General features: G+C 39.0%; 1 pseudogene; it reads left to right on the top strand.

Annotated features, from left to right (window-relative positions):
• The first annotated feature begins 61598 nt into the window (after positions 1–61598).
• Positions 61599–62134, top strand: LOC103125017 (ubiquitin-conjugating enzyme E2 C-like; annotated as a pseudogene).
• The last annotated feature ends 9955 nt before the right edge of the window (positions 62135–72089 follow it).

The following is a 72089-nucleotide window of genomic DNA, read 5'->3' as shown; positions in this document are numbered from 1 at the left end:
GGATAGGATGTGGAGTTCTGGTGGTGGGAATTTGTTTGGAGTTGTACCCCTCCTATCCTATGGTTTTTGTCAGTGTTCCCTTTTTATAAATAAAAATAAAATAAATAAGCTTCTCATCCGATTTTGCCAAGTATTCTTCTCCTCACTCCATGTGTCTCATATTCATTTGAATATCTCATTAAGCTGAAGTTGGATAAGAATCATTTAGTGTCCTGATCAAATTGTAAGTAGGACACCAAAGTAAAAACCCTGTGGTGAGGGGTAGACATGCAGCTTCCTGGTACAGTGGGGGGTGGGATTGGGTGGGAGGGATGGGTCACAGTCTTTTGGTGGTGGGAATGGTGTTTATGTACACTCCTAGCAAAATGTAGACATATAAATCAGTAGTTAATATGAGAGGGGGAAAATCAGTTGTATGTCTCAAAGTTTCTCAAAACACAAACTGAATCTTTTTAATATATAGGCTGTGTATTTAATATGCAGACTCTCTAAAAAGCCTAGACCAAGTAGATTAGAAGCATCCAATAGCACAGCTATATACAAGATACTGGATACTGTACAGCAAACCCTAACAAAAGGACTTTTCAAAGTTAACCCAATTACCAAATAATGTGATGATAACATTAACTATCGATTGTCTTTTTGAACCCTAAGACAGCAGGAACCTCACATCTCCACTATAGAACCCCTACTTCCCCCAGTCCTGGAACCCTTGGATAGGGCCCACTTTCCTGTATGTGTCTTCCAATCCATACCAAATAATACTGCATCCGCCGATCACAACCTAACCAACGCAACGATTGCCACCTCAACATGCTTCACCTCAGACTGTGTCCGGAGACTTCACGTGTGGAATGACAACCCTTCAGCTTCATTGCTCAGGTGAGACCTTTCCTTTTATAGTACACTCTAGTTTTATCTCAGGTGGTTCACTTTCTAACGGAGTCCCATAACCTAGATATACACCAGTTTCTGTGAGAGAGAGCTTATGTTCACACGTATCCATAAACTACTGCAAAATATATACCTGAAAGCAGAAGTACACTAGAGTTTGCAGTGAGTACCTCCCTAACACTTCCTCTCCACTATTCCAAGCTTTGGGTCAATTATTGCTCAACAATTTGTTTGGCTTCATATGTTAACTCTCTTTTCAATCACCAGGTTCCAGATGCCACCAGGATGCTGGCCAGGCTTCCCTGGATTGAAGACCCCACCAATGTGTCCTGGAGCTCAGCTTCCCCAGAGACACACCCTACTAGGGAAAGAGAGAGGCAGACTGGGAGTATGGACCGACCAGTCAACGCCCATGTTCAGCGGGGAAGCAATTGCAGAAGCCAGACCTTCTACCTTCTGCAACCCTCAATGACCCTGGGTCCATGCTCCCAGAGGGATAGACAATGGGAAAGCTATCAGGGGAGGGGGTGGGTTATGGAGATTGGGTGGTGGGAATTGTGTGGAGTTGTACCCCTCCTACCTTATGGTTTTGTTAATTAATCCTTTCTTAAATAAAAAATTTTAAAAAAAAGAAAGAATCATTTAGTGTCCAGAGATCTTTCCTACTAGCCTTGGTTCTTAGAAACAGAGAATTACACTTGCCAAATATAATTAATTCCAGACCTTTACTTTGCACAGGGGCTTTGGAAAACTTGGGAAAAAAGAGAACAACAAGACTGTCTTTATCCTTATTCTCCAACTATTCATATTCAGGAGTGATAGTCATTCTCCAGATGTGGTGCCCCCACATAGGAATCTCCACGCAATTGTTAAAGGTACCTCTTTCTCAAAAAATAGTGAAGTCATGAACTCCTTGGAATATATCTAAAATAGACCTACCACCTTTTTTGAAAATGGAGACCCCAAATATCAGCTTTTATATTCTTGTCTTTAGGTTCCTGATTATTTAAAAGTTTGTTCTGCTTTATATTTTAATGCTTTTCAGCCACCAAATTGTAGAGGCTCCCATGATGCCAACCTGACTTCCCTGAGCAGACCTTGTCAATGTGTTCTGGTATCACACCTCTCTAGAGCCCTGCCTCAATAGGGAGAGAGAGAGAGAGATGGGATAGGAGTATTTAAACAAAGAAAAAGAAAAGAAAAATGGGCAAATATATATAAATATAGATAGGTAGTTATAGAAATAATAGTTCACCCATATCTGTGACCTAGGGGGAAGTAGTTTCCAAGGGAGAGAATGGGGATACAGAACTCTTGTGGTGGGAACGGTGTGGAATTATTGCCCTGCTATTTTATTATTTTGTAAATCAATACTAAATCACTAATAAAAAATTTAAAAAGAAAAAAGTGTCTCTTTGTGATCTCAATATAGATTTACTAAGTTTGAATCCCTCCTTATTGAATAGTGTGACCTTTTAGGAGCTGGAAACATAGTAGCTGTTTTGCAAGTTTTAGATATCATTATTCAGATGTTCTCTAGACATCTTGCCTATTGACGCTTGGATAGGCACTCAACATGTCTAAAATTGGGCTCATAATCATTCTGTTCCTCCAAGTTGAATGAGAACAGGAAATTGCTATTGTTCAAGCTAGGCCCCTTCAGGAAACTCTCCTTCTGTTTCCAACTTTTCAGTATGTCCTATAGCCTTACCTCTTTAGCATCTCTCTAATTTTTAGTTCCTTCATTTATAACCCCTAGATTTATTTTTAATTTGTGGTAAATAGTAGTTTACAATATTGTAAAATTGTAGAGTATAGTTTGGCACTGCACCCATCACACCAAAGTTCTGTGTTCTGGGTTACCTTAATCACCACTCTCTTTCCCTTTATCCCTACAACTTCTACAATAACTCATTTACCCCTGAGGTTTGTGATCTTCCCTAAATATGATATCTGATGATGTCTCCACCTTTCTTAATTGTCTTTGCTGAAACAATTTCTTTATTAATTTCCAGACTGGTCTTTTATTATTATTTTTAAGTCCGTGAACCTTATGACCCATCTATTTTCTTCTTTTGCTTCTACAGTAAACTTCCTTAAATTATTCCTTCTCTCTATCATAAAGATAAAGCTTTCCAAGTATTTTATGCTGTTTCATATCTCCTGCTCTGAAATGCATTTATCTTCCTTTGTTTCCAGTTCTCTCCCACAGAGCATCTTCTTCTAATTTTGATCAGATTCCTGTGTATCCCCCCAAATTAGCATTAAACAATAGAAAAAGATACAAAGAAATAGAAAGATAACTTAAGTTCAAGGATTGAAGTAATTAACATAATCAAAATTAGTATTCTACCCAGAGCCATATATAAATTCAATGCAATGCTTCTCAAGGTCCCCCAAATTTCTTTAAGAGGATATAATAAAAGCTACAAAAGTTTATCTGGAATCAGAAAATACCTAGAATTGCCAAAGTAATCTTAAGAACAAAGAGAAGACTGGAGGCATCATACTCCCAAATCTCAAACTATATTATAAGGATGTTGTAATCAAAACTGCCTGGTACTGGAACAAAAATATACCTGTGAAATAGAAATGATAACCCAGAAACAAGCCTCCACACTTATGGACATCTACATTTTGGCAACATATTAAATGGAGAAAAGACAGTCTCTTCAGCAAAAGGTGTTCAGAAAATTAGGGGGAGTGGACATGCGGCTTCCTGGGCTAGTGGGGGGCATGAGGATGGGGGGTGGGGGGATGGGACACAATCTTTTGGTGATGGGAATGGTTTTTATGTACACACCTATTAAATTGTAGTCATAGAAATCACTATTTAATTAATATGAGAGGGGGAAAATTGTATGCCTAACGAAGGGACTTTTCAAAGTTAACCCAATTATCAAATAATGTGATGATGACAATAACAGTAACAACAAAGGCTGCAGAGGTTGCTGAAGAAACCCTCTTGTCCTGCTGGTGGAAATATAAATTGGCCAAACCTCTGTAGAGAGCTGTCTGCATTCTACTGAACATTCAGAAAGCAACAAGTAAACTTAGCTTATGTCTCAGCAGTTTGACTTCTGAGGAGCCAAAATGCTTTTTAAGGAAACAAATATACCCACTTAGAAGCAACCTAGGTATCCAATAACAGATGAGTGGCTCTTGGGGAACATTTATACCAGATATCCATAATTTCAGGCTTGTATCTAGCACAATACCTAAAGAATCTGTTTCCAGTAAGTTATCTGCATATTTCTCAAACATAGCTTAGTTATTGAGAAAAGCTCAAGGGCAGCAACAGCTCTTGAACATAAAGTCTTAGCCTTGTATATGGGAGAGGGATACCAGTAAGATACTAATAAACAGCAGCTATACATATGTTGAATTCATATCCACTAACTTTAGAAGTCAATTACCACATTTTAGCTTTTAATCCATTTAATCATTTCCTCTGTTGTTTGTTCTTCTTCCCACCTTAACCTGCCCCTTTGTATCTGGAATTCCTGATGTTTTGTAAACCTTGTGAATAAAGGACTCTGAAACTAAAGGAAGGGTTTTTGCTGGCCTGTGTTATCTCCTATAGTACTGTGTGTTCAGGTAATGTGAGTCACCTTCAGACTGTCAGAACTAGAACTTATATTTCTTTTTAAATTATTTTTATTTATAAAAAGAAAACATAGACAAAACTATAGGACAAAAGGGGCACAACTTCACACAATTCCCACCACCAGAACTCTGTATCCCCTCCCTTCCCCTGATAGCCTTCCTATTCTTTAACCCTCTGGGAGTATGGACCTAAGGTCATTGTGGTAGAAGGTTGAAGGTCTCTGGCTTCTGTAATTGCTTCCCCGCTGAACATGGGCTTTGACAGGTAGACCAATACTCCCAGCCTGTCTCTTTCTTTCCATAGTGGGGAAGGGCTCTGGGTATGGTATTCTCTAGTTCAGTTCTAGGAGGTTCACTTCCTAACAAAATCCCAAAACCTAGAGCTTATGTTTCTGACTAATCTTTCTGGTATCCTACATCTCCAGTCCTGACAATGTGACAGGTGACTAAGGAAGTTGTGGTATATATACAATGGAATACTACTCAGCTATTATGAATGATGAAGTCACCTTCACATCAACTTGGATGGAGCTTGAAGAAACCGTGTTAAGCAAGTTAAGTCAGAAAAAGAAAGATAAATATGAGATGCTCTCACTCATGAGAAGAATTTAGGAAATAAGAACAGAAAGGGGAAACAAAGTAAAACTTGAAACTATTTGGTCTGGGGAAGGAGGACAACGAAGTTGTGGGGGGAGCTTTTCAGTCCTGGTGAGCAATGTTGGACCTTATTTGGGGGTGGGAATGATTTTCAAACACTTATGTTTGTAAGATGAGAAATTATATTGATGTGTCAACAGCTGCTCTGTAAACCATTAACTTCACATTAAAAAATTAGATAAAAGAAAAAACATAGTCTTGACATCACCCATTCTGGAAAAACCTTCCTGAGTACCTATCTGATTAATTGCTACTATGATTTTTATGGTCCAGTAAGTATTGAGCCTAAGTATAATAATAAGATACACCACTATCTAGAACTTTCTAAATAAACTAAACTGCATAATCTCTGAAATTTCTGTAACATTTAGTCAGAAGTATCAGAGAGGAGACTTATAGGTCTGCGGGGGTGCTAATAATATTCTGTAACTTCACTTGGGTGAATGATCATGTAAAAGTATATTTTTCCAAATACTTGAATATGTGAAACTCATTATATTAAAATGAATAAAAATATCTGACTATATACTTTAAGATTATTTTGGACATTTGACCACTTTTCTCTATTGAGTAAAGTAATTGAAGCCTTGCATCTAGTGGATATTTTTTCCTTGGATTGTGGAATGGGTAAGGAAAGGGTTAATGGTGAGGGAATCTTCTGGTAGAGACAGGAAAACCTCCTAGACAAATTTGAAAAAAAAAACTTTTTGGATAGTTGTTTTTGTGCTTTTTAGGTAGATAGATCCCTAGATGAAGAATTACCAGGCCATTACAAAAGTTGGAGAAGGGCAAGAGACCAGTACATTTTGATAATGACCACTTTGACCACTATCAAGCCACCCCATCAGCCAGGGTTCCAGTCTGGGAATCCTGGGATTCACACATAGATATGATTGATAGACTTCTAACAGTTCTCTCTTTCCACAGTCACTGGTCATCTCCATCAGGAACATCATAAACCCTCTGTGTTTCACTGTAGAACATTGTCCTCAGTGTAGAACAACAGTGGTAGAAAATGCCTCACTCTCTAAGGGGAGGCTGAGTCAAAATACGCTGCTACTAGAGGAAGAAGGGTCCTAAAATGAGTGCAGCCTAGAATGTTGATAGCTGTGACCATGGAATTAGAGCTCAGGCTCATAGGGATGCAGAGGGTTACATAGGCTCCTGTGCCGAGTTTGTATACACACGGGCCCTAAATCAGATGGATGGGGTTTGCAGTTAATGGTATTTATATTTTCCCCATATTTTGGAGTCTCTCTTCACTCTTTATTATTATTATTTTTATTTAAGAAAGGAGACATTAACAAAATCATAGGATGGGGGGTACAACTCCACACAGTTCCCGCCGCCACCCAATCTCTATATCCTGTCCCCTCCCCACTAGCTTTCCCATTCTCTGTCCCTCAGGGAGCATGGACCCAGGGTCTTTGTGGGTTGCAGAAGGTGGAAGGTCTGGCTTCTGTAATTGCTTCCCCGATGAACATGGGCATTGGCTGATCGATCCATACTCCCAGTCTGCCTCTCTCTTTCCCTAGTAGGGTTGGTCTTTGGGGAAGCGGAGCTCCAGGACATATTGGTGGGGTCTTCAGCCCAGGGAAGCCTGGCAGGCATCCTGATGGCATCTGGAACCTGGTGGCTGAAAAGAGAGTTACCATACAAAGCCAAACAAATTGTTGAAGAATCATGGACCCAAAGGATGGAATAGTGGAGATGAAGTGTTGGGGGTTACCCACTACAAACTCTAGTGTACTACTGCTTTCAGGTATATATTTGCCCTGGTTTATGGATACCTGTGACCATATGCTCTATCTCCTGGAACCTGGTCTATATCTAGGTTTTGGGACTTTGTTAGGAAGTGAACCACCTGGGATGGAATTAGAGAATACTATGAAAGGAAAGGTCTCATCAGAGTGATGAAGCTGAAGGGTTGTCATTCGACACCTGAAGTCTCTGGACACAGTCTGAAGTGAAGCATGCTGGGTGGCACTCGTTGTGTTGATTAGGTTGTGATCAGCGGATGCAATATTATTTGATAAGAATTGGGAGAAGCATACAGGAAAGTGGGCGCTACCCTAGGGTCCCAGGACTGGGGGAAGTTTAGGCTCTATAGTGGAAATGTGAGGTTCCTGCTGTCTTAGGGTTCAAGAAGACAATGGATAGTTATTGTTAACATCACATTATTTGGTAATTGGGTTAACTTTGAAAAGTCCCTTTGTTAGACATACAATCAATTTTCCCCCTCTCGTATTTATTAAATAGTGATTTATATGACTATAATTTAATAGGTGTGTACATAAACACCATTCCCACCATTCAAACTAGATGGAGAGATCAAAACCTTCTCAGACAAACAACAGTTAAAGGAAGCTACCATTACCAAACCAGCTCTGAAAGGGGTTCTAAAAGACTTCTTATAAACAAGAACTTCACTATAATACTTGCCTCTCTTCACTCTTATCCAACTTTCTGGTCTTATCCTCAACTCTGACACCATCTTCCCAGACAATACTCCTAGCCCACCAGCATGATAGTTGTCAGGCTCAAAAATTAGTAAAGTCATGGGTTCCTTGGAATATACCTAAAAAAGACTTCCTAAGTTTCTACAATGTAAATTCACCAAATTTCATAAATTATATTCTTACATTTAGGATCCTGATAATTAAACAATTTGTTCTGCTTTATATCTTAATGTTTTTCAGCAGCCAAGTTCCAGTTGCTACCATGACACTAGCCTGACTCCCTGGGAAGATGACCTCACCAGTGTGTCCTGGAATCCCACCTCCCCAGAGCCCTACCTCACTAAAGAAAGATAGAAAGAGGCTGTGGGTATAGAACAATCTGTTAATGCCCATGTCCAGCAGAGAAGCAATTACAAAAGCCAGACCTCCCACCTTCTGCTCCCCATAAATATCTTTGGTCCATACTTGCAGAGGGATAAAGAATAGGGAAACTTCTAGTGGAGGGGGTGGGATATGGAACTCTGGTGGTGGGTATTGTATGGAATTGTACCCCTCTCATACCATAATCTTGTCAATCATTAAATCACTAATAAAAAAATTAAGGACACTAAATAAAAAAAAAAAAAAACACCTTACAAGGCCATAGGGTAAGCTTGTTTTTCTAGCAAGCTGGAACTGTTACCTAATAAAAATATGAAATAAAGTTATTACAACCCTGAATAAGTTAGCTAAATAAATCCTCATTGAATTTAAAGAGGAAGTCTTATTTTTAGAAAACAGCTTAAAGTATTTTATAAAAGAGTGTATATATCCTCTTCATTAAGACATATACTGGTTAAATTATGTGGATGTAAAACCTTTGTAGTCAAATGAGTTGAAATTACAGAACAGTTATTGCAAGAGTAAGAGAGTGATTAGAAATGACTATTTTTATTAAACACTGAGTTTTTCAAATGTCTTACTATGTTAGAAGATAGTTATTTTGGGGGGCAGGTTGGTAGCTCACTGGTTAGGCGCACATGCTACCACGCCCATGGACCCAGTTTCGAGCCCCCTCTTTTCACTTGCAGTGAGTACTCTTCACAAACCATGAAGCAGGTTTGTAGGAGTCTTTCTCTCTCCCTCTATACCTCCTCCTACTCTTTCAATTTCTTTCTGTTATATCTAATAAAAAAATTTTTAAAAGGAAACAAAAAGCTTCTGGGAATCAGGAATAAGAAAATATTTTGGTGCTTCTTGTCACAGCTACTTATCAGCCAGCAAATGAGGTAGCTTTCTAATGTTGTTATGATAACAACATTCAAACTTAGAAGACTTTGAAGGAAATATTTCTTTATTTGGTTGCAACTCCTGTGCATTTATTTGATGTTTCTATAAAATAAGACATCAAGAGTTTCACTAGACACACACCTAAAGATGCTGTATTTGATATTTACATCAGTTGTAGATAAAGCAGTCCAGTTCTGTACCTTGACTAGATTTATATCATTTTTAAAATTCATGAGTATGGCATATATGATGTCCTTGGAGATGCAAGCATAAATTTTGTTGTTATTGAGTCATTAAAGCAGCTTTTAAACTTGACTTGGGAATTAGAAGTGAAGATAACATTGGAATCCAGAGTTTTTTTTTTTTTTTTTTTTTGCAGTTGTTTGTTTCAAATTTCTTGCCACCTTGAGATTTTCTCTTTGTCCTCTAGTCAAGAAGGAAAATAAAATGAGAATGTTATCCTCCTGGTTTATAGGGTAGTTATTTTGATTGAAAATAAAAGGTAAGTTAAACTTGTAGTCATTACCAATTAATGATTCTAGAAATCTAAGAGAATTAATATTTTCATTCCAGTTATGTTTGTTAGGATTCAATAGTGGTAATGATGATAAGTAATAGCAGTTTTACAGAGCTATATTTCTCAAAGGCAATTGTTTTTGGAAAAAAAGACATCATCCGTGTTGTGGAAATTGAAATTTTCTTTTAAAATTTCCTTAAAAATGGTAACACATATGCTGGATATATATCAATGTGTTCTGGTTAAAATTAGTACTTTTTCCAAGTAGTACTTTTCAGTTCTTGTTTTCTGAGCAATTATTTATTGTGTACTTTGTTTTACAGACCTGCCCTGTGTTATGTGGGGAAGTACAGTCATATTTGGAAGTATTTTATTTAGGCTGCAACATTATAGAATAAAATAATATACATGATATTTCATTGACCAATTTTTCTTGATATTATACAATTATTTATAGTAGTTTAATTATATGAATTTTATATCTACTTTGAAAGATATCTGTTTTTTGAAAGAATCATACAAAGTCTAAGAATACATTAAAATTACTCTGGCTTGATTTCTTAGCTTATATATTAGTAAAATGAGACCCAATATAGTTTCTCTCTTTTTATTTACCCATAATTTTTCTTTTCCCCTGACATATTGATTTAATAGTGTGATTTATAAGATTGTAAAATAATAGAAGTATAGTTTCACACTGCTCCCACCACCAAAAATCTGTGTCCACACACCCAGCTCCCTACAATAACCATGAAGTTCTCCCACAATTTTATATGTTTTTTTCCTCAAGTTTATGTGTTCAATTCTCTATATTCCACATATGAATGAAATTGTTCTGTGGCTGTTCTTTATCTCCTTACTTGCTTCACTAAGCATAATGTCCTCCAATTCCACTCATTTTATTCCAAAGGACACAATATCATCTTTTCACTTCTGGGTAGTAAATTAAGTATGCAAAATATGGACTTGTTTCTTTTTAATATGTAAAGCATATTACTTTTTAAATATTGAACATTAATTTCCAGTTACTTTGGTGTTTTCTATCTCACAGGGTTGGGCACACATCAGGTAATGTTCATGAGTAGTCTTCCACATGGGGCCCGCAGTAAGCCACCAGGTTAAGCACAAATAGTGAAAAGTGCAAGTACCGCCGAAGGTGTCCTGGTTTGATCCCTGTCTTTACACCTGCAGAGTGGTAGCTTCACAAGAAGTGAAGCATGTCTTCAGGTGTCTTTCTCTATCCCTTTATTTTTTTCTCCTTTGTCAGTTTCTTTTTTCTTTTCTTTTAAATATGCTGGATTAAAAAAATTGTTATCAGATGGAGACAGAGAAATTGGGGAGATAGCAAAAGAGAAAGAGAGACTCCTTCATCACTTGTGAAGCTTTCCCCCTGCATGTGGGGACCAGGGACTTGGACCTGGGTCCTTGTGCACTGTAATGGCACCACCCAGGCTGTCAATTTCTCTTTCTTAACCTGTGGGGGAAAATGGCCTCCAGGAGCAGAAGATTCTTAGTGCTCAAGCCCCAGGGAAAAGATGGGAGGCAAAAAAAAAAAAAAAAATTCACATAAAGGCCAATTCAAGTTAGAGTAGATGTGGTAAAAATGTGTCATGTCCTATATACCTGACAACTTTCTTTTTTTGGTTTACTGAAACCTTTGTGCATTGCAGAGGAAATTAAACATGATATGTTGATAGCGGGGGTCTGCCCTTATTATTATGCTTTGACATAGCACATTATGATTGGGCCCTCCTCAATTGCTATCGAACAGGCCATGGCTGGTGTGCCACTATGTTCCATCGCTGGGGAGCCAGAGACGACCCGAACTGCCCCTGCGGCTACAGACAGACTATGACCCACATAGTCAATGACTGCCACCTCTCCAGATTCAAAGGAGGTCTTGAAACTTTACATCAGGCTCAACCTGACGCTGTTGACTGGCTACGGAAGAAGGGCAAACGCTAGAAGAAGAAATTATGCTTTCTTTCTCAAAGTACACTTTTTTTTTTTCAGGATCAGCCTTATCCCAGCATGAGCTTAGTCATAATTATACTGACTCCATTCACCTTGTGCAATTAACTGAGTAATTGCACGAATATGAACATTGCCTTAGATGGCTTTTGCCCCATATAATTCTTCAGGGGACATCCTTTACAGCTGCCGTATATTCTTCTGGGGTCTAATTATGATGTCTCTTGGAATCTGGCCTGAGTACAAGAATTTAAACTGGTTTCCAGGGCAGAAACCATGTGGGAATCCCAGCTGGAATCCAATTGTAAACATCATGCTATTTAACTGCATTGTAATAGAGGAATCCATATGATATTAATTTACACACTGAAACTGAAAGCTAAAATATACTTTGACTGCCCAGTTTCTCCTTAAAGATACCTAAATGTTGAAACACTGACTGAAACACTGATTGATATGTTAGAAGGCATGACAGTCTCACTTGTGCTGTAAATTAGACAAGATAATTATTTTCTCTTAGTATGGAGTTACAGAAAATTGGATAACATTCAAACCTAGATAAGATTGAACATTGTTAATTTCGACACAAATTGTTTCTGCTCAAGGTGAAGGAAACAGAGCGGTGGTCTGCATTTGAAAGACTGGCAAGAAAAGCTGAAGATGTGTAAACCACTAAGTCAATGAAAGAATATGTTATTTTTGATATTTTCTACAGTTATCCTATTAATAACTCAGAAAGACATCAATAAAGACAGTTAATTCATCTTTCTGGGAAATAATACTTTCAGAGATTAGAGTCCTTTAGCATCCATGGAGGACAGAGTACTTTTATTTCATCATTCATTATTCAAACTCATCTTTCTCTTGGTGAACTATTTAGCAGAGTAGGATAAGGAGGAAATATATGTGAAATGAGCAAGTAGTCTGTGTATATTCTACTACATGACTAGAAATAGGTATTAAGGAATAAATCTAGGGCCAGCAAGATGGTTTACCTGAATGCATATGCTTTGTCAAGTGCATGACCCAAGTTTGGACCTGGACTCTACCACACTTGAGGAATATTTGTTCTATGGTATTTTTTCCATTTCCCTTTGTATTTGTCTCTTTTATCTGATAAAAAAAAGTCCTACAAATGACAGATAAAGGAAAAAAATGTTCAACCCACTTTTTTTTTTTATTATTCTCTTGATCAAGATGGTGGCAGATTCTTTTGTTAACTGTTGGGTTACCTTAAAGTTTTGATTTCTCTGTATTTTTATTATCAATATAGCAAAAATTATATTATTTCACATTTCTTGCTTTCTTGACTGTGCCCTGATTAAAATGGGATTCATTTTATTGGTTGAGAGAAAGACTGAGATACAGCTGATGAGTTTTATTGAGATGTAATTTACAGAAAGACAAAGTGGGTGTTTTGATGAAACTGTGAGCTGTTACATTATTTCTCCTACTTTATCCTTTGATCCCTCATGTGTGGTCATTTGAAAGACCTGAAGTAGACATCTGGTTTGTTGAGTTCTCAGTAGTTTTCATTTTTTATTAGTGATTTAATGATGATTGACAAGATTGTGGTATAAGAAGGGTACAATTCCATACAGTTCCTACCACCAGAGTTCCATATGCCCTCCCTCTACTTAGAATTATTACTATTTTTTATCTCTCTTGGAGTATGGACCAAAAATCTTTATGGGGATCAGAAGGTGGATGGTCTGGCTTTTGTAACTGCTTCTCCACTGTACATGGGTGTTGACAGTTTAATCCATACTCTCAGCTCATTTATATCTTTCCCTACTGGCTTAGGGTACTGCAGAGGTGGGTTGAGATTCTTATTCCCTTGTGTTCAGTTCAGTATCCCTATAAGAGGATATGGTGTTCATTCACTGGAGGGCTTCTATATTTTTCTGTTAATGCAATACACAGGGAAGAAAGAATGAATTCTTGACAGCTCAATGTAGGAAATTAAGTATTCATCCCAAATAAATTTTCTCATTACCCCATATAACAACATTTATAGAACTTAGACTTCATTTAGCATGTGTTTTTGCTTCACCTTCCAAATCATAATATCAATAATTTTTTCTACATAAAAATTTAGCTGGAATTTTCTCCATAAATAAAACATCTACTAAAATGACTTCCTTAATATGATGTTAGACTTGATTAGTTCATTGTAAGCCACAGAAAAATATTATTTATATGATCAGCACTGTAAAATTAATACCCCAGTTACTACTCAGTAATGATTGCTTTGTAGAAAGAAATGTAAATACCCTTTTCATCATTAAAGATGAAAAGACTTTAAAGATACTTAAATAAATGAATATCTCAGTTTCTTTATTGCAAAGGTTGACCTTTTGCTAAATTTGTTAAATGTGAAATTACTGAATTGGAAAATACGGAGACTATAAAAAAAGCATGGTGTTAAATAATTTACCTGTTTTGTGCTAATAAAAATAACACATAATTAGATGGTTTTAAAATATCCAGATTTCCTGTGGCTTCACAGCATACAAGACATTAAAAGCATTTATTTCTTTGAATAATAATCCAACTTCAAACATTTTATAGAAGTTGGAGAACTAAAAAAAAAAAAGTTGGAGAACTGAAGAGCAAAGCAGAAACTAAAATGGGTAATGGTCTTCTTTCAGGGAACTCACCCACCTCTTTGAGACAGTCTTGAAATATTAGTTGCCTCCAGTATAAAGCATTCAAATTTTATATAAAAAATTCAGGTTAAACGGGACTCACGTAACCAAGAACTGACTTTCAGAACACTGTTGTATGGATTAGACATATGGTAGAATTAAGACATGCAGAGTCAAGCAGAGTTGACCAAATGAATACTAAAGCTTTCTTTGGCTTGTGGAAGGGCTGGGACAGCCAGATATATTAATACTCTATGGACATACTAACATAAAAACCTTGTGTAAGTTTCAGGTGCCAAGCCAGTGATGGTGTGTTAAAATCATCTGATAGGTGGTAACACAAATTTAACACTCCTTGTAAAATAAGCTTACATGCTTTTTTTGGTAGGAACTAACGTCAGTTGGAGAGTTAATAAGCTTCCAAAGCTGTTTATGGGTCATTCCCTGGGAACTCTATGAAGTAATTTAGTCACACTAAGATGCTGTTTGGTAGTTCTAGAAACCTACTCAGCCTCAATGGTCATTTTCTTCCACAGTAGAGTAGACCTTTCCATATGCCAGATGTTTATATTTTTCAAAGGGTTCTATCGCATAGAAGTTGGTAGAGTTTGTGCCTTCATTTCCTTATCAGGTTTTGTTGGCTATAGAATAGAGGGGATACACTGGGCCAGCTGGGTGGCAGTAGGTCAGAGACAGATGGGAAAAGATTGCCTTTACTAACAGGTCTCAGCCAGATTGCTAAAGGTTATTGAAAGGATGAAAGATAAGCAAACTTAGCAAGTGCAGGGAAAGGAAGCAGCACTTCCTTCAGGCAATTCTCAGAACTGTTTCTAAGCTGTTTACTTCCTATTTTGATACCTAGAGCAACAAGAAACAAGGTCTCTGGATCGGTCATTGACTGGCCTTGTCCTGAGCTTGTTTATCCACTCTTTCTGTCAGGAAGCAATTCTGATAAGGCCTCTGGCACTGCTCTGGAAGATTTTATTTGTTCCATTTTGTATGTAGGTTTTGACTGATCATGTGAACACAGTGCTCTATTCTTGGATTGATTTATTAACAAGGTTCAAAGAACTACTACCATTTAGAGATTTTTCCTTCCATTTGTTGAAATAGAGACAGTTGCATCTCTAAATAAGGTCACTACCCAGGTTCTCAGCTGAATAACTGATGAGGATGGGGCGACTGAGTCTGGAGATTAAGGTACTCACAAGTAAATGTATTAAACACAGGAATTTTGACATCTAATTTATTGCCCTGGAGTAGATTTGTTTCTCTGTTGGGTAAGTGGAAGGTGAAAGATTTCATAGCAAATAAATAATCAAAACAAAACAAAACAACCTGCAGGAGAGTCGCTTCACAGGCGGTGAAGCAGGTCTGCAGGTATCTGTCTTTCTCTCCCCCTCTCTGTCTTTTTCTCCTCTCCATTCCTCTCTGTCCTATCCAACAACAACAACAAAACAAAACAAAACAAAACAAAACAAAACAAAACAAACTGATTTGGATAATTTGGTTGAGTCAACAGGGCTTATTCAATTTTATTTTATTATCCTTTAGGAGGATTCCTTCTTTTCTTCACCCTTCAATCATATCCTTTCTGCCACACTACTTCTGCAATGGCCGTGAGCTACAGCATGTTTATTTAAAATTTTTGGTTTGGTTCTTTATATGGACTCTACCTGCTTTGGACCAGGAATTTGCTTTGCTTGGCCCCACTTCAAAAATTGTCAGCACCCTGAGCATTTATGGTTCTATAAAAATGTGAAATAATAACCATGACTTTATGAGCTGAAAACAGCTTTTCTCATCATATGTAGTTCTCAGTGGAAAAAAGCAATTTCCACATGTGAAGAGCCACCGGCATTAGGAAGCTTTCATTATCTCCATATTGCTCCCAATAAAAAAAAGCACAATGAAAAATTAGAAGCAGCTTATTTGTCTGTGTTTTGAGAAGACATATATCCAATGAGTACTTTTCAAAGTCAAAATTAGACTAATACACATTCTGTCTTGTAATCTCCTTTCAGCTATGTGAGTCAGCAGTCACCAACATGCCAACAGACAACAGCAGCTCTGAGCAGGCATATTTGACGCCTCCTGTGGAATCTATAAGAGCTCAGAGAGCATATTGACTTTTGCAAGTAATCAAGTACCTGAAAGAAGGAAAAAAATGTTTTCTAAGAAATCAGTCGAGTAGAACTTGAAGGAATCAGTTGAGTAGAACATTGAAGAGGTTTACAGAAGATGTTGAAGCATTTACTAAGATCCCAGAGATGAAACACATACCTGCTTTGGCCCAACTGTACATGTAGGATTTCTGGAAGTGGCAGTCTCAGTTCATGACTCTTTGCCTGTGATTTTATTATTATTAATTTTTAAAAATCTATTATTATTAATTCAAACACAGAATGAATATCTGGGTAGTTTCCAGTTTGGTCCTACTTCACAGTTATAAAACAATATAAACATGAGATATGATCTTATTTATCATTTCATGGGATATAGCACAGGGAGGCAGAGCCAGTAACATTGAACAACAAAAATAAGAACCTCGATTACTATTTCAGTTATGTTTATGATTAACTGGTATCACTTCTCTGGACCTCGGTTCATTCATTTGTCAGATGACAAATTAAAAAGTTAAACAGAGTCACTCATTCCTCTCTAGTCAGTGCTGGTTCATCACTGCTACTCAAGACTCAAGATGTTTGTACTAATGTAGATTCCTGGGCTCATCTGGTCTAACTCAATCAGAATTTTATGATATGGTCCTGCACTGTGTTTGAAATATTCTCTTTCTTTAGGTGATTCTCACACAAACAAAACTTTATAATATGCATTTTCAGACTGAACGTCTTTCAAAGGTTCTTTTGTACTTTTTTCAACTTTCTGTTTTCAGGTTAATTAATGATTTAAAAGTGGAAATTCTCCCTCTCCTGTAAGAATGGCTAAGGTTATTTTTCATCCACCATTAGAAAACCAGTTTGGAGCTCAGTTATCTCCAGTACCAAAGTCTAGGAAGCTTGTGTGAAAGGAGCTGAATTACTATAGTGACCTCGGAGGGAAAAAGTTAGCAAGGCTTTGAAAACACAAATGTCCTTGCACTACATTCCTTTATGGTGTCCATCAAAAGAATCCCTTGAAGGTCCTAACTTCCTCATTCCTCCAGATCAGCCTTGTCAAGATGGCATAGCCAGGTAATTCACCTCTTTTAAATTTTTATTCAACTCTAGTGATGCTTCAATTCTTCCTGGACTCCTTTAGACTAAATGTCTGAGTTACAAGCCACATAAAAGCATTTGGTAGGGAGTGTAGCTTAGGAAAACTGGTTCACAATCTGACACCTCATAAAGCCTCGTTATAAAGTTTTTAAGACTGGCATATATTATTTAATTTTTATATTTTGGGTTTTAAAAAAACACCTGGGTTTGGATTTTCCTCTCTCTGGCTGACCAAACAAAATGGAGTTCAGTTGATTTCTCCCCTTTAAACACTTTATGATCTCTGCCTCATTTTATTTGGACTCAGTTGGGCTAGTAGGGGTCACTACAAATCCAAAGGCACTGGAAGAGCCTACATAGAGCCTGGTGGACTTGAGCTTTTGGTTTCCTCTTTCCAGCATATACAGTTGGTCCTCAATCAGGGACAATATACCCTCCAGGGGACACTTGATGATGTGTGGGGGTATTTTTCTATGTCACAACAGGGGCAGTGCTGCTGTCATCTACTGGGTAGAAGCCAGCTAAGCAATTCTGGGGCCGCTTTAGCCCGGTGACACATGTGTTTTTTTAGAAATTTTGTTGGTGGACACCTAGGTTGCTTCCTAGTTTGAACTATTAAAAAGTGTGTTACTGTGGACCTTTGGTGGTGGGAAAGGTGTGAAATTGTAACCTTAATTATTTACAGTCTTATAAATCACTATTAATTTAACATGATGAGAATAGATTTAATACATTAAGTTGTCTAACTGCCTAGACCATAGTTCTGAGTATACATATTTTCTCTAGACCAAATATTTAAGCCATGGGCCAGCTAGATAAAAATCATTTGGCTCTGTTAGTTTCTAAGATACACACCAGATACCCCTAAAAGGCACAAAGCATATTGAGGTCAAGTATATTTACAGAACTCAGAAATCCTACCATCTGTACCCCAAAAGCAATTTTAATCCATACTACCAGTGGGGAAGAAGTGATAGAAGGCAGCAGATAGGAGGATTCTAAACTCCATCTCCATCAAAACCCTCAAAAAGAGGAAGGAAAAAGGAGGGACATTAGATTTGGATGTAGTAATAGGACCATGAGTAGCTTGGAGGGGAAGAGAGGACTGGGCCTAGAAGAAAAAGTGGGCAATTATGTACAAATCTAGACAGATAGTTGTAGAGGTGATAGTTAAACCATGTCTACAACTTTGGGAGAATTAAAGTGGCTTGCAGTGGAGGGAGGGATTAATGGATTCAGAACTCTAGTGTGGGAACAGTATGGATGTATACCCCTGTTGACTTGTAATTTTGTAAATCACTATTAAAAAGTGATTATTGGGAGTCGGGCGGTAGCGCAGTGTTAAGAGCAGGTGGCGCCAAATGCAAGGACCAGAGAAAGGATCCTGGTTTGAGCCCCCGGCTCCCCACCTGCAGGGGAGTTGGTGAAGCAGGTCTGCAGGTGTCTATCTTTTTCTCCTATTCTCTGTCTTCCCCTCCTCTCTCCATTTCTCTCTGTCCTATCCAACAACAATGACATTGATAATAACTACAACAATAAAACAAGGGCAACAAAAGGGAATAAATAAATAATAATTTTTTTAAAAAAGTGATTATTAAAATGTATTTTATAGTAGATTCTAACCATTGAGTTTTCATAGAAAAACAAACCCCTAACTATCTTGATTATAATTAACTATTTTTATTGCAAACTCTTTTTAAGACAACAAATCCTTCTCATTCTCTTTAAGACACTTATTTCTCCTAGTCCTGGAACCTCTAGGGCTATGCCCATATTAACTATTTTAAACTACTGGATTACAAGAGACTAGCTTGTTTAAATATGGTCTTCTTGGTCAGTAACAGACAACCCATTATCTAAGCATCTAGTTAGAGAATCCTTTGATTCCCACACAGATATGATGGGCCTGGACCTCTAATAGATTCCTCTATATATCATCCTGTTCATTGCCACCAGGAAGGTCATTATAAGCCCTCTTGTGGGCTTCTCCTGAAACTTGCCCTCTTGATAAAGCAACAATATAGGAACTGCCACTCTCTCCAAAAGAAGGATGGGTCATCCTCCTCTGCCACTCAAGAAAGACACATCCTAAAATGAGTGCAGCCTAGAATGTTTCCAGCTTTAACCAACTGTGAGCTTAGACCAACAGGGACTCAGAGGTTAGACAAGCTCCTCTACTAAATCTGAATATATATGGGCCCTGAGTCAGATTGATTGGGGTTAACAGTTAATTTTATTCATAGATTTTCATGAAGATTGGGAGCTGCTTTCTGCCTTAATCCAACTTTCTAGCCCTATTCTCTACTCTTACACCATCTTCCCAGAAAATATTTTTGTCTACCTCAATGTTTGCCAACAAACTCAAGAAAAAATTATGAAAGGTATGGGCTCCTAGACTTCATCACTTCTTTCCACCCTAAGATCCATATTCTCATCAGATCTATTCCCACATTTTGATTCTTGTTCATTAATTTTTTTTACAGCTTTTCAGCCACCAAGTTGCAAATACTAGCAAGATTCCATTCTGACTTCCTTGGAAACCACCTCTCCAGAGCCCTTCCGTACTAAGGAAAGACAGAAACAGGATGGGGGTATAGATTGACCTACCAATGCCCATGTCTAATGGAGAGGAAATTACAGAAGCCAGAGCTCCTACCCTTTCCACCCCTAAAATAATTTTGGTCCACACACCTAGAGTGGGGGAGATGATAGGGGAAAGTGACTAGAGAGCTTTGAACTCCAACTCCATCATGACCTGGAGAGAGAAAAGAGGAAGGATAGTTGGAAGTAGTAAGAGTTGTGGGAGTGACTAGGAATGGAAGAGAGAGTAGGACCGTATGGGGGGAAAGGGCAAATATATATTAACATAGAGAGAGACAGATAGTTATAGAATAATCAACCCATATTTGTTTTTTTATATTTTTTATATTTATTTTTATTTATTTATTCCCTTTTGTTGCCCTTGTTGTTTTATTGTTGTAGTTACTATTGTTGTCATTGTTGTTGGATAGGACAGAGAGAAATGGAGAGGGGAGGGGGAAGACAGAGAGAGGGAGAGAAAGATAGACACCTGCAGACCTGTTTCACCGCTTGTGAAGCGACACCCCTGCAGGTGGGGAGCCAGGGCTTGAACCAGGATCCTTATGCGGGTCCTTGTGCTTAGCACCACCTGCGCTTAACCCGCTGTGCTATAGCCCAACTCCCAATCAACCCATATTTGTAAGAGAACTACTGTCACTTCCAGTGGAGGGAATAGGGAAACAACTCTGGTGATGGGGACTGTACAGAATTATACCCCTGTTATCTTGTAATTTTGTAAATCAATATTAAGTCACTAATAAAATTAAAAAAATATATGCTGCTGTGAATATAGATTTCTTTGGATGAGTCTTCTTGTTTCCTTTGGATAAATATTTAAGAGAGGAATTACCTATGTGTCCAACAACAGATGAGTGGCTAAGAAAGTTGTGGTATATATACATAGGGTCCCATATTTTGAGTAATCATTGCTTGAGCTTGGTGGTACCCGGTATGCTTCACTTCAGACTGTGTCTAGAGATGTCAGGCATGGAATGTCAACCCTTAAGACTCATTACTTGGATACCAGGTTCCACATGCTACCATGCTGCTGACCAGACTTCCTTGGGCAGGCAACACCATGAATGTATCCTGGAGCCCCACTTCTCCAGAGTCCCGCCTCACGAGGGAAAAAGAGAGACAGACTGGGAGTATGGATTGACTTGTCAATGCCCATGTTCAGCAGGTAAGCAATTACAGAAGCAAGATCTTCCACCTTTTGCACTACATAATGACCATGGGTCCATACTCCCATAGAGTTAGAGAATAGGAAAGTTATCAGGGGATGGGATGGGATAGGATGTTCTGATGCTGGGAATTATGTGGAGTTGTACCCCTCTTATTCTATGGTTTTTGTCAGTGTTTCCTTTTTATAAATAAAAATAAAAATAAAGATCTATAATACACTTGTAAAAAAAAAAAAAGAAATGTCTGGGGAGATGGTGTTAGAGTTGAGAATAGAAGTAGAAAGCTGGAATAGGGGAAGTCGGGTGGTAGCACAGCAGGTTAAGCGCACTTGGAGCAAAATGCAAGGACCGTTAGGATCCAAGTTCGAGGCCCCGGATCCCCATCTGTAGGGGAGTCACTTTACAGGTGGTGAAGCAGGTCTGCAGGCGTCTCTTTGTCTCTCTTCTTCTCTATCTTCCCCTTCTCTCTCAATTTCTGTCTCTATCCAGTAACAACAACAACAAAAATTCTGGATTAGAATTGAGAGTAGCTCCCAAACTTGAAAAAAATCTATAAATACAATGAACTATTTACTACATTGATCTGACCTGGGGCCCAAATCTATTCATATTTGTCACAGGAGCCTGTTTAACCTCTGAATCCCTGTCAGTTTGATCTTGCCGACCATGGCCATAGCTGGGTACAATCTAGTCTGCACTCACTTCAGGACCAGTCTTCCTAATAGTGGCAGAGGATGGCCCAGTCTCCTTTCAGAGAGTAGAGCAGTCCTTACCACTAGTATTTCCACTGGCATTTTAAAAATATTTATTTATTTATTTCCTTTTTGTTGCCCTTGTTGTTTTTCTAATTGTTGTTGTAGTTATTATTGTCATTGTTACTGATGTTGTCATTGTTAGAACAGAGAGAAATGGAGAGAGGAGGGGAAAACAGAGAGGGGGAGAGAAAGATAGACATCTGCAGACCAGCTTCACCACCTGTGAAGCAACTCACTGCAGGTGGGGAGCCGGGGGGCTCGAACTGGGATCTTATGCAGGAACTTGTGGTTTGTGCCACCTCCGCGTAATATGCTGCTTAATTTGCTCACTATAAAATGCCAGTGGAAGGGAGTTGGGCAGTAGCACAGCATGTTAAGCACATGTGGTACAAAACACAAGGACTGGAATTACTGGATCATATGGAAGGTCCATGTCTAGCCTTCTGAGAGTTTTCCAGACTGTTCTCCACAGAGGCTGGACCAATTTACAATCCCACCAGCAATGTAAAAGGGTTCCTCTGTCCCCACAACCTCTCCAGCATTTGTTGCTGCTGTCCTTTTTGATGTATGCCATTCTTACAGGAGTGAGGTGGTATCTTAGTGTTGTCTTAATTTGCATTTCTCTGACAATCAGTGACCTAGAGCAGTTTTTCATATGTTTGTTAGCCTTTTGGATCTCCTCTGTAGTGAATGTTTTGTTCATATCCTCTGCCCATTTTTGGATGGGGTCATTTGCTTTTTTGGTGTTAAGTTTGCTGAGTTCTTTATATATTTTGGTGATTAGTTTCTTGTCTGATGTATGGCATGTGAAGATCTTCTCCCATTCTGTGAGGGGTCTCTTTGTTTGTTTAGTAGTTTCCATGGATGTGTAGAAGCTTTTGAATTTGATGTAGTCACATTGGTTTGTTTCTGCTTTAGTCTTCCTTGCAATTGGGTTTGATTCATCAAAGATGTCCTTGAGGTGTAGGTATACCCCAAGGACTCCATAACACCCAGCCAAAAAGAGGTGTGTACTCCTATGTTCATAGCAGCACAATTCATAACAGCTAAAACCTGGAAGCAACCCAGGTGCCCAAACAGATGAGTGGCTGAGAAAGCTGTGGTATATATACACAATGGAATACTATGCAGCTATCAAGAACAATGAACCCACCTTCTCTGACCCATCTTGGACGGAGCTAGAAGGTATTATGTTAAGTGAGCTAAGTCAGAAAGATAAATATGAGTATGGGATGATCCCACTCATCAACAGAAGTTGAGGAAGAAGATCTGAAAGGGAAACTAAAAGCAGGACCTGACCAAATTGTAAGTACAGCACCAAAGTAATAACCCTGAGGTGAGTGGTAGACATGCATCTTCCTGGGCCAGTGGGGGATGGGGGTGGGTGGGAGGAATGGGTCACAGTCTTTTGGTGGTGGGAATGGTGTTTATTAAAAAAATAATAATGGGAAGATGGCGGACTGAGAAGCTGCTAGTGGCTTGAGCTCTGATCACATCTTCTGGAAACGCTTCCAAAGTCACAGCCTCCAGCCCCAACACCACAGTGTGCCTTTTTGAATTCACTGATACACATTTGGGAACTTCCTTTCACTGCTCTTTAATTACAGCTCTTTTCCTTATTTTTTCCCTTTTCTCTCTCACGTCTCTCTCTCTCTCTCTTTTTTTTAATCTTCTCATACACTCCTTCCTTCTTCTTAGCCTTTCTGAATTTGTGAATTACTTTGGGGGAAGAAATCTGACGCAGAGTGGACTCTCTATGTGTGTATCTCTGCTTTAGTTCCCTTTCCCCTCTTGTTACCCCTAGAATATACAGTGGACAGTAGATTTGCATAACTGTCTATTCTTGCTATCCTTTCTTTCTTTTCTCTGTCTTCACTGGGATTTGGTTACTATTTTTTCACGGAATGGATAAATTGTTTGGCTAACTGGTAATGATTAAACTACTTCAATACTTACTTCAGTTGCTACTGTAATTCCAGAGGTTGGTGAGTGCAATTGTCATAAAGGTATTTAGTACAGTGTTACTTGTACTCAAGACACAACAACTGAGGAACAACAGAGCATAAAAAAAAAGAGAAACACATAAATAAATAAAAATGGGTAGATCAAAAACAAATAAAACTGCTACTCCAAAGAATGAAGACAAGAGCCCGGAAGAAACTACAAATCAGCCAGAAGTAACCATAGATAAGAAAAGTATGCAAGCAATAATAAACTTATTAATCATAGAAATGAAAACAACATTGGAAGAAAGGAATGGCAGTATTAGGGAAACAAAAGTTGAGACCCCCAAGGAAAATTCTGATTATCTTGAGGCAATTAGAGAACTGAAAGATGAAATAGCTGAATGAAGAAAAAAGCTGAGGCAAGGGAAAGCAGACTAACAGAAGCAGAAAACAGAATTAGTCAGACAGAGGATGAGTTAGAGAAAACTAAGAAAGAGGTGAAAGAGCTTAAAAAGAGATTGAGGGACACTGAAAACAACAACAGAGACATATGGGATGATCTCAAAAAAAAGTAACATTCGTATAATTGGCCTGCCAGAGGAAGAAAGAGAGGAAGAGGAAGCAAACATACAAGAGGAAATAATAGAAGAAAACTTCCCAGACCTGAATAACAGAAAGGACATCAAGATTCAAGAGGCCCAGAGAGTACCAAACAGAATCAACCCAGACCTGAAGACACCAAGACACATCATAGTCACAATGAGAAGAAGTAAGGATAAAGAAAGGATCCTAAAGGCTGCAAGAGAGAAAGAAAAAGTCACATACAAGGGAAAAGCCATAAGATTATCTGCAGACTTCTCCACTCAAACTCTAAAAGCCAGAAGGGAGTAGCAAGATATCTATCGAGCCCTGAATGAAAAAGGGTTTCAACCAAAGATAATATATCCTGCTAGACTTCATTCAAACTAGATGGAGGGATCAAAACCTTCTTAGATAAACAACAGTTAAAGGAGGCAACCATCACCAAGCCGGCCCTGAAAGAGGTTCTGAAAGACCTCTTATAAACAAGAACATCACTATAATACTTGCAATATATAAGAGCAAACCAGTTTTTTTTGAACAACGGCACTACAATACATTAAATCCATAATATCAATAAATGTCAATGGCTTAAACTCACCCATCAAAAGGCACAGGGTGGGGGGATGGATCAGAAAACATAACCCAACCATATGCTGCTTGCAAGAATCCCATCTGTCACAACAAGATAAACACAGACTTAAAGTCAAAGGATGGAAAACTATCATACAGGCTAACGGACCACAAAAAAGGCAGGAACAGCCATTCTCATCTCAGACATGATAGATTTTAAATTAAATAAAGTAATAAAAGATAGGCAAGGACAATACATAATGATTAGAGGATCAATCAGCCAAGAAGACATAACAATTATTAAAGTCTATGCACCCAATGAGGGACCATCTAAATACATTAAGCATCTACTGAAAGAATTTCAAAAATACATCAATAGTAATACAATAATAGTGGGAGACTTCAATACCCCATTCTCACACTTAGACAGATCAACAAAGCAGAGAACCAATAAAGATACAAGAGAATTGAATGAAGAGATCGACAGACTAGACCTCTTGGACATTTTCAGACTCTTCCACCCAAAAAAACTGGAATACACCTTCTTTTCAAATCCACATATCACATACTCAAGGATAGACCACATGTTAGGCCACAAAGACAGCATCAATAAATTCAAGAGCATGAAATCATCCCAAGTATCTTCTCAGACCACAGTGGAGTTAAACTAACATTTAACAACAAACAGAAAATTATTAAAAGACACAGAATTTGGAAACTAAACAACATGCTCCTTAAGAACCACTGGGTCAGAGACTCACTCAAGCAGGAAATTCAAATGTTCCTGGAAACTAATGAAAATGAAGACACAACCTATCAAAATATTTGGGACACAACTAAAGCAATTCTGAGAGGGAAACTTATAGCCATTCAATCACATATTAAACACCAAGAAGAAGCTCAAATGAACGACCTTCTGCTCACCTCAAGGACTTAGAGGAAGAGGAACAAAGGAACCCTAAAGCAACCAGAAGGATAGAAATCACTAAAGTTAGAGCAGAAATAAACATCGAAAATAAAAGAACCATACAAAAGATCAATGAAGCCAAATGTTGGTTCTTTGAAAAGTTAAACAAAATTGACAAACCCCTAGCCAGACTCACCAAACAAAAAAGAGAGAAGACTCAAATTAACAGAATTGTAAACGATGGAGGAGATATCACAACTGACACCACAGAAATGCAGAGAATCCTGTGAAACTTCTATAAAGAATGATATGCCACAAAGCTAGAGAATCTGGAAGAAATGGAACAATTCCTAGAAACATATGCCCTTCCAAAACTGAACCAAGAAGAACTACAAAATCTAAATGCACCAATCACAGACAAAGAAATTGAAACCGTTATTAAGAATCTTCCCAACAACAATAGTCCTGGACCATATGGCATCACAAATGAATTCTACAAAACTTTCAGGAAACAGTAAGTACCCATACTTCTTAAGCTTTTCCATAAGATTGAAGAAACAGGTATACTCCCTTCCACCTTCTATGAAGACAACATCACCCTGATACCAAAAGCTGATAGGGACAGAACAAAAAAGGAAAACTATAGACCAATATCTCTGATGAACATAGATGCCAAAATATTAAACAAGATCTTGGCCAACCAGATACAGCAACATATCAAAAAGATTGTTCATCATAACCAGGTGGGATTCATCCCAGGAATGCAAGGCTGGTTCAACATCCATAAGTCAATCAATGTCATTCACCACATCAATAAAAGCAAAGCCAAAAACCACATGATTATCTCAATAGATGCAGAGAAAGCCTTTGACAAAATCCAACACCCATTCATGCTCAAAACTCTACAAAAAATGGGAATAGATGGGAAATTCCTCAAGATAGTGGAGTCTATATGTAGCAAACCTACAGCCAACATCATACTCAATGGACAGAAGTTGAAAACATTCCCCCTCAGATCGGGGACTAGACAGGGATGTCCATTGTCACCGTTACTCTTCAACATAGTATTGCAAGTTCTTGCCATAGAAATCAGGCAAGAGAAAGAAATCAAAGGAATACAGACTGGAAGGGAAGAGGTCAAGATCTCACTATTTGCATATGATATGATAGTATACATAGAAAGACCTAAAGAATCCAGCAGAAAATTACTGGAAGTTATTAGGCAATATAGCAAGGTATCAGGCTACAAAATCAATGTACAAAAATCAGTGGCATTTCTTTAAGCAAACACTAAATCTGAAGAAGACATCCAGAAATCACTCCCATTTACTGTTTCAGCAAAATCAATCAAATACATAGGAATAAAGTTGACCAAAGAAGTGAAAGACTTGTATGCTGAAAACTATGAGTCGCTACTCAAGGAAATAGAAACTGATACCAAGAAATGGAAAGATATCCCATGCTTATGGATTGGAAGAATAAATATCATCAAAATGAATATTCTCCCCTGAGCCATATACAAATTTAATGCAATACCCATCAAAGTTCCATCAAGCTTCTTTAAGAGAATAGAACAAACACTACAATCATTTATCTGGAACCTGAAAACACCTAGAATTGCCAAAACCATCTTAAGGAAAAGAAACAGAAATGGAGGCATCAAACTCCCAGACCTTTAACTATATTATAAAGCCATCATCATCAAAACAGCATGGTACTGGAACAAAAATAGGCACACAGACCAGTGGAACAGAATTGAAAGCCCAGAAATAAATCCCAACATCTATGGGCATCTAATCTTTGATAAGGGGGCCCAATGGATTAAATGGAAAAAGGGGCTCTCTTCAATAAATGGTACTGGGAAAACTGGGTCATAACATGCATAAGAATGAAATTGAACCAGTTTATCTCACCAGAAACAAAAACCAACTCAAAATGGATCAAAGACCTAGATGTCAGACCAGAAACTATCAAATACTTAGAGGAAAACATTGGTAAAACACTTTCCCACCTACACGTCAAGGACATCTTTGATGAATCAAACCCAATTGCAAGGAAGACTAAAGCAGACACAAACCAATGGGACTACATCAAATTGAAAAGCTTCTGCACAGCCAAAGAAACTATTAAACAAAGAGACCCCTCACAGAATGGGAGAAGATCTTCACTTGCCATACATCAGACAAGAAACTAATCACCAAAATATACAAAGAGCTCAGCAAAAAAAAAAAAAGAGCACCAAAAAAGCAAATGACCCCATCCAAAAATGGGCAGAGGATATGAACAAAACATTCACTACAGAGGAGATCCAAAAGGCTAACAAACATATGAAAAACTGCTCTAGGTCACTGATTGTCTGAGAAATGCAAATTAAGACAACACTAAGATACCACCTCACTCCTGTAAGAATGGCATACATCAAAAAGGACAGCAGCAACAAATGCTGGAGAGGTTGTGGGGACAGAGGAACCCTTTTACATTGCTGGTGGGAATGTAAATTGGTCCAGCCTCTGTGGAGAGCAGTCTGAGAAACTCTCATTAGGCTAGACATGGACCTTCCATATGATCCAGTAATTCCTCTCCTGGGGTTATACCCCAAGGACTCCATAGCACCCAACCAAAAAGAGGTGTGTACTCCTATGTTCATAGCAGCACAATTCATAATAGCTTCTTCTTCTTCTAGCGTTTGCCCTTCTTCCGCAGCCAGTCAACAGCAAAGCTGTCAGGTAGCTAAAACCTGGAAGCAACCCAGGTGCCCAAACAGATGAGTGGCTGCGAAAGCTGTGGTATATATACACAATGGAATACTATGCAGCTATCAAGAACAATGAACTCACCTTCTCTGACCCATCTTGGACGGAGCTAGAAGGAATTATGTTAAGTGAACTAAGTCAGAAAGATAAAGATGAGTATGGGATGATTCCACTCATCAACAGAAGTGGAGTAAGAAGTCTGAAAGGGAAACTAAAAGCAGGACCTGATCAAATTGTAAGTAGGGCACCAAAGTAAAAACCCTGTGGTGAGGGGTAGACATGCAGCTTCCTGGGCCAGTGGGGTGTGGGAATGGGTGGTAGGTATGGGTCACAGTCTTTTGGTGGTGGGAATGGTGTTTATGTACACTCCTAGCAAAATGTAGACATATATATCAGTAGTCGATTAATATGAGAGGGGGAAAATCAATTGTATGTCTCAAAGTTTTTCAAAACACAAACTGAATCTTTTTAATATATAGGCTGTTTATTTGATATGCAGTCTCTCTCAAAAGCCTAGACCAAGTAGATTAGAAGCATCCAATAGCACAGCTATATACAAGATACTGGATACTGTACAGCAAACCATAACAAAAGGACTTTTCAAAGTTGACCCAGTTACCAAATAATTTGATGATAACATTAACTACCGATTGTCTTTTTGAACCCTAAGACAGCAGGAACCTCACATCTCCACTATAGAGCCCCTACTTCCCCCAGTCCTGGAACCCTTGGATATGGCCCACTTTCCCGTATGCATCTCCCAATCCATACCAAATAATATTGCATCCGCCGATCACAACCTAACCAACGCAACGATTGCCACCTCAACATGCTTCACCTTAGACTGTGTCCGGAGACTTCATGTGTGGAATGACAACCCTTCAGCTTCATTACTCGGGTGAGACCTTTCCTTTATAGTACACTCTAATTTCATCTCATGTGGTTCACTTTCTAACGGAGTCCCATAACCTAGATATACACCAGTTTCTGTGAGAGAGAGCTTATGTTCACACGTATCCATAAACTACTGCAAAATATATACCTGAAAGCAGAAGTACACTAGAGTTTGTTGCAGTGAGTACCTCCCTAACACTTCCTCTCCACTATTCCAACCTTTGGGTCCATGATTGCTCAACAATTTGTTTGGCTTCGTATGTTAACTCTCTTTTCAACCACCAGGTTCCAGATGCCACCAGGATGCTGGCCAGTCTTCCCTGGATTGAAGATCCCACCAATGTGTCCTGGATCTCAGCTTCCCCAGAGACACACCCTACTAGGGAAAGAGAGAGGCAAACTGTGAGTATGGACCGACCAGTCAACGCCCATGTTCAGCGGGGAAGCAATTACAGAAGCCAGACCTTCTACCTTCTGCAACCCTCAGAATAGGGATAGAGAATGGGAAAGCTATCATGGGAGGGGGTGGGTTGTGGAGATTGGGTGGTGGGAATTGTGTGGAGTTGTACCCCTCCTACCTTATGGTTTTGTTAATTAATCCTTTCTTAAATAAATAATAATAATAAAACAAAATAAATAAATAAAAATATAAAAAAATTAAAAAAACAAAACACAAGGACTGGCATAAGAATCCTGCTTCGAACCCCTTACTCCCTACCTGCCGGGTAGTCACTTCACAAGCAGTGACCTCATTTATTTTTACATTTACTTACTTGATGATTCTAATAAAGGTTGTCACAGGGACAGTAACTGTCCTTTATTTGATATGTAGTTTTTTCCAGTATACCTCTTGGCCATTGAATGCATTGTGTCTTCTAGTAATTATCAGGGGGTGATGATAATGTTGATGTTCTGTCAGAGTAGATTAAAATATGTAAGAGTATATCTTACTTTCTTCTGTATAGTTAATTAAGTAGATAGAATGATTGAAGAAAGTGAAGTATGGGGTAGGAGAAGAGGGTGCATAAACCTAAGTAATGAATGCTTGATTAGAGGATTTATGGGGAAGTATTATTATTATTATTATTATTATCAGAGCACTTCTCAACTCTAGTTTATGGTGCTGCTATGGACTGAAGTCGGTACCTCCTAGTTTCAAGCATGCAAGTCTGCTGTGTAGGCTGATATGCTATCTCCGTAGTCCACTGTGGAGTAGCCTGCTTCTGTATTTATGACTGCTGATTGATCAGTGGTGGTACTTGCTGAATGCTGGGTAAGATATGGTAATTTATTAGCATACCACAGAATCAAAATTTGTTGTATTATTTGACTCTTTCTTTCAAAAAAGGTTTCTCTATACCATGTAATACTGTTTGATATCATTCACCCGCAGTGGTGCTCCATTCAAAATTGTAATCAACTTTATCAATCCCTATCACTGCTTTATCAACTAATTTTATGAAGTAGTCTAAATGTTCTCCCATCATGCTGGGAAAAATGGTTCTGATAGGCTTACATGATTCATGCAGGGTTGTCATAAACTCACAATATGTAAAAAATAAAGCAAACAATGAAATAAGGAAGGCATCTTTGAAACTGAAGAGATAAGGCAGACATTCTCTAAAGGAAGAAGATTGGAACTCAAAATACAGAAATTTAAAAGTTGGATTTGATTTTTATGTGATTCAAGGGAAAAATGGGACAATTGACTAGATACTACAGAGACAGATATACATATAAGGAATGGAGAGTTCTTTCGAATATTTGTTTTGATTTAGTAACTTTTGTGGAATCCGCTTACCTTCAGAGAACTAACTTCCCCTATGAGATTGCTCAAGAGGAGATGTATTTACTTATTTCTCAGGAATACTGCAGAGAAGATTCCTTTGATGATATGATATAATAGTCACATTATTAAATAAAATAATGTTCTGTTAAGTTACAGATGTAAATGGATTTTTAGGAGTGCTACAGAACTATGACTATTTTCAAGCAAAGGCAATGATAATAAGAAGAGAGAAAATTTAAGACATTGTTATATAAGAAAGGTATTGGCATGTGGTCTTTTGTATGTGTAGAGTAAAAAAACAGTGTAGGGCCAGCAACTATTTTTAAAAAATTTTTTTTACATTTATTTATTTATTTATTCCCTTTTGTTGTCCTTGTTGTTTTTATTGTTGGAGTTATTAATGATGTCATCATTGTTGGATAGGACAGAGAGAAATGGAGAGAGGAGAGGAAGACAGAGAGGGGGAGAGAAAGACAGACACCTGCAGACCTGCTTCACCGCCTGTGAAGCGACTCCCTTGCAGGTGGGGAGCCAGGGGCTCAAACCAGGATCCTTCCTCTGGTCCTTGTGCTTTATCCACGTGCGCTTAACCCGCTGTGTTACCGCCGGACTCCCGCAACTATTATTTATTTATGTTATTGGAAAGCATTTATTGTAGTAGTATTAAACAATTCCGATTATCAGTAGATTTCTAGGTCATTTCATAGCCATTTAATATACTTCTCAAAGATAGCAAACATGTTGAGTTCAAATAGTGTTTGAGTTTTTCTTTTAAAGTGTGAAAAATTTAGAAGAGAAAAGATACATACAACAAAGTAACTATTTTATTGTTAGCACATTTTAGCCCTGTAAAATTGTCCTGATATCACTAAACTTTCCTTCTTTAGTTAATCCATTGTCTCCTTTTGGTACTGCTTTCTTACACATTTGGCACTGCTTTCTTACACATTCTTTATACTTATATCTGTCTCTACAGTATCTAGTCAATTGTCCCATTTTTCCCTTGAATCACATAAAAATCAAATCCAACTTTTAACTTTCTGTATTTTGAGTTCCAATCTTCTTCCTTTAGAGAATGTCTGCCTTATCTCTTCAGTTTCAGAGATGCCTTCCTTATTTCATTGCTTTTTTAAAATATTTATTTATTTATTCCTTTTGTTGTCCTTGTTTTGTTTTTTTTTTTAATGTCGTAGTTGTTGATGATGTCGTTGTTGGATAGGACAGAGAGAAATGGAGAGAGGAGGGGAAGACAGAGAGGGGGAGAGAAAGATAGACACCTGCAGACCTGCTTTACCGCTTGTGAAGCGACTCCCCTGCAGGTGGGGAGTTGGGGACTCCAACCGGGGACTCGAACCGGGATCCTTCAGCCGGTCCTTGCACTTTGCGCCACGTGTGCTTAACCCGGTGCGCTACCGCCCAACTCCCATCATTGTTTGTTTTATTTTTTACATATTGTGAGTTTATAACAACCCTGCTTGAAGTAAATATATATATATTAAATAGCAACTAAGTGGAGGTATAGTTCAAGAACATAAGAATACAATAGATTACAGGTAAATATGTCAGTCTTAAATCTGCACTGTTTGTGATATTCTAAATTCTAATATGAGCCTATCTTATTAGAAGCTCAAACCCTACCCTTCCCCTGCAAAAAACATCAGTATGATGCTAACTCTTCTCACTTTAGTTTGTTTCAGCTCTTCTTCTTACTAGTTTGTTTTATAAGGTGGAAAACTGTCAAGTCTGACTTAGATTGTATACTTAGAATCACCATTAATATGCTGGCAATAGTTACATCTCTCTACATGAACAATAAATAGGAATATGATACACTTTGGACACTAATGGTATGTTTTGTGTTTTCCCACACTACTATATTTATATGTTAGAATCCTAACTCTCAGTATCTTAAAATATGATTGCATTTGGAAACAGGACCCTTCAGAAGATAATTAATGAAAATTTTAGGTCATATAGATTGGTCCTTGTCCAATATAATGAATGCCTTTATAAGAGGAGATCAGGATAAAAAAAGAGAGAGAGAGAGAAGAAACAAGCTATCTGTAAGCTAAGCAGAGAAGTATAAGTAATCAATTTTGTAAGCACTTTGATTTGGATGTCTAGTTTCCAGAACTGTGAAAAAATACATTACTGTTTAAACTGATCTCTGGTAATTGATTCTAAAGCCCTAGCATACTAAAACATATAATAGAAGATACTCAGCATTATGGGGCATCAGAAGCGTTCCCATACAGGAACAAGTTTGCCTTATTCTGCTAACCCCACACCTTCTTCCCTTCATACGTGCTTAACACTAGTGGCATTGGGAAACTAGACTCTCAACACTCACATAGTGCCTAATCTCCTGGGAGTGGGTCTGGCACTGCAAAGAGCTATAATGTCTGCCCAGCATATCAGTGAGTCTCTGAGGAGGACTGCAGATAGGTGAGAAAAGATTTGTGTTAAATATTTCCCTTTTCAATTTGCTGTTTAGATAGAATCCCTTGAGATATATGGAAAAGAGAAATCTGGCACATCACTTCAGGCTTATTTCAGCTCTCGAAATACAAAATACGCTCCTGAATCTAATTAGATATGGAGTCGAAGTAAAGATTTTCCATCTCCAAATTGACTGTGGGAGTTTTGTATATTTATCTGAGTGAATTAGGTCAGCAGACTGGATTGGCCAGCTGACAGGCTTCCAGCTGTGATTTATACCATTCTGGGGATTTTTAGGGGGTGAGGGGTGGGGAGAAGCAGTTCTAGAAACTGTAGCCTCTTGGATATGCTACCTTCCTCTAGTTGGTTAGCCCCTTTTAAGTGATTCTATACATCTAAAGTGATTTATGCAGACAGTCTATACTCCCATCATGAAGCTCCCCTCTCCAACCCCAGTGCACACCTTGAGGAACAGTTGGCAGAGCCCTTGCACTACAGTGACTCTGTGAAGAAGGGTGTATGAACTATTGCTTCAAGGTAATGAGGAGCCACTATTTTCTTTCTACTGAAGTAGCATCAGTAGAAGCAGAAGAAATTGCTGAAGGGAAGAGCATTTTCTGAGGAGATTATCCAAAGCCAATTGTCCTTAGGCATGTAGCAGGAAGAGAATAATCTTGGGCAGATCATAAGAAGTCTGGATGGAATCCAATTGGTAGCACAGGGACAGAATGATTGAACAGGTTGTTTATATTTAATGTCTCCCCTTATGAAATATAACCTGTGTAAAATAAAAATGGTAAAATTTTACTTAATCTTTATAACTACAGAAACATTAGGATTTTTAAATTTTATTTGTTGAATTCATCTAATTTCTAAGTTCTCAAGGGATTCTGGAGTTTTTTGTTTGTGTGTTTGCTATGATTTTTTTTCTATTTAAGGTGAAATCATTTTGTAGATGCTGTTAAGATTCAATCAAAATGGAGACCATTCTAGGTGGGCCTGATTTAATTAGGTTAATCCTTAAAAGGATCTAGGATCAACCAGATAGAAGATATTCAACATGTAGGAGGGATTCTCTTGTTGGCCTTGCAGTAGCAAACTTCCATATTATGGAGATAGTCACTTGGCAGAGAAGAGCAGGCATCATCTAGAAGGTGAATGACTTCTTGACTTATAGCCTGCAATAAAATGGAAACTTCAGTCACAGAATCACAAAAAGAAGTTGGGTCAGTGAGACGGATCACTTGGATCACTTGAAAGGGTGTTGCTTTGCTATGTGAGGGATCTAGTTAGAAGATTTGGTACACCACATGGGAGAACTATGGCACTAGGGGAAGCTTCAGTGTTGTGCTGTCTCTCCCTTTCTCTCTACCTGAAAAAAGACCAGTGTGGTAAAGCCCAGGTGAAATGTGCGCACACACACACACACACACACACACACACACACACACACACACACTGTTCCTTATTCAAGACCCAGATGAGTGTGTAGTCAGCTGACACCTTGATTTTGGTCTTGCAAGAACCAGAGCAATATACACATAGAGACCAAAATATGTGTGACTTCTGGCTCTCATTCATCATGGTATGACACATTGACATTTTAAGTCACTAAATTTGTGCCCATGCAACCACAAAATTTATAGCAATTTATCACTCAGTAATAGGAAACTAATAACATGCATATGTATAATATATATATATATATATATATATATATATATATATATATATATATATCCTCTAGAGTTATCGCTGAGGCTCAGTGCCAGCACTACAAATCCACTGCTCCTAGAGGATATTTTTCCCATTTTGTTGGTCTTGTTATTAATTATTGTTGTTAATATTACTATTTTTGTCATAGTTGTTGGAGAAGACAGAGAAATGGAGAGAGGAGGGGAAGGCAGAGAGGGGAGAGAAAGACACCTGCAGACCTGCTTCACCGCTTGTGAAACAACCCCCTTGCAGGTGGGGAGGGGAGGCTCAAACTGAGTTCCTTACACCAGTCCTTGTGCTTTGTGCCATGTGTGCTTAACCTGCTGCGGTACTGCCTGTCCCCCACCTGCATATTTTTAAAGACATATGTTATTGCTTATTATCAATGATAAGCTACAGATAGAGAAAAAGAGCATATGTCTGACATAGGCAGTCCCAAGGCTAAAACTCTGGACCTCATACGTGCATGTCCTATGCTCTGCCACTATGACACCTTTCAGGCTGACACACCTCTCAACTCATATATCCTTTTATAATAGGAAAAATGAGATACAAAGAAATAAACTAAATCCTAAATTTAAAAGTTGGTAAGTGATAGAACTTGGATTTGAAGTTGGATTTCTGGTTCCAAAGAGTATAAATTTCTGTACTGTATTGCACCCTGCTTTCGTCTAATTCCCCTGTCCCTGTGAGTCTGCCTGCTCAGAGCAGACATGAGATCCTTCCTCTGCTATAGTTTGGTAGGAAATCATTTTGGAAGCTATGAACTCTAAGCAGTACCTGTTTCCATAAACTCCACTCCCCACATATAGGAAATATAAGGGTTCATTCCCAGAACTGTTTAACACATTTTTTTGACAAGAAGAAAAAGAGAACAACACTGCTCCATTGCTTATGAATATTCCTCCCTGAAAGTAGAGACAGGTGACTTGAAGCCAGGTCACTGAAGATGGCCATGTGTGTGTTTAACTTGGTCAGCCACCTCTCAGCCCCAACATGGATGAGTTTTTGAAAACTTTATGAAAAAACCAAAGAGAGCCTACTCTCACTGAGATGTTAGCTGAAGTTCAGGCCATTATAATCCTTTACATATCTAAAGATAACTAGGTGAACAACCCAAATTGCTTGGCAGTGATGTCAAATTAAATCAAGTCTTGACCTTAACTAGGTTGATCTGATGCCTGCAGGATGAAAGTCTCAGGAAGGTTAAAAAATCTTATGAATAATATGACTATAGTATCACCACACTGCAGTTCTGATTTTGCCAATTAATTTCTTTTATATTCTTGAATATAATATTAGCACTATATATTTCTGACACTTACACCAACATTTTACCATCAGTGGGCTCTGGACATGATTTTGCCTTTCCAGGTGATGAATTTAGACCTAGTCTGTTAGTCTTCATTGTTGACCAAGAAAGTACAGCAGTTTACAAGATTTTTCAGTAAGAATAAATATGCTTCTTTATTTTACATTTTAACTTATTCACTTTCAAGTACAATAGACTTCCAAGCCACATATTGATGGTTCAGTTCTTAGCACAACAGAGCTAGAAAACACTGTTTAAGATGAGTTCTTGCCATTATCATTTAGGGCCTTGAAGAGCCAAGTCCTCTTAGATAAAGGAGATTTTACGGAAGGAGTATTGGATCACTGAAACTTAAAGACAGGATAGATTGAGTTACACTGGTCTTTTATCAGACCCCTGTTCCACAAAGATCTTCTCAGAGTTAAGTACCCAACCCAGAAGTTCATCAGAACAATGCTTAGGCTGACCTTGGGCACATGAGTAAAACTCTGACTTAAGCAGGAGAAAAAGAGTTTTTAAAAAAGCCTCTTGCACTAAGAAATCTGCCTATAGTCAAGTATGCTGCTTGATAGTCTGGTCTACTTGAAAGTAAACAGTTTGGAAAACAAAACAAAACAAAAGTATTAGCTAGTTATAATGCTATTGATCGAAGTCCACTTCTCTTCCAGGTGTTGTGGCCTTGCCCGAATTGACAAACAGGTCATAGAAGGACAATCATATTACTATGTTTGAACAGTTTTAGTGATTTAATTGCTTACTTATTTATATGACATACTATTGACATTCTTTTTGTTTAGAATTGGTTTGTAATGAAAGATTTTAGTGAAAGGTCACTTCTTCATAGCTTGCCAAGTAGTAGAATTGGAAAAGTGTTTCAGGTCTTGATACCCTTTATCCAGAACTCACTGTAATCTTCATTGTTCTAGGGAAAAGGAAAATAAACATTCATAAACAACAGTAGCTAAGCCAGAGTCTTGGTGTAAGCAGTGGAAGGAAGTATATTTAATTTACGCATAGAGGAAATCTCTCTTAAAGAAACTTGTTGTAGTGTACTTCACCAAAGCAAGGACTCTGGGAAAGGAGGGGGAGGGCGGTAAAGAGATCTTGGGACCTTAGTGATTGATGGTAGAGAGGGACCCAAGTTGGTGGTGAGAGTGTTTTGCAGATACTTAACTTAGCATGTTCAGAAATTGTACCCATGTATCAACAAGTGTACTGTAAACCATTACTGCTTCAATAAAGTGATTTGTTTAAAGAAGGATGAGGAGGAAGAAAAGGAGGAGGAGAAATTAGATTGATCCCTTTAAAAGACAAGATGCTCAGTGAAGAACAATGAGACACTTAGGACAGTTTACTCTGCTTTAAGGAGAAAATGCTAAGGAGTTTAGGGAGAGCAGAGAACTCTATCAGGATAATGGGCTACACTCAGGCCATGATAAAACAAATAAATAAGAAAGTTTTTTTTTAATTGGAGAGATTAATGATTTACAGTAAATACAGTTGTTGATATATCTGTAACATTTCTCAGTATTCTGCAAAAACCTGTCATGCCCAGCCTGTCATCCTCCACCATCATGCACCAGGACCTGAAAGCCTTTCCCTCACTCTCACTGGCCCCCAGAATCATTACATTGCTTTTAACAACTAAACCCTCACCCCTACTGTTTCTGCCTTCTCCAGCCTCTTTCTCAACTTTAGATTTCCTCCACCCATTTTTTTTTCTCCAAAAGCTTAAGGCGTGTTATTACTTGCTTTTTAACATGTGAGAAACACTTTCAATTTCCCCTGTGGCCGCTTAAAGAGTTAAAGTAGTTTTGATGACAATTGCCCTATAATATAGTTTGAGATCTGGCAGTTTGATGCCTCCGGTTCTGTTCTTTTTTCTCAAGATTGTTTTGGCAATTCTAGGTCTTTTCTGGTTCCAGATAAACATTTGTAGCATTTTTCTATTCTCCTAAAAAATGTGCTTGGGATCTTGATGGGGATAGCATTAAATTTGTAGATGGCTCTGGGTAATATATTCATTTTGATGATGTTAATTCTTCCAACCCATGAACATGGAATATCTTTCCACTTCTTTGTGTCTTTTTCAATTGCTTTGAGTAGTGACTCATAATTTTCAGTATACAAGTCTTTCACTTCTTTGGTTAGGTTTATTCCTAGATATTTTATTGTTTTTGTTGCTATAGAAAAAGGAACTGATTTCTGGATTTCAATTTCTTCTAACTTAGTGTTTGCATAAAGGAATGCCACTGACTTTTGAATGTTAATTTTATAGCCTGACACATTACTGTATTGCCTGATGATTTCCAAAAGCTTCTTGCTGGATTCCTTAGGTTTTTCCATGTATACTATCATGTCATCTGCAAATAAGGAGAGTTTGACTTCTTCTCTTCCAATCTGTATGCCTTTAATTCCTTGCTCCTGCCTGATTGCTATGGCAAGAACTTCCAACACTATGTTGAATAGTAATGGTGATAGTGGGCATCCCTGTCTAGTACCTGAGCTGAGGGGAAATGCTTCCAGTTTTTTGTCATCAAAACTTCCAGCAATTGTCATCAAAACTGCTTGGTACTGGAACATGAACAGACACACTGACCAGTGGAATAGAATTGAGAGCCCAGAAATGAGGCCCCACACGTATGGACATCTAATCTTTGACAAAGGGGCCCAGACTATTATATGGGGGAAGCAGAGTCTCTTCAACAAATGGTGTTGGAAACAATGGGTTGAAACATGCAGAAGAATGAAACTGAATCACTGTATTTCACCAAATACAAAAGTAATTTCCAAGTGGATCAAGGACTTGGATGTTAGACCAGAAACTATCAGATACTTAGAGGAAAATATTGGAAGAACTTTTTTCCGCATAAATTTTAAAGACATTTTCAATGAAACGAATCCAATTACAAGGAAGACTAAGGCAAGTATAAACCTATGGGACTACATCAAATTAAAAAGCTTCTTCACAGCAAAAGAAACCACTACCCAAATCAAGAGACCCCTCACAGAATGGGAGAAGATCTTTACATGCCATACATCAGATAAGAGTTTAATAACCAACATATATAAAGAGCTTGTCAGACTCAACAACAAGACAACAAATAACCCCATCCAAAAATGGGGGGAGGACTTGGACAGAATATTCACCACAGAAGAGATCCAAAAGGCTGAGAAACACATGAAAAAATGCTCCAAGTCTCTGAGTGTCAGAGAAATGCAAATCAAGACAACAATGAGATATCACTTCACTCCTGTGAGAATGTCACACATCAGAAAAGGTAACAGCAGCAAATGCTGGAGAGGGTGTGGGGTCAAAGGAACCCTCCTGCATTGCTGGTGGGAATGTCAATTGGTCCAACCTCTGTGGAGAACAGTCTGGAGAACTCTCAGAAGGCTAGAAATGGACCTACCCTATGACCCTGCAATTCCCCTCCTGGGGATATATCCTAAGGAACCCAACACATCCATCCAAAAAGATCTGTGTACACATATGTTCTTGGCAGCACAATTTGTAATAGCCAAAACCTGGAAGCAACCCAGGTGTCCAACAACAGATGAGTGGCTGAGCAAGTTGTGGTATATATACACAATGGAATACTACTCAGCTGCTAAAAATGGTGACTTCACCGTTTTCAGCCGATCTTGGATGGACCTTGAAAAAATCATGTTGAGTGAAATAAGTCAGAAACAGAAGGATGAATACGGGATGATCTCACTCTCAGGCCAAAGTTGAAAAACAAGATTAGAAAAGAAAACACAAGTCGAACCTGAAATGGAATTGGAGTATTACACCAAAGTAAAAGACTCTGGGGTGGGTGGGTGGGTGGGGAGAATACAGGTCCATGAAAAATGATGAATGAAATAGTGGGGGTTGTATTGTTAAATGGGAATCTGGGGAATGTTATGCATGTAAAAAAAAAAAAAGAAGTAGAAACGCAAAGCAGAAATTGACTGAGTTTGGAGTATGGCACCAAAGTAAGAAAGCAGAAGTACACTAGAGTTTGCAGTGAGTACCTCCCTAATACTTCCTCTCCACTTTTCCAAGCTTTGGGTCCATGATTGCTCAACAATTTGTTTGGCTTTGTATGTTAACTCTCTTTTCAGTCACCAGGTTCCAGGTGTCATCAGGATGCCGACCAGACTTCCCTGGATTGAAGACCCCACCAATATGTCCTGGAGCTCAGCTTCCCCAGAGACCCACCCTACTAGGGAAAGAGAGAAGCAGACTGGGAGTATGGACCAACCAGTCAACGCCCATGTTCAGCGGGGAAGCAATTACAGAAGCCAGACCTTCTACCTTCTGCAACCCACAATGACCCTGGGTCCATGCTTCCAGAGGGATAGAGAATGGGAAAGCTATCGTGGGAGGGGGTGGGATATGGAGATTGGGCGGTGGGAATTGTGTGGAGTTGTACGCCTCCTACCCTATGGTTTTGTTAATTAATCCTTTCTTAAATAAAAAAAAAGAAAAAAAAATAAAGAGTTAAAGTAGTGAATTTATATGAAGATGATGATCTCAGGGTTTTTGCTTTTGGTTTTAGCCTTTTTTTTTTTTTACATTGCTTGATTTTTTTTTTAACTTTTTCTTTGGATCTTTTTGCCAATACTTGGTAAGGACTATGCCTGCATTTAGGATGCTTCAGATACCTGAGGACCAGCATGGACATGATGAGCATATACATCAGCAAAAGATGAATTGAATAAATGAAACTATGCTTTGAATACTAATAGATTCAAAGTGTTGTATTTCAAGTATGTTTCTGAAGTTTTGAAAAAAAAAAGAGGTGATTACTCTTAAGCCAAATGTTCAGTAGACTGAATTCTTTCCTTGTCCATCTCATTTATGGAGTTCCTTCCAAGAGGAAGATACTATTGGATGACTTTTAAATTTTGTTGTCACTGGTGCTTCACCATTCCAAGCTGTGGGAGGAGAGAGGGAGAGAGAGAGAGAGAGAGAGAGAGAGAGAGAGACCAAAGCTTCCTGCAGTACAGTGGGAGCTGGGTACAAGCCTGGGTCCTACACATTATAAAGTAGGCATACTATCCAGGTAAGCTATCTTGCCAGCCAAAAAGCATAAACTTTATTTTTCTGGCAGTGTTTCTCATATACAACACTTGCCCAATCTTACCAATGGCTATTTTTAAAATTTATGTTCACTGTTTAACTAGTACCCTGTAAAGCTTAGCATACCACTCAACTTCAATACTATGACATGCAGAAGATGCATCTGTTTTGAAGAGATGAAAGATACCTCTTTAAGGGCAGTTGATAAAGTGTGACTTTTATTCAAGTACAAAGAATGCTAGAATAAAACTAAGCCATGAGGTAAAAGGTTCGTAGCCTAAGTTAAAGAAAAAATATATCTCAATAAGAACAGAGTCCTGGCAGAGGACCTAGTGGGGGTTGTATTGTTATGTGGAAAACTGACATATGTTATGCATGTAGAACAATTGTATTTACTGTCGACTGTGCCCCAATAAAGAAATAAAAAAGAACAAAATCTATGGGGGAGGGGTGGGCATGCCACACCTGCACCTGCGGGGGGGGGGGGAGGGCGGGGTTGATTCACTAGCAGTAAAGCAGGTCTGCAAATGTCTACCTTTCTCTTCACTTCTCTCTGAATTTCTCTGTCCTATCTTATAAAAATAGGGAGAGAAAAAAAAAAGAAGGAAAAAAGTGGCTACCAAGAGTTGTAGATTAATATGCAAGCACTGAACCCCAGTGATAAACCTGGTGGTAAAAGAAAAAAAGAAAAACACAAAGAGAAAAGTCTATTTCCTGTTTTTTTTTCTCAAGTAAAATAGTTAACTCTTCCTTTTTTAGCAGGGTGTATCTGAGTATACTCCTATAAAAAGAGTATTGCATCTGTAGATATGAATCTTTCTTTCTTTCTTTCTTTCTTTCTCTCTTTCTTTCTTTCTTTCTTTCTTTCTTTCTTTCTTTCTTTTTCTTTACCTAAAATGCTGTTTTTATCTTACTTATCCAGACTCATTCCATCGCCCCCTGCTCAGTTCTGCGAAGCTGATCTGTTTGGTTATATCATACAGAATGTGAGATATTTGCTCTCTAGCTTCTGGATGAGGGAAAGAAGAGAGAAAAAATACTGTATTCCTTTACATTTCTTTATTTGTTAATTAATTAATTAATTAATTAATGTACCACATGGTTATAAGTAGGACTTAGTACCTACACAGTAACTCCACCACTCCCTGCAGCCATTTTTTTTCTAATAGAGACAAGAAAGACATACAATACAGTTCCATTGCTTTTTAAAGCTTCCCTTCTACAGGGACATGAATGTTGTTCCTCTGGCATGATAACAGGTATGCCACTGCTCCCTCCCATCCACAGATGCATACTTTTTTTTTTTAAACTACTGCACCTCTCAGCTCTGGTGATGCCTGGAATTGAACTGGGGACTTCTCACAGGTACACCCCATGTGCTTCTGTTATGCTCACACCTCAGTCTTGTTGGGGCATATGTTCTCTGGCTTTGCTCTGCTTTGGCAGTTCCTCACTATCCTGTCAAGCAAGACCTCTTTCACAGTTGTAGTTCTCATCAGACTATGGAAATGAACAGTCTTATCTTTTTATCTTTCATTAAAACTTAAAAGTAGTCACAGTTTCCTGTGTTTTAGTCCCTGAGTGCTTTACCATCCCAAGTGGACCCCTTACTCCAGCCTTTTAACCAACTACTTTCAGCAAAATTCTTTTGGTATGTCACCTATTTCCTGCTAGGATCTTAAAGGATGCCTTAAGATTTTTGAACAATTCAGATAATCTCTCTAACCTTTTGTTTTCTCTGATATACATATTACAACATAAATTTGGATAATACCTATTTGTGTATCTTCCAGGGTTGCTAAGAGGGTCAGAAATGTGTGTGACTTTGTAATGTGTCATAAAAAAATGCAACCTATGAGTTGCAAATTATCTGCTAATGTTGAATTTCCAAATGGCTTTTCTAGACACTTGATAGGGTTACATAAGGTCTTCCCATAAAAAACTGATACAAGTTTTGGGAACACATTTCCAGGTTAACCAAAGGGAAGCAGAAGTAGGAGAAGCAATCTTCTGTGTGTATATTGCAAAGTTGGATGAAAACATCCTTAGATTTATCAGTTCTCTGCTCTCTGCCTTAGCAGTTATGTAAATCAGAGCTGGGAAAGAGAACACAGAGCATCTTAACTCAATGCCTTTAGGGGCTGTGTGGTGGCAAAGCCAGCTGAGCACACATTTTACAATGCACAAGGACCCAGGTTCAAGCTACTGGTCCACATCTACAGGGGAGGTGTTGTTGCGGTGGTTCGAGAGTTCGAGAGTAAGAGAGGGTGTTTGTGCCGCCGCAAAGAGACAGCAGAGTTCTGTTTGGTGATTAGTTTGTCTTAGTTTATGAATCGTTGTTCCTGAATAAAGAAATACAGCTTCCCTGCCCAGCTGTTGTCTCCGCGTCTCTGTTACCCGCCGTGAAGCTAGACCCGCCCGGAAGTAGTGAAGTCTCTCTCTCTCTCTCTCTTTCTGTGTGTGTGTCTCTCCCTCTTTTCCCTCTTGACTTCTCTCTGTTGCTATCAAATAATTATTTTAAGTTAACTTAATGCCTTTGTTCATGACTGCATTTTTTTGTCTTTGATAATGATTTTGTCAGGTGTAACTTTCTCATAGTGTGTCTTGTGTCTTTCTCTTCTGTAAGATTATAAAGCCTTGGGAGTTGGGCGGTAGTGCAGTGGGTTTAGTGCATGTGGCTTGAAGCACAAGGACCTACATAAGGGTCCTGGTTCGAGCTCCCTGGTTCCCCTGCAGGGGAGTCCCTTCACAGGCAGTGAAGCAAGTCTGCAGGTGTTTTTCTCTCCCCTTCTCTGTCTTCCCCTACTCTCTCCATTTCTCTCTGTCCTATCTAACAATGACAACATCAGTGATAACAACAAAATAACTACAACAACAATAAAAAAACAAGGGCAACAAAAGGGAAAATAAATAAATATTAAAAAAAGATTATAAAGCCTCTTTATTATGTTCCTGCATATGGAAGCCTTAATGAATCATAGTAACTTACATACCATTCAACATACATTTACTAAAGCAGAAACTTGGGAAGTGAATATTTTTAGTGCACTCTAATTGATACTGAGACTCTAACCTGATTGTAGGCATGTACTGGCTTTATGCAAGTGTGCTCACCCTGATTGACATGACTTTCCTTTTGCATGCATGGAAACTATTTGTTTAGTAAATGAAGATTTTGTGGACATCTGTTGTGTTTTATGTGTGGACTTTATTATGTGACTTGGCACGTGTAAGACTTGAAACTCAAATGGAGAAACTTTTCCTCCTGATTCCCATCTTCTTATGTTGAAGCCTAGTAAAATGATCTTATGAAACAAAATAAATATTGATGATGGAAATAATGAATGATCTTCCTAAAGCCAATAAAGAAAAGTAGTGTTACTCATGAAGACCAGGTAAAACTACACTCACTTTTTCTGGGCAAACACTTAAAACTTCAGAATGGGTCTGGGAATCCTGACTGCCCCTTTCCTCACTGAACCAGTTCTAGAAAGGGCAAATGGACAATAGTAGGAGAAGTATTTGGCTCACAGATCCTTCCTTTCTTTGTTTCCATACTTCTAAGTAGGGACAGAGCACTCCAGAGAATGCTTACTAGTCTTTGTTCCCACATTCCCATTCCTTTAAAAATAAAGAGAAAAAATAATGTAGGTAACCAGTGAGTGACCACAGTAACAGTCTTTGAAGGCTCAGACAGATCCTCCTAAATTTCTTTAGAGAAGCTACGTAAAAGTAAAATCAGTAGCCTAGCTGAAGGGCTAGTATAAAAACCCCTTAGCTAGTTGAGAACAGCAACATACTGAGAGAAGTAAAGAAAAGCCTAGAACTCAGAATGCATAGTAAGTCAAAGAAGAGGCTAGAAACAGAAAATTATTGGAACATGTGTATGTGCATAGGTTCAAGCAAATTAAGGAGGATCAGTCTGAAGTTAATAGTTTACAGTATAGTTGTTGACATCTAGTAGATCCCCTCATCTCCCCTTGATAGATGTCTGCAATACTAGTCTCTTGTCACTCCTTTTTATAATGGACTGTACTTAGATCCTAGGGTGACTATAATTTCCTTACTGGTGTCTCATCTTAATATATGTCATAATCTGTTCCCAAGATGTTTGGCTGGTGAGATTTCAATTTAAATTCAGACTGACTGCTCCAGAGATAAGACAATCTCATAATCATGAACTAACCTCTAAATCCTATCATATGGACAGACTGAGAAATGAACAAAATAAAAAAGGTCAGGTATACATGCTATATAACTCTACAGTGTCTTCCCTGGAAGATAAAAACATCATACGATTTGCAGACCTGAAATCAATTCTTTCTGAATTCTACATCCAGAAATAAAATCTTACATTTGCCTCTCTCTTTTGCCCTCTATGAAAGAAAAATAAGAGTCCATCAAGAAGGGTGAAGTTTACAAGCACCAAACTCCAGTGATAACCCTGGTGGCAAAATATTTAAAATAAAAAAGATATAGTTTAAATCAAGAGATTATACCCTTGTTAAATGTGTTGAATCTATGTTACATTATGATCTCATTCAGCAAAACGAGTATAAGTAAATGGAAATGTATAGACATATGTTTTAAATATATTTACTCTCTGTGCATATCTTTTTTCTATTAATTTTTCCCAATTCTTTTCTTACCATCTTTTTCATTTTTCTCTCTTTGCATCTGCCCATATGAGTAGATTTAGCAGTGAACTGAAGCAATGTGAAGTGTCTTATCTCTGGAGCAGTCAGTGTGAATCAGAATTTAAATCCTACCAGCCAAAGCATGACAAATGGTCTCAGAATGTTGTGTGTCTGCCAGTGCCTGTTACTTGAGGATAGATGGATTTGACTCTGATGTGGTCACTTTCTATTGGCAGTGGGAGTTGTTAGGAAACAGTGGGTACTAACAAACAAACAAGACATTTGCTTATTTTCAAATAAGAAATTCCAGAGCTCCTGCATCTAGAATGATCCCTCTTTAATTTAAAATGGAGAGTTATTGAAAATGGTACATTTGAATTTTACAAATGTCCTCAGCTAAAGCCTCTTAGCTGCTCTGTCAGAAGAGCACTACTGAACAACATACACAAATTGTTGATTACAAAGAAGGCAGCAAAGTCAAGCCAAGATGAGAAACACAGTGAGTCCAGGACTATTATTACTGTGCTTAGACTTGCTTATTTGTCTCCTACCACCCCTTCCAAAATACTCATTTCCAAACCATGCAAACAAGTTATAACTTCCCGAGTCTAACACCAAGTATCTTTTCATTTGAAGATTTCTCAGGTTGGAAATGCTTTCTTCCATTAACTAAAGGACAGGCTCTACTTATTTTTCAAGACTTAGTGCCTGTAACTCATTTGCCATGAAGCATTGTGCTGATTCTACTGTCAAAATGACTTGTTTATATTTCTTGTTTGCTACTGCAGGATGCTTAAACAGGCAGAAACTATGTTAATTATCTTTTTGTGTGCCTAATAGTAAGTACTCATTAACTCTTGTAAACCAAGTACATAAATAATGAGTATTATGGGTTTTTTTTTTTTTTTTTTTGGTTCTACCCTGTAATGCAGGACCTGCTTCTTTCCCTCTAATTTGATTCTCTCCCTTTCTTCTAGGGTGAAAAGGGTATTCAGCAGTTGCTGACAGTCATCCCAAGTGGGTTGATGAGTATAAAAAACTGACTCAAGTAGGGTTACCACCCCCTCTAGGTCCTCAGAAAAAGGAGGGTTCTGGTTCTTCCAATTGTACAAATCAGAAGTGCTAAAGGGGATGTAAGTCCTCAGTGGCTGTCCTCCTACATCTAATTCCCCTACTTCCCGCAAAGGAAAAGTCCCAACTGGCACAGGCCTTGATCCAAAAGCAGTCCCTGCTCTAGTATGAGGTGGGCTCAGAACTCCTGGTGGGGACCCAGAGGTGGAATCAAGCACCTGGAGGGTACCCTCAGGGGCGGTGGCCCTTGGGGAGCTGGCATATGGAGGAGCGGTCTCGTTCCTCCACTTCCTTAGTCGCGGAGGGGATTCGGGGACTCCTAGGAGGATGGGAGCGGTAGGTCTCCTGGGAAGCCTGCCTCTTTGCTTACTTTCGACCACAAACACTCTCGATCTGCTCTTAGCCTTCTCCTTCCCTCTGGGGTCACCCCGGCACTCCCGCAAGTACTTTGGCTGGTCCTGAACAATACCCATCCAGATCTCAATGTATGGCATCTGGTCTGGGTGCCCAGGGTCCCCAAAGATCACACCGTGCACTTCCGCCCACTTTCCCAGGTCGAGAGTCCCCGTCTCAGGCCAGCTGACCTTAAAGGTTGGCCACTCCCTTTCACAGAACTTCCTCAGTGTGAAGGCATCCCCCTGGGCTCTGTAACCAGTGGCTCTCTTTGAGAAATCTGAAAAATTCTTAAACATTCAAGGCGGGTGACTTGGCAGTAATTGGACTGACTCTGCCCCATCTTTTCGTCAAAATGAGACAGAAGAAAGACAAACAGTACAAAACTGCCTCCAGCAATCAACCCCAGGACCCCTTTCACTCTTGTCCTTACCCGCACCATACACTTTCACAATCCCTCTCACTCCCCTGCACTTCAACAACTAAACCAAAGGGTGTCCACTCAGGACCTTCTCCTTTACTGGGGTTGCACAGAGCCTCGGTCAATGAGGACTACAGCTTGCTGGGCGCTTAACCACACGGACACACAAACACAGATTCAAAAAAATTTATTAGATATTGGAAAAAGAACTGCCCCCCCTGTGGGGGGGACAGGCAATCAGCTGTGCTCGCCTGGCCGGGCCCCTCACGGAGCCTTAAGGAGTCTTAGCTTAGGAGTAGCCGTATTATCACCGGCCCCGGTCTCAATAAATTAAGAATCTCCACTGAGCTGAAATGACTCCTCGGACACGCAGGTTAGAGTCCAATCAAGCCCCGTAGTCTATTGACCGTGAGGCACACAACACACACACAAACATTCGCAACAGACCATTCATTCAGTCAAGAGGGGGCGATTACCAGACTGGCCGCCACTACTAAGGTGTTACAAGTCAGGCCTTCAGGGTCGCTGGAGAGTAGCTCCGGCCAGACTCTGTCAGTTGCACTAACAAGGTCAACCATTTTGCGAATCGCCAAAGTAGAGAGAAGAACAGAGACCAAAAAAAAAAAAAAACAGTATACAGACACAGACACAGTGAGGAGGAGCTGGTACTGCCATGACAGGCTCCCCCCCCCCCCCACGCCCGGGGTCGCTGCCGGCAGCAGAAGCAGACACTAGGAGCTAGTCCTGCCACAAAAAGCCCCAGTATTATGGTTTTTGAGAAGACATACGACTATCCTCTTTAAAAAGGGGGATGGGATACGGATTTCTGCTGGTGGGAATTGTGTGGAGTTGTACCCCTCTCATCCTATGGCTTTGTCAGCATTTCATTTTTATAAATAAAAATTTAAAAAATACTTTTGTGAACAAAGTAAAGAACTATAAGGCTCGGGGAGTCGGGCTGTAGCACAGCGGGTTAAGTGCAGGTGGCGCAAAGCACAAGGACCGGTGTAAGGATCCCGGTTCGAACCCCGGCTCCCCACCTGCAGGGGAGTCTCTTCACAGGCGGTGAAGCAGGTCTGCAGGTGTCTATCTTTCTCTCCTCCTCTCTGTCTTCCCCTCCTCTCTCCATTTCTCTCTGTCCTATCCAACAACGATGACAACAACAATAATAACTACAACAATAAAACAACAATGGCAACAAAAGGGAATAAATAAATAAAATAAAATAAAATAAAAAGAACTATAAGGCTCAAGGAATAGTAGTTTTGTGGTTCTTTACATCAGTTGTTTGTCCAGAAGTTGATTGGGCAAGATGACTATGAAGGGAAGTTTTCAATGAAAGATTTTTGGCATTCTTTTAAACTTAGTTCTATACCACATGATTAGTGACTTAAATGAAAGAAGACTAGAATTAGGTGTAATGATTCAGGAGAGTTCCAGAGGTGGAATAATTCAAACTCTGGTAGTTGACAGTCCTAAAACTCAAGAATGTTTTCCTCCTTTCTGTATCAACCAATAAATTTACATTATTGTTTATTTATTAATCCTTTTTCAGTTGGACTATAAGTTTTATTTTTCTGAGGCTATAAATGTCTATTTGAACTATAAAAAAATAAAGCCACACAGAAGTTTATTAATTTATAATCAGGAAATGTCTTTCTCCTTTGTTATTTTCTCCCTAATGTCATTTGTGTATCAGTAACTTGTTGAAAACTACAAGTTTGGATTATATCTTTTTATTTATTTTATTAAGACACAGGTCACTGAATTTCTTCAGCTTTTTAAGTTACTGTCAGAGTCCAAGAGGAAGTATCAGCAAATGAAAATAATATTAATAAATTCTCACATTATTGAGAACATTTAGACTTTTCTGGAAAATATGTAAATTCTTTCATATGAGAAGCCTAGTGTTGGAAAATAGAGAAAATCTTGTTTTCATGTTGTCTGGAAGGCTCAGAATGCCTAGCACCATTATTTTTGAGGTTGCTAGTCATACCATTTCAGTTGTAGTTTCTCCAGTGATAGACCTAAAGATTGACTTACACAAATAGCAATGGATAGAAGAGAGAAATATAATTTAGTGTTAGTTTTTGAGCCACATGATAGAACATGGCTTAGAGAATCAAGGACATGAGTACTCATGAGAATCACCTGAAGAGCTTTTTCTAGGGGGCCTAGTGGTGGCACACCTAGTTAAACTACATAGTATGAAGCACAAGGATTCCAGTTTGAGGCCCCAGCTCCATACCTACAGGGAGATCACCTCATAAGTGGTGAAGCAGGTCTGCAGATGTTTGTCTTTCTCTTTGTCTATCTCCGCCTCCTCTCTGTTTCTCTCTGTCCTGTCCAATAAAAACTTGGGAAAAAAATGGCTGTGTATTTGTAGTACAGGCACTGGGCCCCAGCAATAACCCTGGAGGCAAAAAAAAAAAAAATTTTTTTTTTTTGAGAGATAGAGACCACAGCATCGAAGGTTCACTCAGTATGATAGGGACTGGGCTGGAACTGGGTCTCCAGCCTTCTTCCTTTTATAGAGAAATGGTATTAATACCAGTTCCTAGAGGATCACTTATTCTGCAAGGCCCTGTCCTTTCTGCTCCCCCATAGGTTATCCCCTCCCCTACCAGCCATAATAACTCCATAGTTGTTGCTCAGATGTACTTACTATGCTCCTATGGAAAGGATACTGCATTTCCTATTTTTTCTTCCTTAAACATCTTTCTGTCATATATCCACATAGCTCAACTTTCAGTTTACTCTGATCCCTGCTCAAATATAATTTCATCACCAAAGCCTTCCACTGATGGCTACTTGGCATCTTACATGTTCATACTTATTTATTTATTGCCTTTCTCCACATATCATACAATATTAATTTGAAGGGTAAGTGGTCTTTATTCATAATTCCTGTGTGGTCCATAGAAGGTGTTAGATAAATAGATTTATTAATTTACTTGTTTATTTATTTATTTTTGCCACCAGGGTTATTGCTGTGGCTCAGTACCTGCATGAAAATTCTACCCCTTCTGGTAGCTAGCTTATTTTTTAGAAGATGAGACAGAGATGAGAGAGAGAAGAAGGAGGAGGAGGAGGGAGAGGGGGACAAGGGAGGGGGAGGAGGAGGAGGAGGATGAGGAGAAGCAGAGGCACGTAAAGTGCTGCTTCACTGCTCATGAAGCTTCCCACCTTCATATGGAGACTAGGAGCTTGAACCTGGGTCCACCCAGATGATAACATGGATGATCCTTTGGGTGTGCCACCACCCAAGCCAGATAAATATCTATTTTTTTAAATTCCCTTGTAGTAAAGACTTAATCAAGAACTTGATTAGAGAATTTATTTATACTCATCTATTCCTATATTAGAATTTCTTCTTGGAATCTCAGTTACAACATTTAAGTTTTCTCTTCTGTTTTCATAGGTGCTTTTTTGGGAAGGATGCATGATTTCACCATTAACGGGCTGCTTTATATCTCTCACTCTAGCTTTATCTGTCTAGAAAGAGAACAGCATCAGAACATCTGCCAGTGCTGTGACACCACTCTTATCATATTAATATTTTGTTTATTTGTGAATTTATTTATTACTGGATAGAGTGAGAGAGAGAAATCAAGAAGCAAGGGGGAAATACAAAAGGTGAGAGCCATCTGCAGCACTGATTCTCCCCTGCAGGTGAGGACCTGGGTCCATGCATATGTTAATGTGTGCGTTCAACAAGGTTCTCCACTGCCTGACCCTATCTTTTTTTTTTTAGGTTTTTTTTTTAATTTTTTGTTTTAGAATTTATATGTTTAAACTTTAATAAGAATGTACATAAACACCATTCCCACCACCAAAAGACTGTGTCCCATCCTCACCACACACCCCAACCCCCCCCACCCCCCTGCCGTGCCAGGAAGCCCAAGGTCCACCCTCCCCTTCGCCAGAGGGTTTTTACATTGGTGCCCTCCTCTCAATTTAATCAGATGCTGCTTCTAGTTTCCCTTTCTGTTCTTCTTTCTCAACTTCTGTTGATGAGTGGGATCATCCCATACTCATCTTTATCTTTCTGACTTAGCTGACTTAACATAATTCCTTCTACCTCTGTCCAAGATGGGTCGGATAAGGTGGGCTTATTGTTCTTAATAGCTGCATAGTATTCCATTGTGTATATGTACCACAGCTTTCTCAGCCACTCATCTGTTGTTGGGCACCTGGGTTCCTTCCAGGTTTTAGCTATTATGAATTGTGCTGCTATGAACATAAATGTACACATATCTTTTTGGTTGGGCTTTATGGAATCCTTGGGGTATATCCCCAGGAGAGTAATTACTGGGCCATATGGAAGGTCTATGTATAGCCTTGTGAGAGTTCTCCAGACTGCTCTACAGAGAGGCTGGACCAATTTACATTCCCACCAGCAGCGCAGAAGGGTTCCTTTGTCCCCAAAGCCTCTCCAACAATTGTTGTTGCTGTCCTTTTTTAAATTTTTTAATATTTATTTATTTATTCCCTTTTGTTGTCCTTGTTGTTTTATTGTTGTAGTTATTATTGATGTCATTGTTGTTGGATAAGACAGAGAGAAATGGAGAGAGGAGGGGAAGACAGAGGGGGAGAGAAAGATAGACACCTGTATTCCTGCTTCACCACCAGTGAAGTGACTCCCCTGCAGGTGGGTAGGGGAGGGGGCTTGAACCGGGATCCTTATGCCAGTCCTTGCACTTTGCACCACATGCACTTAACCTGCTGCTCTACCGCCTAACTCCCTTGCCTGACCCTACCTTAGCTACTATATTATTATTACTGTTCTTGTTTTCTTCATCTTTACATGTATATATCAATCAACCTATATCAAAAGAGAACATGTATCAATGAACATACTAAATATATCACATGAAATAATAATTGTATGGCAATTTTGCTTAAACTTCAAAGTGTGTGTGTGTGTGTGTGTGTAGATTAAAAGGTGTGTAAAAAAGTGCTCCTAAACTTTTAGTTCAAGAAACATTTTTGAGCAAGTTGCAAGGAGAGGAGGGTACATAATCTATTAAATGATTTGCAGTTTAATGAGAGATACAGATTTGTATAGAGAGTCTGAATTCTGTTACAAGGCTGAGCGTACCAAGTACTACAACAGGAAAGCAAAGTGCTTTCAGAGTAAAAAGTGAAGTGTACACTAATCGAGGTGACTGTTTAACTGTATCACTTATTAGCTAGGAGACAACTATCAAAAAGCTAGAAAAGGACTGGTTGGTGTCTCACCTGGTAGAACACAGGTGTTAGTATGCATGAGGACTCTGGAAGTGTTCATGTACAAGGGGATGCCTCACAAATAGTGGAGCAACTCTGCATGTATTGTTTCTCTATGTCTCTTTGTTTCTCTCTGACTCTAACCCTCTATCAAAATGAAAGGAAAAAAAAAGAAAGAAAAGAAAGATAAAAAAAAGGCCAAGGCGGGGAGTCGGGCGGTACCACATTGGGTTAAGCACATGTGGCGCAAAGCGCAAGGACTGGCATAAGAATCCCAGTTGGGGATTGAAGACCCCACCAATGTGTCCTGGAGCTCAGCTTCCCCAGAGACACACCCTACTAGGGAAAGAGAGAGGCAGACTGGGGGTATGGACCGACCAATCAATGCCCATGTTCAGTGGGGAAGCAATTACAGAAGCCAGACCTTCTACCTTCTGCAACCCTCAACGACCCTGGGTCCATGCTCCCAGAGGGATAGAGAATGGGAAAGCTACCATGGGAGGGGGTGGGTTATGGGGATTGGGTGGTGGGAATTGTGTGGAGTTGTACCCCTCCTACCTTATGCTTTTGTTCACTAATCCTTTCTTAAATAAAAAATTAAAAAAAAAAGAGACAGTGATTAAAGAATAGAAATATTGAGACACCAAAAAAAAAAAAAAAAAAAAGAATCCCAGTTGGAGTCCTCGGCTCCTCACCAGCAGGGGAGTCGCTTCACCGGTGGTGAAGCAGGTCTTTAGGTGTCTATCTTTCTCTCCCCCTCTTTGACTTCCCCTCCTATCTCCACTTCTCTTTGTCCTGTCCAACAACGATGACATCAATAACAACAACAATAATAACTACAACAATAAAACAAGGGCAACAAACGGGAATAAATAAATAAAAGGCCACTGAGAACAGTGGAGTAGTGCAAGCACTGAGTACCAGTGATAATCACTGTGGTGAAAAAGAAGTACGGGTAATGAAAGCTTTTAATGTTAACTAAGACAGGCTTCAGTGTGGGGGGACTGAGATTTTGGCACCTACTTTATACATTGAGGAGAATGACTATGTCCTGTGTATCTGCTTCTTATCATCTGGACAGAGGTTTGTCCCTAAAGGTTTCCCTCCAAATGGGGAATAGCCCTAGTGGATATGCAAGTGACTCTTTATACTTCTTAAATTCTTTACAAGAATTCTTATGGTAGGAGGAAGCGGTCCCAGGTGAGGATATTTGCTCTTGTTAGGGGAAGTGAACCAAAAACCCAGCCAACTATCTTGTAGGATGAGGAGCTTGCTGGGTAATTCTGGCAGGCCTGGGAAAGAATTCTTGCAAGGCCTATGCCCCTTTGAAGTCAGGAAAACACAAGGAAGGACTTCAGTTTGTTTGCCAGTTTATTACACTCCGCCCCAGACCTCAGTGTGAGAAAAGGTTATCGTTCCTTGGGTTTCAAGGCTTTCTCTCAGGAAAATATGTTTCCCTTTGTTCTATTTCTACCACGGGCCCAAAGACAATCTACACCCCAGTTCTGGAACTGTGACACTCTGGTCACAGTGCATGGACAAGTGAGTGAGTCAAATGAACCTGAACTGGTTTGGGGCCAAATTAGAGCAAAGAAAGCCAAAGGGGCTAGCTACATCAGTGTGCACTCCCACCAGCAGGGTAGCCAAGTCTCCTTTTCTCTACAACACCTACCATTTCCTATTTAGTTGATGTAGCCCATTCTCAAGGGTGTGAGATGGAATCTCAGTGTAGTTTTAATATGAATTTTTCTAATGAAGAATAGTGTGGGGCAGGAGGTGGTTATGCTCATCAAAATAAATAAAGACAACGATGGGAAAGGGGTGCTTTCACCCATATGTGTAATCTAGAGAACTTATACACATGAATTAAAAAATAAATGAAACAAACATATTGTCTAAAACATGTGAGAACTATAGTAACTATCTTTTAAAAATTATTTATAAAACAGAAACACTGACAAAAACCATAGGATAAGAGGGATACAACGTCACACAGTTCCCACCACCAGAACTCTGTATCCCATCCCCTCCCCTGATAGCTTTCCTAGTCTTTATCTCTCTGAGAGTATAGACCTAGGGTCATTATGGGGTGCAGAAGGTGGAAGATCTGGCTTCTATAATTGCTTCCCCGCTGAACATGGGCATTGACAGCTTGATCCATACTCCCAGCCTGTCTCTCTCTTTCCCTAGAGGGGTGGGGCTCTGGGGAAGTGGGGCTCCAGGATACATTTGTGGGGTCATCTACCCAGGGAGGTCCAGTTGGCATCATGATAGCATCTGGATCAAAGCCAAACAAATTGTTAACTAATCATGAATCTAAAAGCTGGAATATTGCAGATGAAGATTTGGGGGGGTCTCCATTTTGAAGATAGTTAGTAGGTCTATTTTAGTTATATTCCAAAGGGCCCATGACTATACTAAGCTTTTTCCTGTGCCTGACCTCTGATGTGCAGGTGAACCCAAGTTATTGTCTGGGGAGATGATGTCATGGCTGGAAAAAGGGCTAGAAAACTGCCTCAGGGACGAGAGTAGCTCCCAAATACGGGACAGGTACATAAGTATTGTTGCCTGTAAACCTACCTCATCACTTGATTTAGGAGGGTTGGGGCACAGAACTTTCATGGGGGATTCAGTGTAGAACTATACCCTGTAATATTACAATCTTGTAAACCACTATTAATCACAAATAGTAAATGGCTTGACAAAAAATTTAAAAAGACAGATTGCTCTAGGTTTCTGAAAAACTAGGAGGTGCTGTTGATGCACAGGAAAGCACAGTCCTCACGTCCAAGGCCCAAGCTCTAATTTAAAGAAAACAGAAAGTCAACATGACAACATACTTGCCTTTCTAAAGGAAAGAATGCTTCCTCTCTTCAGCTTTATGATTCAGTTAGAGAAATGAGTGGGAAATGAGGGTACAAGCAAGAGGCTAGAGTGGTTCTTTTAGCTAAACTGCTTAGAATATTCTTTAAGGGAGAAGAATGTTAGAAAACTCAATCCTGTTTAAAAAATACCTTGCTGGGAGTCAGTAGCACAGCAGGTTAAGCGTACATGGTGCAAAGCACAAGGACCAGTGTAAGGATCCTGAATCAAGTCCCCGGCTCCCCACCTGCAGGGAAGTCGCTTCACAAGCGGTGAAGCAGGTGTACAGGTGTCTTTCTCTCCCCCTCTCTGTCTTCCCCTCCTCTCTCCATTTCTCTCTGTCCTATCCAACAACAACAACATCAATAACAACGACAATAACTACAACAATAAAAAGGGCAATAAAAGAGAATAAATAAATATTAAAAAATACCTTGCAGTATATGAAAGACTTTCATGTTTTAGGCTCAAGATTCTAGGTTCAGTTCTCAGAGCTGTTCTGTGTTCCTATATCCTTCTTCTCCATGTTGTCTTTTTCTTTGTACCTCTCATTAAAATAAATAAAATATTTTAAATTATCAAATAAATATTAACTATCAGTATGGTTAATAATAAGGAAATGGACTCAAGTCGTGGCACTGAGAGTATAGCAAGAACCAGTGTACTGGGATGAGCTTTTAGCAAACAGTTTACAGATATGTAGGAGGTGACTAGAACACTTAACTGTCCTGATAATGGTAAAAAGAGGAAAATACACAAAAATATTTGTGTGTGCTTGAAGGTGTTAGACATTCTGGAGAAGAGTTAAGTGTGCATGTACAGACAACATCTGATTGGGCTCACATTTTTTAAAACTTACCAGTTGTAGGTCTCAAGCAAATTAATTTTCCAGAATCTCAAAGGTCTCATCAAATTGATACAATCATGTCAGATATGAATAGTATTTTGGTATCTCTGTGTGTGACTGTTTTTTTTCTCATGAACAGTAAATCTTTTTCTTTTTGCACTTTTCTTTCATTCCATCTTCTTTTTCTTTCTCTATCATATTTTCTGATATTATAAGGTAACTCCCAAGTTATCTTACATATTCCTTTCCCCATGTCCTACAATTAACCTCTCTCTTTCTCTCTCTGTCTCTCTCTCCTTTCTCTCTCTCCTTCTCGCTCTCTCTCCTCTCTCTCCCAATGGCTCTCTCTCTCTCAATCTCTTCTCCCTCTCTCCTTCTGTTTTTTCTCTTTCTCTCCTTCTCCCTCTCTCCCTCTCTTTCTCTCTCTCCCTCCCTCCCTCCCCCCCCCCACTCTTATCTTTGGGACTTGGTGCCAGCATACAAATTCACTGCTTCTGATGGCCATTTTTTTTTCCATTTTATTGGATAAGACAGAGAGAAATTGAGAATGGAAGGGGAGATAGAGAGGGAGAGAGAAAAACAAACACCAGCAGACCTGCTTCACTGCTTATGAAGTCTCCCGCCTGCAGGTGGGAAGCTGAGAGCTAGGACCCAAATCCTTGCCCTTAGTACTATGTGTGCTTAATCAGGTGTACCACCACCTGGCCCCCCAGTTACACTCTTCTCTATGAACCTGTTGTTTTTTCCAGCCTCCTCATTTTGAAGATGAGGACCAGAGCACTTCAGATTCTTTAAACAGATTCTCAGCCCTTCTGCAGCAAGTGAGATTAAGGAACTACTCCAGTCTGTTCTATCTGCAGATAAAATCAATACCAGGATATTGCATAGAAAGTGATAACAATAGCTTACATTTGATAGAGCTTTGTCTATGAAATTCTGGGCACAACATTATCCAAAAGCACACACCGTTTCTGCCTTTGAGACACTCATTAATGTGTGATCATATAATTTGTTATCTGATAAAGGATGCATCTGAGAATGAAAGAAGAAGCTATAAATATTTATGTAGGAACAACAGGCATATATTGGTAGTGTTCCAGGTACCCTTGGATATGCCAAGCTCTAAGTTAGGTTACTATGTAACGTATCCACAGTTTGAGGGTTATAGCAGGCCACACAATTAAAATCCTTTTTTAAAAAATTTCTTTATTGGGGAATTAATGTTTTACATTTGACAGTAAATACAATAGTTTGTACATGCATAATATTTCCCAGTTATCCATATAACAATACAACCCCCACTAGGTCCTCTGTCATTCTTCTTGGGTCTTTGTTCTCCCCACCCACCCACCCCGAGTCTTTTACTTTGGTGCAATACATTGAAATCCTTTTTTTAGAGTTTACTAGTGACTTTAATATTGATCCACAAATATATAAGATAACATGGATGTAATTCCTCACTGTTCCCACCATCACCAGAGTTCTATATCTGTATTCCTTCTATTAGAAGTTACTATAGTTCTCCTGAAGTCCCAGATATGAATTGACTGTTATTTCTATAACTACCTGTCTATATTTGTTTATATTTTCCCATGGTACCATTTTATCTTCCTTTTTATGTCACACCTATACTTATTACTACTTCTGAATGTTTTTTCTTTTTCCTTCTTCTTTCTTTACAACCTGATGGAGTTGAGGTTCAGAGGTCCCTATCATTTCTCCCACTCTGGGAATATGGACTAAAATTCTTTGATGGGGGGAGTTCGGGCTTCTATAATATCTTATCTGCTGGACATGGGCATTGGCAGGTTAATCAATATTTCTAGCTTGTTTCTATCTTTCTCTAGTGGGCTAGAACTCTAGAGAGGTGAGGAGCTAGGATAGATTGGAGAGGTTGTCTGACCAGGGAAGTCAGGATGGAATCATGATAGCATCTGCAACTTGGTGGCTGAAAGGCTGTAAGTTATAGAGCAGGAAAAAAATGTTAATAAACACTAGCCAAAAAGCAGGAATAGAGTAAATGAGAATAGGAATCTTAAAGTGAAAAGAAGCAAGGAAGTCTATTTTCAGTGTGTTTATGTGGAATATGACTTTTGTCATTTTTGCTTGAGTTTGATAGCTAACATGGAATTGGACAAAAATTGTCTGAAGAGATTATATGAGAGTTGAGAATAGGACTAAAGAGTTGGATTATGCAGGGAGCAGCTCCCAAACTTGAAGAAAATCTAAGGATAAAATTAACCCTTTACCCCTTCAACCTGACCCAGGGCCCATATATATTTATATTTAGCACAGGAGCCTGTGTTACCTCTGAGTCCCTGTCAACCTGAGCTCACAGTTCAAGTTCACAAATGGGAATATTCCAGGCTGTACTTATTTCAGGACCAGTCTTCTTCATAAGCTTCATGGATGTAACAAGTGATGGTGGAAAGAGGGATCTATTAGAGGTCTAGGCCATCATGAGATTAAAATCCAGAAGATGGTGGCAGCTAAAGTTGTAGCTATATAGGAGGCTATATAGGGTGAGTTGCCCCTGGAATTAGTGAGATTGAAATTTTGAAGGCTTCCAACTGAAATGACTACTACAAAGACATTGAACCTGCAGAATAAAAACTCTGGAGAAGAGCAAAGATAAAAACTTGAGGTATGGGGCTTTGTATAATGTTTATACAAAGACGCCATTCCTTGGGGCTGGAGGGTGGTACACCTGGTTGAGCACACATGTTAAAATGTGCAAGGATCAGATTTGAGCCTAAGGGCTGCATTTTCAAGGGGAAAGCTTTCGGTGTGGCGAAACGGTTCTTCAGCTCTCTCTCTTTCTCTCCCTCTTTACCTCCCCTTTCCTCTGGATTTCTGGCTGTCTCTATCCAGTAAATAAATAGAGATAATAAAAAATTTAAAAAGACTTTAATTTATGAGGCTCTAAGGTCCATGTTCAATACTCAACACCAGCACCACCATAAGAGTTAAGTAGTGCCCTGGTCTCTCTCTCTCTCTCTCTCTCTCTCTCTCTCTCTCTCCCTAACTCAAATAAAAACAAGTAAGATGGGGAATGGGCAGTGGTGCCCCCAGTTAAGTGCTCATATCACCATCCACAAGGGTTCAAGTTCTTAGCCCCACCTGCAGGAGGGTGTCTCAGAAGTGGTGAAGTAGGTTATCAGGTATCTCTCAGTCTCTTTCCCTCTCTGTCTCTTCATTACCTCTCAATTTCTCTCTGTCCTATCAAGTATAATAGAAAGGAAAAAGTGGTCACTGGAAGCAGTGGATTTGTAGTGCTGGTACCACGTGGACAGAATTATCACCCAAGAAAAGACATGAAAAAAAATGTTCAAAGTCACTGATTATCAGAGAATTTTAAGTAAAGGCAATGCTGGAAGATGACTTTACACCTGTGAAAATGGCATACACTGGAAAGGGCAAAAACTACCAGATTCCAGATACTACCATGATGCCAACCAGACTTCCCTGGGCATATGACCCCACCAATGTGTCTTGGAACTCCATTTCTCCAGAGTCCTGCCCCACTAGGGAAAGAGAGAGACAGGCTAGGAGTATGGTTTGACCTGTCAATGCCCATGTTCAGTGGGGAAGCAATTACAGAAGCCAGACCTTGCACCTTCTGCACCCCATAATGACTCTGGGTCCATACTCCTAGAGGGTTAAAGACTAGGAAAGCTATCATGGAAGAGAATGGTATATGAAGTTCTAGTAGTGGAAACTGGACTCCTCTTATCCTATGATTTTTGTCAGTATTTCCATTTTATAAATAAATAAATTGATTAATTAATTAAAAAAAGAAAGGGTAGCAACAAGTGTGGATGATGATGTGGGGAAAATATTGGGTTTTTTAAAAGTCATGATGCATACATAGAAAATATGCCCTGACTTTTTTGGCAACCCAATAGAAACTTTACACTCTGCTAAGGGATTCCCTTAGCAGAATATAAATTGGTCCAATCCCTGTAGAAAATAGTCTGGAGATTTCTCAGAACACTTGCAATTTCTCTCCTGGGAGTGTATCCAAAAGAGATATACATACACTTTTTTAATTAATGAATTAATTTTGGATAGAGATAGAGATTGAGAGAAGAGGAAAATAGGAAGACAGAGACAAAGACACATCTGAAGTACTGTTTCACTGCTCATAAAGCTTCTTTCTGCTGGTGGCAACTGGGGGTTTGAAGTCTGTTCCTTGCACACTGTAATGTGTGTGCTTAAGTAGATCCAATACTGCCTAAATTTATCTACACAGCAGCACGATTCATGATAACCCAAATATGGAAACAACCCAGATGCCCAATGGCAGATAAATAGCTAAGAAAATGTGAAATATATCAGCTGTTAAAATTTATGGACAGTTGCCATGGTGTTTGTTGTTCCCATGCTTCCCCCAGCGCCTCTGACATGGCCTTGCAGAACCATGACCCAGCCAACCCTGGAATCACAGCAGCCCGCAATGCAGCTGAGCCCAGTGGGGGCACTGCGCCAGGCTCTGTGAGCAAGAGGCTACAGCAGGAACTTATGAACCTCATGATGTTTGGTGACGAAGGAATTTCTGCTATCCCTGAATCAGACAACCTTTTCAAATGGATAGAGACCATCCATGGAACTGCTGACACCTTATATGAGGACCTGAGGTATAAGCTCTCCCTGGAGGTCCCCAGAGGCTACCCCTACAACACACCCACTGTGAAGTTTCTCACACCCTGATACCACCCCAACGTGGACACCCAGGGCACATCTGCCTGGACATCTTGAAAGACAAGTGGTCTGCCCTGTATGATGTCAGGAATATCCTGCTCTCCATCCAGAGCCTTCTAGAACCCAATATCGACAGGCCTTTGAACACACATGCTGCTGAACTCTGGAAAAATCCCACAACCTTAAAGAAGTATCTGCAAGAAACCTACTCAAAGCAGGTCTCCAGTCAAGAATACTAACCTGCACTGTCCAGCCTTTAACCTTGTATTGTCTTTTCATTTTCCCCTTGGATGGTGTCTTTTTTATTTGTGTCTGTATAGGACTCTGCTTTTAACTGTGATGTAATGTGTGCGTGTGTGTGTGTGTGTGTGTAGGTGTATGTAGTCTATTGTTAAGCCCTTGTGATGAATATATTAAATAAATAAATTTGAGGTCTTTTGTAAAAATAAAAAATAAAGGTTCCCAGAAGATGGCGGACTGAGAAGCTGCTAGTGGCTTGAGCTCTGACCACATCTTCTGGAAAAGTTGCTACTGTAATTCCTGAGGTTGGTGAGTGCAGTTGTCATAAAGGTATTTAGTACAGTGTTGCTTGTACTCAAGAAACAACAACTGAGGAACAACAGAGCATAAAAAAAAAAGAAACACATAAATTAAAAAAATGGGTAGATCAAAAACAAATAAAACTGCTACTCCAATGAATGAAGACAAGAGCCCAGAAGAAACTATAAATCAGCCAGAAGTAACCATAGATAAGAAAAGTATGCAAGCAATAATAAACTTATTAATCACAGAAATGAAAACAAAATTGGAGGAAAGGAATGGCAGTATTAGGGAAACAACAGTTGAGACCCCCAAGGAAAATACTGATTATCTTGAGGCAATTAGAGAACTGAAAGATGAAATAGCTGTAATGAAGAAAGAAGCTGAGGCAAGGGAAAGCAGACTAACAGAAGCAGAAAAAAGAATTAGTCAGAGGATGAGTTAGAGAAAACTAAGAAAGAGGTGAAAGAGCTTAAAAAGAGATTGAGAGCCACTGAAAACAACAGCAGCGACATATGGGATGATCTCAAAAGAAGTAACATTCGCATAATTGGCCTGCCAGAGGAAGAAAGAGAGGAAGGGGAAGCAAACATTCTAGAGGAAATAATAGAAGAAAACTTCCCAGACCTGAATAACAGAAAGGACATTAAGATTCAAGAGGCCCAGAGAGTACCAAACAGAATCAACCCAGACCCGAAGACACCAAGACACATCATAGTCACAATGAGAAGAGGTAAGGATAAAGAAAGGATCCTAAAGGCTGCAAGAGAGAAACAAAAAGTCACATATAAGGGAAAACCCATAAGATTATCTGCAGACTTCTCCACTCAAACTCTAAAAGCCAGAAAGGAGTGGCAAGATATCTATCGAGCCCTGAATGAAAAAGGGTTTCAACCAAGGAAAATATACACTGCTAGGCTTTCATTCAAACTAGATGGAGGGATCAAAACCTTCTTAGACAAACAACAGTTAAAGGAAGCAACCATCAAAAGCCTGCCCTGAAAGAGGTTCTAAAAGACCTCTTATAAACAAGAACATCACTATAATACTGGCAAACAAAAAAATTTTTTTTGAACAATGGCACTACAATACGTTAAATACATAATATCAATAAATGTCAATGTCTTAAACTCACCCATAAAAAGGCACAGAGTTGGGGGATGGATCAGAAAACATAATCCAAGCATATGCTGCTTGCAAGAATCCCATCTGTCACAACAAGATAAACACAGACTTAAAGTGACAGGATGGAAAACTATAATACAGGCTAACAGACCACAAAAAAAGGGCAGGAACAGCCATTCTCATCTCAGATACGATAGATTTTAAATTAAATAAAGTAATAAAAGATAGGCAAGGACATTACATAATGATTAGAGGATCAATCAGCCAAGAAGACTTAACAATTATTAACATCTATGCACCCAATGAGGGACCATATAATACATTAAAAACCTACTGAAAGAATTTCAAAAATACATCAATAGTAATACAATAATAGTGGGAGACTTCAATACCGCACTATCACACTTAGATCAACAAAGCAGAGAACCAATAAAGATACAAGAGAATTGAATGAAGAGATTGACAGACAAGACATCGTGGACATTTTCAGAGTCCTTCACCCCAAAAAACTGGAATACACATTCTGTTCAAATCCACATAACACATACTCAAGGATAGACCACATGTTAGGCCACAAAGACAGCATCAATAAATTCAAGAACATTGAAATCATCCAAAGTATCTTCTTAGACCACAGTGGAGTTAAACTAACATTTAACAACAGACAGACAATTATTAAAAGTCACAGAATTTGGAAACTAAACAACATACTCCTCAAGAACCACTGGGTCAGAGATTCACTCAAACAGGAAATTCAAATGTTCCTGGAAACTAATGAAAATAAAGACACAACCTATCAAAATATTTGGGACACAGCTAAAGCAGTACTGAGAGGGAAACTTATAGCCATACAATCACATATTAAACACCAAGAAGAAGCTCAAATGAATGACCTTACTGCACACATCAAGGACTTAGAGGAAGAGGAACAAAGGAACCCTAAAGCAACCAGAAGGACAGAAATCACTAAAGTTAGAGCAGAAATAAACAACATCGAAAATAAAAGAACCATACAAAAGATCAATGAAGCCAAATGTTGGTTCTTTGAAAAGTTAAACAAAATTGACAAACCCCTAGCTAGAATCACCAAACAAAAAAGAGAGAAGACTCAAATTAATAGAATTGTAAATGATGGAGGAGATATCACAACTGACACCACAGAAATGCAGAGAATCCTGTGAAACTTCTATAAAGAACTATATGCCACCAAGCTAGAGAATCGGGAAGAAATGGAACAATTCCTAGAAGCATATGCCCTTCCAAAACTTAACCAAGAAGAACTACAAAATCTAAATGCACCAATCACAGACAAAGAAATTGAAACCGTTATTAAGAGTCTCCCCAACAACAAAAGTCCTGGACCAGATGGCTTCACAAATGAATTCTACAAAACTTTCAGGAAACAGTTAGTACCCATACTTCTTAAGCTTTTCCATAAGATTGAAGAAACAGGAATACTCCCTTCCACCTTCTATGAAGCCAACATCACCCTGATACCAAATGCTGATAGGGACAGAACAAAAAAGGAAAACTATAGACCAATATCTCTGATGAACATAGATGCCAAAATATTCAACAAGATCTTGGCCAACTGGATACAGCAACATATCAAAAAGACTATTCATCACGACCAAGTGGGATTCATCCCAGCAATGCAAGGCTGGTTCAACATCTGTAAGTCATTGTCATTCACCACATCAATAAAAGCAAAGCCAAAAACCACATAATTATCTCAATAGATGCAGAGAAAGCCTTCGACAAAATCCAACACCCATTCACGCTCAAAACTCTACAAAAAATGGGAATAGATGGGAAATTCCTCAAGATAGTGGAGTCTATATATAGAAAACCTACAGCCAACATCATATTCAATGGACAGAAGCTGAAAGCATTCCCCCTCAAATCGGGGACTAGACAGGGCTGTCCACTGTCACTGTTACTCTTCAACATAGTATTGCAAGTTCTTGCCATAGAAATCAGGCAAGAGAAAGAAATCGAAGGAATACAGATTGGAAGGGAGTAAGTCAAGCACTCACTATTTGCATATGATATGATAGTATACATAGAAAGACCTAAAGAATCCAGCAGAAAATTACTGGAAGTTATTAGGCAATACAGCAAGGTTATTAGGCAATACAGCAAGGTATCAGGCTACAAAATCAATGTACAAAAATCAGTGGCATTTCTTTATGCAAACACTAAATCTGAAGAAGAAGACATCCAGAAATCACTCCCATTTACTGTTTCAGCAAAATCAATCAAATACCTAGTAATAAAGTTGACCAAAGAAGTGACAGACTTATATACTGAAAACTATGATTCGCTACTCAAGGAAATAGAAACTGATACCAAGAAATGGAAAGATATCCCATGCTCATGGATTGGAAGAATAAATATCATCAAAATGAATATTCTCCCCAGTGAAATATACAAATGTAATGCAATACCCATCAAAGTTCCATCAAGCTTCTTTAAGAGAATAGAACAAACACTACAATCATTTATCTGGAACCTGAAAACACCTAGAATTGCCAAAACCATCTTAAGGAAAAGAAACAAATGGAGGCATCACACTCCCAGACCTTAAACTATATTATAAAGCCATCATAATCAAAACAGCATGGTATTGGAACAAAAATAGGCACACAGACCAGTGGAATAGAATGGAAAGCCCAGAAATAAATCCCTACACCTATGGACATCTAATGTTTGATAAGGGGGCCCAAAGGATTAAATGGAAGAAGGAGGCTCTCTTCAATAAATGTTGCTGGGAAAACTGGGTTGTAACATGCAGAAGAATGAAATTGAACCACTTTATCTCACCAGAAACAAAAATCAAATCCAAATGGATCAAAGACGTAGATGTCAGACCAGAAACAATCAAATACTTAGAGGAAAACATTGGTAAAACAGTTTCCCACCTACACCTCAAGGACATCTTTTATGAAATAAACCCAATTGCAAGGAAGACTAAAGCAGACACAAACCAATGGGACTACATCAAATTGAAAAGCATATACACAGCCAAAGAAACTATTAAAGAAACCAAGAGACCCCTCACAGAATGGGAGAAGATCTCCACATGCCATACACCAGACAAGAAACTAATCACCAAAATATATAAAGAGCTCAACAAAAAAAAAGTGCACCAAAAAAGCAAATGACCCCATCCAAAAATGGGCAGAGTATATGAACAAAACATTTACTACAGAGGAGATCCAAAAGGCTAACAAACATATGAAAAACTGCTCTAGTTCACTGATTGTCAGAGAAATGCAAATTAAGACAACACTAAGATACCACCTCACTCCTGTAAGAATGGCATACATCAAAAAGGACAGCAGCAACAAATACTGGAGAGGTTGTGGGGACAGAGGAACCCTTTTACATTGCTGGTGGGAATGTAAATTGGTCCAGCCTCTGTGGAGAGCAGTCTGGAAAACACTCAGAAAGCTAGACATGGACCTTCCATATGATCCAGTAATTCCTCTCCTGGGGTTATACCCCAAGGACTCCATAACACCCAACCAAAAAGAGGTATGTACTCCTATGTTCATAGCAGCACAATTCATAATAGCTAAAACCTGGAAGCAACCCAGGTGCTGAACAACAGATGAGTGGCTGAGAAAGCTGTGGTATATATACACAATGGAATACTATGCAGCTATCAAGAACAATGAACCCACCCTCTCTGACCCATCTTGGTCAGAGATAGAAGAAATTATGTTAGGTGAGCTAAGTCAGAAAGATAAAGATGAGTATCAGATGATCCCACTCGTCAACAGAAGTTGAGTAAGAAGACCTGAAAGGGAAACTAAAAGCAGGACCTGACCAAATTGCAGCAGGAACTTAACATCTCCACTATAGAGCCTTTACTTCCCGCAGTCCATTGTATAGGGCCCACTTTCCTCTAGGCCTCTCCCAATCCATATCAAATATTGCATCTGCCGATCACAACCTAACCAACACAATGATTGCCACCTCAACATGCTTCACTTCGGACTGTGTCCAGAGACTTCAAGTGTGGAATGACAACCCTTCAGCTTCATTACTTGGGTGAGACCTTTCCTTTCACAGTATACTCTAATTCCATCTCATGTGGTTACTTTCTAACAAAGTCCCAAAACCTAGATATACACCAGTTTCTGTGAGAGAGAGCATATATTCACACGTGTCCATAAACTACTGCAAAATATATACCTGAAAGCAGAAGTACACTGGAGTTTGCAGTGAGTACCCCACTAACACTTCCTCTCCACTCTTCCAAGCTTTGGGTCCATGATTGCTCAACAATTTGTTTGGCTTCGTATTTTAACTCTCTTTTCAGTCACCAGGTTCCAGATATCATCAGGATGCCTGCCAGGCTTCCCTGGACTGAAGACCCCACCAATGTGTCCTGGAGCTCTGCTTCCCCAGAGACCCATCCTACTAGGGAAAGAGAGAGGCAAACAGGGAGTATGGACCGACCAGTCAACATCCATATTCAGTGGGGAAGCAATTACAGAAGCCAGACCTTCTACCTTCTGCAACCCACATTGACCCTGAGTCCATGCTCCCAGAGGGATATAGAATGGGAAAGTTATCAGGGGAGGGGGTGGGAATTGTGTGGAATTGTACCCCTCTTACCCTATGGTTTTGTTAATTAATCCTTTCTTAAATAAAAAAGAGAAAAAGAAAAAAGAAAATTTATGAAGTCATCTTTTTATCTCATCTTGGGTAGACCTTGAAGAAATCATGTTATGCGAGATAAGCCAAAAAGAGAAGGACAAATACTAGATGACCTCATTCGTAGGCAGAACTTAAGCAATAAAAATAGAAGTAGGAAACACAAAGTAAAATTTGGCCTGGTTGTGATGTATTGTCCCAAAGCAAAGGACTCTAGAGAAGGATGTAAGGGAAGGGGTGGAAGGTCCTGGTGCATGATGATGGAAAAGTTCCTACGTTGAGACTAAGAGTATTTTATAGACACCTATCACAAAGATATGTGAAATATTACCCATGTGCCAACAACTATACTTTGTATCATTAACCCGTCAATGAAATTGTTTGAAAAAAATATATTCAAATTGGAAAAACTGTCAGGGCCAGGGAGAAAAATTCTTCCTCCTAGACTGATTTAGTCCTTTTCACTTGGCCTTTGTTATGACTAATAATAATACAAGTGTATTTGATTTTATTCTTTTTTCTCTCAATTCCAACTTCATTTTATTGCTTGCATGTATGTGACGTTGACCCAGAGAATAATAATTTTTGAGCTGTTCAAGTTCAGGGCATTCTGTCCCTTATGGGATCTTTGATCGTATCTGGAAACATTTTTTTGGTGTCATTAATGAGATAAGGGCTACTACTTGGATCTAATGGTTAGAGATCAGAGATGTGGCTAAACATCCTATAATGCATAGATCAACCAGCTGCCTTATGCCCACTCATGCACAGACAGGGATGTAGACAGCAAAGAATTATACACTCCAACAGAGTAGTAGTATGAAATTAGAGATATTTTTTATTCTATGTAACACGCTTAGTTATGTTTTTTTCCCTATTTTTCCTTTGACAGGACTGACAAAAATTGAGATGGGAGGAGAGATAGAAAGGGAGAGAAAATGATAGGTATTTGTAGACTTGCTTCACTACTCATAAAGCCTTTTCCCTGCATGTGGGGAGTGGGGGCTCAAACGCGGATCCTTGTGCTTGCTGATATGTGCAATTAACTGGGTGCACCACCACAAGGCTCTCCAAAATAAGTAACATTTTCAAATCTTGCATGGCCATTTACTAATGTTAGTAGGTCTTTAATTTATATTCATAAGTTCATTTGTCTGATTTTCCAATTGTGCTTTCAAAAATTATTAGATGTAATGTGACTCTATATAGTCTTTGTCAGCACTCTTCCTAACATTAAGACTTAAACACTGTAGCCACTTGCATGCTTTGCCCTGTGCCTGTATTTTTTTTTTCATTACTGGGGGATTAATTGTTTACAGTCAAGAGTAAAATACAGTAGTTTGTACATGTGTGACATTTATTAGTTTCCCACATAATAATCTAACCCTGTCAAGGTTCTCCTTCAACATCCTATTACAGGATATGAAAGCCCTCTAGCCCCCAAAACACAGAGTCTTTTATTTTGGCCAATACACCACTCCAATACATTATCTGATTTGTGTTTTTCCTTCTGTTCTTATATCTTAACTTCTGTCTATGAGTGGGATCAACCCATAATCATCCTTCTCTTTCTGGATTATCTCACTTAACATGATTCTTCAAACTCCATCCAAGATGAGGTAAAGAAGGTAAAAATCAACATTTTAATAGCTGATTAGTATTCCATTATGTATATATACCACACTTTCTCAGCCACTCATCTGTCCTAGGATACCTAAGTTGCTTCCAGGCTTTGGTTGACAAATTGTGCTGCTATGACCATAGGCATACACAGATTTTTGATGTGTTTGGTTCCTTAGGATATATTCCCAGGAGAGGAATTAATTGCAGAGTCATAAGGTAGGTCAACTTCTAGCCTTCTGAGAACTCTCCAGACTGCACTCCACAGGGGTTGGAAGAATGTACATTCTTGTCAGCAGTTTAGTAGGATGTTTTTGTCCCCAAAACATCTAGAGCATTTGTTGTTGCTATCATTTCTGATATATGACATTCTCACAGGAGAGAAATGGTGTCTCATTGTTGTCTTTACTTGGATTTTTCTGACTTGGAGCATTTTTTATATGTTTGTTGATCTTTTGGATCTCCTCTTTGAAGACTATCCTATTCATATCTCTCCTCTTAGATTGGGTCATTTTTGTTGTTGTTGTTACTAAGTTATATATTTTGGTTATTATCTTCTTGTCTGATATATGACATGTAATGATCTTCTCAAAGTCATGAGGGGGTCAATTGTTTTGGTGGTGTTTTCTTTTGCTGTGCTGAAGCTTCTCAATTTTATGTAGTCCCATTGCTTTATTTTTGTTTTAGTCTTCCTCACAATGGATTCATATAATTGAAGATGACAATAAGATTAAGATGGAAAAGATTTCTACCAGAATGCCAATGATTTCCTCCAATTATCTGATAATTTACAGTGTAACATCCAGGTCATTAATCTATTGGAGATTACTTTTGCTTATGGTGAGATATAGTGGTTCAGATTCATTCTTCTGCATGTTTCAACCAAATTTTTCCAATACTATTTGTTGAAGAGACTCTCCTTTCCCCATTTAATAGACTGGGCACCTTTGTCAAAGATTAGATGTCCATAGGTGTTGAGGCTTACTTCTGAGCACTCAGTTCTATTCAACCGGTCAGTGTGTCCATTTATGTTCCAGTAAAAATCAATTTTGATTACAATGGCTCTACAATACAATTTGAGTTCTGGGAATGTGATACCTCCAATTCTGTTCTTTCTTCTCAAGATTGTTTTAGCAATTCCAGGTATTTTCTGGTTCCAGATAAAAACTTATAGCTTTTGTTAGATTCTCCTTAAAAATGGGTGGAAACTTGATTAAGATTTCATTAAATTTGTATATGGTGAGAATGTCTAGATGTGTGGACTATAGAGTATCAGCAGTTGCATTTTGCTTTCTCTGTTCAACTAGGAAGGCAAAGAGGGTCACCTGAAAATGCAACAAGATGTGGCTAGGATCATTCTAGGAACCCACCCTGCCACAGGTGAGTGTAAACATGTGTGGCTCATGAACAGAGGGATTTAAGGAATGATTTCTGGGGCTAAAAGTCCATACTTAAACAGGAGTGGCTGGGACCAGACTGGCAATGTGCCAGTTAAAACACCACCTATGGTCTAAGTTTGTCAAAGAAAAGTTTGATGAAAGGAGGAGAACTTAGGCCTCACCAATTTAGAAATTTCGGTCTCCACTGATGTTGCCCCTCAGTGGCTAGAGGAGCATCAAGAAAGCCCTGTACTGACATGGGGTAGGAGAAGATCTGGGCAGGAGACTCAGGAGAACATCTACATTAAGGTGGTCAGGAGGTGTGGCTATATAGTAAGAGTCTTTCACATCATTCTTATGTAAGTTAGCAAAAAGGGTGTATAATTCCCTCAGAAATCAGAATTTATTCAGAAACAGGGAGCACAGAACTGAGTTCTGCAGCTAGGGTTAGTTCCAGCTAGGGATTAGTAGGGGATTAGGCCCAGGGAATTTGGACACTAGGGCATGGGAGTTGCTTTGCATAATTATCTATCTCCCACTCTGCTTTATCTCTTGACCAAGAGTGAGTGATTAAGACAAAAAAATTTACTTATAGTTAAAAAGGCCTCAGACTCCCATAGCCTGCAGGGAAGTGAAGAAGGTAAGAGGGCTTAACAGCAGACCTGCTTCACCACTTGTGAAACGATTAGCCTGCAGGTGGGGAGCTGGGGGCTCAAAATGGGATCCTTATGCTGGTCCTTGTGCTTTGCATCATGTGTGCTTAACCCATTGCATTACCACCTGGCCCCCTCTAGGAGACATTTTTTGGATAGAGAATGAAAAACAGTGATAGGTAGAGAGGGAGAAAAAGAGAATAAGAGATGCT

This window comes from Erinaceus europaeus, chromosome 5 (assembly GCF_950295315.1).
Source record: "Erinaceus europaeus chromosome 5, mEriEur2.1, whole genome shotgun sequence".
Lineage (NCBI taxonomy): Eukaryota > Metazoa > Chordata > Mammalia > Eulipotyphla > Erinaceidae > Erinaceus > Erinaceus europaeus.
Note: the sequence above shows the minus strand (reverse complement) of the source record. Positions and strands in the feature narration are given on the sequence as shown.